This window comes from Camellia sinensis, chromosome 7, assembly GCF_055761805.1.
Source record: "Camellia sinensis isolate YWXY chromosome 7, ASM5576180v1, whole genome shotgun sequence".
NCBI classification, from domain to species: domain Eukaryota; kingdom Viridiplantae; phylum Streptophyta; class Magnoliopsida; order Ericales; family Theaceae; genus Camellia; species Camellia sinensis.
In genome coordinates, this window is record NC_138967.1 from 174,218,665 (window position 1) to 174,290,753 (window position 72,089).

Consider the following 72,089-nt stretch of genomic DNA (forward strand, 5'->3'; position numbering starts at 1 on the left):
TACATGGGTCCCGTTTAACGGTTGCCTGCGGACGAAATATCCGTGAAAAAAGTTTGAAGTGCTTACGTGTTGATAATGTGGTTTTAGAACTAATGAGTTGTAATCTCATTTGGGTTGTTGAGAAATGATGAAATTGGCTTATGTAATTAAATTAAATGAAGGGAAATGGCTTAATGATTGAGTTTGGTAATTTAAGACTATACATAATGTGGATGCCTTTATCTTTGACGTTGTATATGCATAGTGTACTTTTACCTTTGCCAAATTTCATATACTATGTTAGATGGTTTCTACTGGGCTGTGGCTCACCCTACTTAGGAATAACATTTTGAGGTAATGATGGCATGCCTCCACCAAGGCAATAGCGTTGGAGAAACTTTTGGAAGCAAGGGTTTCTTATTTTGATTGTATATTTTTTTAAAGCCAAGGGCTTATGATGTAATGAACGAAACTCACTTTTGGTTATAACCAAGATATGTCTTGCAAAGATGTAAGCTCATAGGGCATTTAATTTGTTATTATTAATTTGCATTACATGCTGTAGATTCAGAATGAACGTTTATGAATGTATAATGCATGTAATCCTTTTTGTAATACGAATTATGTTATGAGAAAGTGTACCAATTATGTTATATTCATTTCTCTTATGAGTTGGGTTATTTGTATTATTTTGAGGGCGTTACAATCAAAAACCTCCTTGATGTCCTTCGATCATTAATATATTATGATGAAACAAACATCTGTTGCATTTCCCTTGTGGCATCAACACAAGACTTGCATCTAACCCAATAAGAACAAGACATGTATGCAGTTCAGTGCAGCAATTTCAACTTTGGCTGCAAAAGAGGCACCCTCTTTTTAATGGACCGAAGAAGGCTGTATGCCGGATACTTTATTAGACTTCTCTCTTCTATTAATTTCCTTGTCTTCCAAACACTATCCCACAAGCCAACTGCAGCATATGTTCATGCTAAAACCACATAGTTGACTGACTTCTCAGGTTCTATATTAAACAAATGCTAGGCAACTACTTCTCCAAGAGACATATCACCATAAATGTTGCATGCCCCAAGAATAGCACCCCAAAGTGAGGCATTAGGCTTAATATTCATCTTTTGTATTAGAATATAGGCTTCTTCTAACTGCCCTCCATGTGCAAAGACGTCGACCGTACAAGAATAGTGCTCAACCCTTGGCAAGATATTGTATTTACCAACCATGTTATTGAAGCATTCTGATGCTTCAGTAGTCAAGCCAGCATGGCTACAAGCAAAGAGAAAAGTCAAGAATGTAACGTCATTTGGTTTCAACACCTCACATTCCATCTTCTTATACAAGGCAATCGCCTTATGCCCATAGCCATGCTTTCCATATCCGGCAATCAATGTCGTCCACGAAATAACATTTTTCTGCTCTATCTCATTGAAAACTTGTTTAGCATCTTAAATTTCTCCAGATTTTGAGTACATATCAATGAGAGTGTTTCCCATGGCTACATCATGTTTGGATTGACATTTCAACACCAAGGCATGAATTTGTCTTCCCAAATCCAGTGATGCTGTATTGGCACATATACTGAGCATAGAGCATAATATAACATTATCAACTCCCATATGCATCTGATGTATTTCATTGAAGAGATCAAAGGCATCTTTACTATAGGTACCTTCACGTGCATATCCAGTGATTAATGTAGTGCACGCTATTGTATCTTTTTTTAGCATACTCTTGTAAATCCGATCTATAATTCTAACACTCTCACATTTTGCATATGCATCAATCGGTGATCCAGTCAAAACATTATGTGATTCATAGCCCAGTTGAATGATGAATCCATGTATTTGGATGACCTTCATCAGACTGCTTCCTCTAACAAAGGCTTTCATAATACTACCCAAGGTAAAGGAATCAGGGATCATACCTATTAAAATTTGGAGTCGGAATAACGGCAAGAAAAAATTCATAAAGGGAAACAATGTATCCACATTCATGAAATAGAAGTAGTAGCTAAAATATCAGTGCTTACACTTGTTTGTAATATATGCCATTGATTGATAACTTCCAGTGGATAGTTGTTCATTAAGTTGAGCGTACATAGTAAAGATTTAATCAAACAAGATTGACTATGGTGTAGACACCCCATTTTTGACCGTCCTCAACACTTGGACGTCATCGTTTGAACACTCGATGATCATCCATGCTCGTGTTTGTTTTGAGTTCCTGAAGGCCTCGGCTGCGCACTTTGCCTTAGAACCTCTCAACTTGTCTGTTTTGTAGTTGTTTATGGACCAAGGACTTGTGGTTTTGTTTTTGAGGGAAGAGGGTGGCTTGTTGGCCAGCCCTACAACCCATCGGCCAAGCCTTGTGCTTATCGGCCATGTTTTCTTGTCATTGGCCATTAGTGATGGTCGATCGGCACTCTTTTCGGTCGATCGACCATTTTTTTGGCCGACACCCCTTTTCTACTTTTGCAGATATTTTTCTTCCAGCTGGTGCCAGCTGTTGGTCACTTGGTGTATCCTCCATACACGTGTATGGAGGGATTCAAACCAAGTCCTAGCTTGTTTAAGAAGCTTAGGACTTGGTTTTCTATAAGAAGGGAGGCCCATCTCCCTTTCTAGAGGTTCTGAGTTTTGATATACAAGATATATATATATATATATATGTATCTCTCTCTCTATATCTCTCTCTATATATATATTTGTGGGAGTTTGTGCTCTAAAGTGTGTTTTGTCTTCACTTTTTCACTACAACACCTAGCAACACACCACCATCTTTGAGCTGAGATTCTTGGGAGTGTTATTTGAGCTCTGAAAGTTAGTTTTTGCCTCAGAAGCTACTGGTTTCAAAGTTGTGCTTCAAGGGTGAGTGTATTCCCCTTTTAAGCCGTTGTTTGTATACCATATTGGCCATCCTTGCATATTGTTTTAGGCCTTGCTTTCAAATGAAAAAAATTCTTGTTTTGAAGTGCTTAACATGTTTGTTTAAGGCCTCTTTGGTGTTGGGGGGTGGTATACCCCCCCTTGTGCCTTATTTGGCCTTGTTTTGAGCCACCTCTTTAGGCCTTCGAGATCATCTCCTTTTGGCCTTTTAGCCACTAAAATCCAGTGGATTTTCAGTGACAAAAAGTGTGTTTTGAAGCCTTAAATAGGAGGGGGTTGTCCCCCCTCCTCTTCTCTTGAATGCTTGTATTGATGGCTCAACAAGTTGGCATGTTTTTCTACCTCTTTGTGGCTCTATCTCAGCATGCCTTAGGCCTTGTTTTTTCATGACATAACACTGTTTTGGCTTGGTTTAATCATATCATGCATGCTCCTTGCACTTGTAGTGCAAATCCATTCACTACCCTAAAATGCATCATGCTTTGGGCTCAACTCCAAGAAGCTTTTCCTCATGTTTTACCATGCTTAAGCTCTATTTGATGTTGTTTTGGTCATGCATGCCATGCTTTGTATAGCCATAGTGCATTCTTGCTTGTTAGCTTTGAATTTCATGGCCTCTAGTATGGCTTACTTGAGGTGTTTGCATGCTTTGGTCTCATTTCAACCATGATTTCAGTATGTATAGTGTGGCCATATTCTCTCATGCTTCACTATTTCAATGCTTTTGGTGAGTCATGCTTTATGCCTTAAGTATGAGCCTATATGCATGCCTTATTGCCTAAGCTTTTGGAATGCCATCTCAGTGGGTTTTTAGTCCTATTTTGACATGCCATAACTCTGATTTTAGTGGGTGAAGTTATCTCATGCTTGGTTTTGGTGGGTGTAGTGTAATCCTCTTTGTTGGCCTAGTATGCTCCATGCTTCATGCCTTTAATTCTAGCTTGTGTTGGCTATGTTCAAGCATGTTTTGGGTCTTGTTTTGACTTTCCTTGGGACTGTTTCGAGTCACCTTGGCCCTTTGGGGCTTGCTTGTTATGGCCATGGTGCAAGCCCCTTTGCTAGTTTTAAGCTTTGAGCCTCTTAGCATGCTATGCTTGTGTCATGTGCATGATTTGGCATCATTCCTTACATGATTTCAGAACCTATTTCACTGCCACACTCTCACATTTTCCACTTCTTTAATGTGCTTGAGAGTTGGTGCCTTCATGCTTTATTTGTGAACCAATTGGCATGCATGCTTGTATATACTTTTGGACTTCATTTTCAGCATGCTTTGGGCCATTGTCTTGGCATGCATGGGGCTAGGTTGGGGTTGGTTTGGTCCATTGAATATTGCATTATATGGCCCTTACCATTGCATTGTTGTTTGCATATTGTTGCATGACATTGTTATTTGTATGCTATTGCATGTTCATGATGTTTAGCATGTTGATTAGATAGCATGTTGTTGTATGCTTGGTGCATTGCATGTTGTTGCATGCTTTGTTGCATTATATGATTTTTGCATGCTTATTGCATTGCATTGTGTGTGCATGCCTTGCATTGCATTTTGTTTGGATTGGGTGTTAGTCCAAACACGAGAAACGAGGGACGTTTCATACTTGAAGTGATGAAACGTGCCTCAATTCTCGGTCACCGACCCTCTTGATCAAGCATGATGGAGGTTAAGGCATTTAAATGTTTTTGTGCATTCATTTGACATTGATTTGTGCACACTTGGCTCCTTTGGCCATCATGCATTGAGATGCGTGATCAATGGCTCGAGAGCCGAGCACTACAATCCTTTAAGCCTTAGACATGATAAGGAGTGTGGTTGCGCACACATTTTCTTGTAAATAAACTGCCATGCCTCTGTTAGTGCTCTGTTGCAGCAAAAGGAGAATCTACAGGAAACATTGGCCGATCTACCATCAAATCTGCCGATCGGCTATCAATTGTGGCCGATATCCATTATCTTTGGCCGATGACCTTTCCTCTTGGCCGACCACCTCTCAACATGGTCCTAAGGTGGATCAAAATCATCTTGGAAGTTGGCATAGTTTTCAGAAGCCTAAAACAGTGCAAATAGAGGCATCATGAGGCACGGTAGTGGATTTCCGGGAGGACGCGACCGAGCATGCATCATTCATCATTCCGAGGCAGAGCTGTGGCAGCCTATTTTAGTTTCTTACTTAGTTGATTTTGTAATTTAATTAATTTGATTAATTAGTTAAAGTTTTGTAATAATTAATTAGCTAAGTTAGTTAATTAGTTGATTTGTAATAATTAGTTTAATTAGCCTAGATTAGCTAGTTTAGCTTATTATTCGGACCCTCTGTCGAGAGGGCACAACTGTTGTAATAAGTGTGCGTGTGTGTGATGCATGTCTTCCAACCCCCATTTCTTTCTCCCTTTTACTTATCATCTTTCGTTGGTTAGTTTAGGAACATGTTTCAATTAGCATCCTTATGATCGTATGTTTGCATCATTCATCTGTCTTGCATACACCAGGCTAGGCACATCATACTAATAGCATTGTATTTCGATACTAATTTGAATGCATGTTATCAAGTTGCATTCACATGACATCTTAAAATAGTCGAGCCTATCTAGTCGCATTTTTGCATGTGTTGCATTAGGCATTGTTGACATAGCTAGGATCATGCATTGATTACTAACTAGCTTCTGTTTTGGCTCGGAGTACACTGTGAGTGTTTACGCTTTTGCATACTGCATGAGATGTGTATATTGCCATGCTAGCATGCTTACCATGAGGCTAACTACTTAAGTGACTAAACTGCATGAATGCCTGTGGATAAATGCTTGATTGTTTGAATTGGAACAATTCATCAAAATACGAGTTTTAAGCCCACTTGAGAGTAGCAAATCATCATGTTTTCTAAGCCCACTTGAGGGTGGCAAAATCCACGTCTTAGCCTACTTGCGAGTAGCATCTTCAAACCATTTTCAAACAAACAAACATGCGATGTTTTGTTCCAAGTTGAGTGATCTAGTCTATACTTGTTTGCTCTGCACATCACATAGTAAGCTAGCTAATAAACCGGAATAAGAATGCATGTGTTTTCAAAAACAACATATCTTGTTAGTAGAGGCCGAACTTTTATCGGGCAAGCGGGGGTGCTCATTGCATGACATTGCCCTCTTGTACCCAAGTTCCCGAGCTGAGGCAACTTTGGTGATGATGAACACGTGGCCTTCGGCACGAGTCAGGGTTTCCTAAATTTCCCAAAATAAAATATTTAGGTGGCGACTCTGAAATCTGGCAAAGCAGTTCATGTTTGGCACTTCTTAATTAAAATCAGTTTTCCAAAACGATTTGCCGGACTTGGACTCTTTGGTGATTTATCAGTCTTACATTGCACTTTATGAGATTAGATTCAGAACCGTGATAGGAGTCCGAACTATAGTAGCTACGAATAACGATTCGCGCCCTCGCGCGCGGAGCCGGAGTTCCGGGCAGTCTACATATGGTTAGGATTGAAACACAAATGAATGTTCATTTGAAAGAAAAAAACACAATGAGTGGTTACATCTTCTGTCTCTTGAGCTTGCCAAGCAGCTCAAACATTGAAAATGCAGCATAAGTAGTATCAAGATTCATTGCAAGTATGTTAAAAAGTTCATGCTTTTAATGAGAAAGGCATCTATTATCACTCTCTTACAAAATTGATTGCCCACTTTATGATCAACTAAATGTGAAGGTGCTTTACTTATCTTGGGGAACCCAAAAAAGTGCAAATGAAATAGAATAATCTGATAACAAATCTTCTAGGAATCTAGGTGGAAAAAGAGATGATGAGATAAGCATGCATCATAGTGTTCGAAAGAATTTTAGTGGATTCTTGCAATACCCCTCAAGATGAAGTTATACTATGAGAATCCCAGTTTTGCTCTCACATTTTTACTCGTGTTTTCAGGGATTTTTTCTTTGAAGATATCCTTTGGGCTTAGCCGAATCCTATTAACATTTCACTTCATAATACTATTTTGCTTGTATTCATAAATACCATTTTAATTTCTACAAATCTATGAGTTCAAATTTACACTCAACCATATGAAATGCGTTGGATTACACCATCTAACTACCTAAATGACTTTACACATTTTGATTTTATTTTCTTTTATGATTTACGCATCAAACCAATAGTGGACAATGCAAGAACAACACATGCATAATAATTTAAAATTTAAAATTTTCAAGAATATGTGACAAAGACAATACCTGCTCTAAGCATTGAGCGAAACAATCGTAAGGCATCATTAGCAAAACCCTGAACAACATACCCACCTATTATCGCATTCCAAGAAACCACCTCCCTCTCCGACATCGACTCAAAAATGTAACAAGCGTCTTCCGCTTTCCCGCACTTGGAATGCAAATCAACCAATGCACTCTACACAAACAAGTTCTTAACAAGCCTACTCTTTTGAATACATCCTTCAATTTGCTTCCCTCTGTCCAAACACATCATACTCGTACACGCCCTCAAAGCGCTCCCGTAAGTGAACTGATTAGCCTTAACACCAATCCTATGCATTGCTGAAAACACCACAAGAGCTTCCTTTGAGTACCCATTTTGAGAATACCCAATACCAACGCGGTCCAAGTGACCAAACTCCTTTCAAACATTCTATCAAACACTTTACGGGAGTTAACCATGTCACTGTGCCTCGAATGGAATATAACTAAATTTGTGTTTAAATATGCATTTGAATGAAGCCCATTGGTTAAAAGATGACTGTGAATCAAACGGCCCTCCACTTTTTCTTTTCTCTGGATGCAGAGCTGCAGAATTTTTGAATGCAGAGAATAATCCGAGTGAGTTGGGTTAGAGAAGATGAGTTTTAGAGCATCTTGTAATCTTCCCAAGTGGCAAAGTAAATGGAGGTGATTTTACGGATGTGGGTTCTAGTATTTTGTTGAGATTGCTAATCTTTTTCTGGCAGGTTCTCTTCATGTTCGGACTTCAGTTCTCTTCAAGCTCGTGTTCAAAGAATTTTGAAGTTGAAATGATTTGAAAATAAAATATGATAAGATTACCTACATTCACCTAATTTTTTTTAAAGATAAAATTCCAATTTAGTGTATTTTTTAAAAAAATAACTTCATATAAGTAATAAATTTTATGAATATTAATAATAAACGTTATAATTTTTTTTTTTATAAATCTATAATTGTGGGGACATATTTTTTGGATCGCAACACGTGGCCAAGGTGGCACCGAAGTGCCAGCCGAGGTGCCACATGTCCTTGACTTGACGCCGAGGTAATCTCGGCTAGGCAGAGGTTATCTGCGGAGATATCGAAATCTGAGATGAGCGGATAAGTTACAAGAGTCCTAGAATGAGGGAGGACTTCAGCCCGGATAAAGATAAAGCTCTTAGGGAGTTTATCTTTATCTATTTAAGAGTCCTAGATAGGCACTGAGCCAGAATCCATTGAAGCTAGGCTTCTATAGGGATCAGGTCAGTGTTGGTTATAAAAGTAAGGCACCCTCGTGGGTCTAAGATACGCTTTTTGTATTCTGAATAGTGAGTTAAGCACTTTTGTTAGCTTTGAGAGACAATTGACTTGATCGTCGAAGTGCCCCCGAGTGGACGAACCACTGCCGGAGTCTTTTCTTTCTGTTACAAGTTGTTTGGGCACAATCTATTCTATCGGTGCTCTCTAGTTGAGTACCTGTTTGGCAGTGTGGTCAGAAAACAGCACACCCAATTTGGTGCCGTCAGTGGGAAAGAAAGGAGACTAGATGGCCAATGACAGACAAAAAGAAAAGGTTGGGGATGACATCTCTACTAGGAGTGATAAGCAACTTGACCCTAACACGGAGGAGGATAACTGCAACGAAGAAACTCGGGATCAGAATCCCGGAGAGAAAGACTTCGGCAAAGAGGGTGTAGACGCTCCCCGTGGGCCTCATGCTACAGTTTGGACTCAAATGTCACGGTTCTTAATCTGATCCCACAATGTACAATGTGAGATTGATAAACCACCAAAGAGTCCAAATCCGGCAAATCATTTTGGAAAACTGATTTTTAAGAAAGAAGTGCCAAACATGGACTGCTTTGCCAGATACAGAGTCGCCACCTAAATATTTATTTTGGGGGAATTTAGGAAACCCTGATTCGTTGCCTAAGGCCACATGCCCGTCATCACCAAAGTTGCCTTGGCTCGGGAACTTGGGTACGATTGGGGAAGGTCATCTATGAGCCCCCCCGCTCGCCCGATCAAAGATCGGCCTGTACTAAACACGATATCTTGTTTTTGAAAACACATGCGTTCTTATTCCGGTTAATTAGCTAATCTTAGTACGTGATGCGTACAGCATACAAGTATAGACTAGATCGCCTAATTTGGAACAAAGCATCGCATATCCGTTTGTTTGGAAATGGTTTGGAGCTTGCTACTCATATGTAGGCTAAAACGCAAATTTCAATGAATTGTTCCAGTTCAAGTAATCCAACCTTCACCCACAGGCATTCAGGCTGTTATATCATGTAAGCAATTAGCCTCATGGCAAGCATGCTGTCATGTTAATACTTACATACATGCAAGATGCTAAAGCGTAAACACTCACAGTGTACTCCGAGCCAAAACAGAAACTAGTTAGTAATCAGTGCATGATCCTAGTTCGTGTTAAGATGGCTAATGCAACACATGCAAAATGCAATTAGAATAGGCTCGGCTAATCTAAGATGGCATATGGGATGCGACAATTCGATACATGTATTCAACTTGGAATTGAAGTATAATGCAGTTAGTATGATGCGCCGAGCTCGGTGCATGCAATATAGATGAATGATGCACGCATGCATAGCATAAGGATGCTAATTGAAATATGCCCTAAGACTAACCATCAAAAGCAGGTAAGTAAAAAGGAGAAAGAAATAGGGGTTGGAAGACATGCACACACACACGCGCACGCACACTTATTACACAATTTGCCCTCTCAACGGAGGGTCCAAAAGAATAATACAAATTACCTAATTAACTAACTAACCAACTAATTAATTATTACACAACACTTAACTAATTAAACAAATTAATTAAGCTACGAAAAATAGTAAAGCAGCCTTGGGAAAAGGGACGAATGCATGCTCGTTCAGCTTCGCTCGGAAATCCGTTGCCATGCCACATGTTGCCTCTATTTGCACTGCTCTGTACCTCTAAAAATTGTACAAATCTCCAGAACACTTTTGATCCATCTCATGGATGTGCTGAGAGGCCATCGGCCAAGTGGTAAGGCCATCGGCTAGAGGGAACTGGTCATCGACCAATAATGGGGCTCTCGGCCACAAATTTGTAGCCAACCGGCACTAAAGATGGCCGACCGGCCATCTCTTCCTGCAGAATCCTATTTTGGTGCAGCAGAGGACAAACAGAGCATGGCAATGCATTTATAAGGCAATGTTTGCACGACCACCCTCCTTATCATGTTTGAGACTCAAAGGAGTGTTGTCCTCGACCCTCGGGCCACCAATCACTCATTTCAATGCCTAATGGCCAAAGGAGCAATTCAATATCAAATCAATGCACAAAACACATAAGGGTCCCAAACCTCTATCATGCTTGATCAAGAGGCAAGGGAATGCACACACAATACTATGCAACCTAAGCATTCAAGCAAGCATGTAAACAAACCTAATGCAACATGAGCATGCAAGCATACAATATGTAATAGGCATACAACCTAAATATGCAAACATGCATAACATGCAACAACATGCAAAATGAAACAAGCATGCAACAACATGGTAAGATGGACTTAAACTAACATGGGTAGACCTCAGCCATGCCAAAATCAGTGGCCAAAACACCATGACTAAGGCACCAAAAGGCAATACAAGCATGCACACATATTGGTCCAAGCATTAAGGCATAAAGAGGACAACTCTCAAGAGCACTTAAAGAGTGAAAAGCGTGAAAGTGTGACAACACTACATGCTCTGAAATGATGTTAGGAATGATGCCAAATCACACACATAATCATAAGCTTAGCATGCATGAGGCTCGAAGCCTAAGACTAACAAAAGGGGCTTACACTATGGCCACATGAATTGAACCCCAAAGGGCCAAGGACAACCAAAACAGTCCTAGAGCATGTCAAAACAATGACAAAACATGTATGGAGCAAAGCCAAAACAAGCTAGCATGAAGGGTCAAAACATGGAGTATACAAGGCCACAAAAGAGGTGTCACACTACACCCATCAAAGCCAAACATGGCATGACTCAAGCAACAAAAATCAGAGTTATGGCATGTTAGAACAAGACCAAAAACACATTGAAATGGCATCCTAGAGGCCTAAACATGGAGGCATGCACAATGGTCCATTCATGAGGCATAAGACATCAACTCTTTAAGACATTAAATGAGTGATAAATGCAAGTGTACAAGCATGCTATATGGATTGAAATAATATAACAAGTAATGCCAAACCACTGAAATGGCCTAAGTAAAGCATGCTAGTGACTTAAACACTCAAAGCTAACAAGCTATAATGCTTCATAGCTATACAAAGCAATGCAAGCATGACCAAAACAACTCAAATTAGAGCTTAATCATGTTACAACAAGGCTAAAAGCTTCATGGAGTTGAGCCAAAATCATGCTAGAATAACATGTTACAACATTATGCATGTTAAGGCAAATAAAGGGGATTACATGACAAGTATATAGAGCATGTAAGAGCCAACTAAACCAACTTAAAACAGAGGTATAGCATGGCAAAATAACACCAAATAATTGCTAAAATGAAGCTAATACAAGCTAAGCACACATGCTACCTACATAAGCCATTTATGCAAGCAAACAAGATAACAAGGAGAGGGGATGACCCTCTCCTATTTAGGACACCAAAACCACCTCTCCACCACTGAGAATCCTCTGGATTTCAGTGGTAGAGAGGCCATGCAAAGCTTAAAGCAAGGGCCAAAAGGGATGGCCTAAAACAAGGTCTAACAAGGCCTTGGAGGGGGTAAACAATCCCAAACCTCAAAATGACCTTAAATAAAGTTCTAAAGCAAGTAAAAATAGAACTTTTATCAGTTAATAGATAAGCTTAAAACAATAAGCAAGAAGGGCTAAAAGCTTAAACAAGAAAGGGGTATCTAAAGCAAGAATGCTCACCCTTGAAGAACACCTTCAAGAACACAACACCAGCACCTTTCTCTGATCAAAAATAGCTTAAGAATCCTAACACCAACTCCCTAATGCCTCAACAACCAAGGATGGTGTAGTGCTAGGTGTTTGTGTGCAAAAGTGTGAACAAAACACCCTTTAGAGCACAAAACACACACACAAATGTAAAGAGAAGGAACTATAGAGATAGATAGATACAAACTCTCTAACCATAAATTTCAGAACCTCTGAGAAGGGAGGAGGGCCTCCCCTCTTATAGAAATCCAATTTGCAAAGCTTCTTGGAGAAGCTAAGCAAGGGCCAAATCCCTCCATACACGTGTATGGAGGAAGTGAATTGTGCATGCCAGCTGTGACAGTTGGCATAAAATATCTACCAAAAGCAGATGGAAAGGGTTCGACCACAAAATATGTCCGATTGACCAACAAAGGTGGCTGACCGACCAAAAAAGGTGCTGACCGGCCAACACCTTTGGCCGATGGCAAGAAAGAGGGGCCGATGGCTTCATGTCTTGGCCGATAGGTTGAGGAAATGGCCAACAAGCCACCTTCTTCCCTCAAAAGCAAAACCACAAGTGCTTGGTCCACAACCACAAGTTGAGAGATCTTGAGGTAAGGCGCGCGGCCGAGACCTCTGGGAACTCAAAACGAACACGAGCATGGATGATCATCGAGTATTCAAACGATGATGTCCAATTCTTGAGGACGGTCAAAAATAGGGTGTCTACAGAGGGTGATGTACCAAAGAAGTCAGAGAGGGGCGGGTATTATAATGAGGACGACCTCCGGGTATGGAAGGATAGATGCCTCTGGAGGGACGACGAGATGAAGGGATTGGCGAACAAATTGGCAGACCTGCAGTCGGTCGTCAATTTTATGATGCAGAACAACGTCATGCAGCCACCGTTGATGTTACAAGACATGCCGATTCCAGCGGCCAAGAACAATGCCTAGAAAGGGGGGCAAAAAACAGTCCTTACAGTCCCCCAGCACACCAGGACCGAGGAACACTCTCAACCACCTTCAAGGGAGGTCGGGCGAGGAGAGTCAAGAAGGGGAGATTCTCAGAGGACGCATCGTATCAAGGAAGCTGACCCCAATGAACATCGGCATGTTCAAGTGAAGGAACTTTGTTTCGACGAAACAAATGGAGAGAGGTCCCAAAGGACTCATAATGACACCGGGAGTAGCGCACCGAAGAGGCTAAAATCCGTTGATAGTCGAGCTCCAGGACGGACTAAGGAGGATCTGAGGGATTACCTCCAAAGGAAGTGACAAGATGCCGAGGTAACCTCACCGGTCAAGCCAAGACGCCGTTCTCGGTAGAATTGGACAAGTTTGAAGCCTCGAAGAGGTTCTACATGCCGAGATTCCAGATATACGACAGGAAGTCTGACCGTAACTTTCACATCGGCTTGTACCTGAACTCAATGGCACTGTACACCGGGAATAAGTCGTTGCTCTGCAAAGTGTTCCCCTCATCCTTTGGGGAAATTGCATCAGACTGGTTTTATAAGTTGTCGAAAGGAACTGTGAAAAGCTGGGAAAGCCTAGCCGAGATGTTTGTGGCTAGATTTGTGACAAACAAACTACAGCCATTACGGGTGGACGCCCTGATAGCTCTGAGAATTGGCGAGGATGAAAGTCTTAGGGCTTATGCCAAAAGGTATTATGAGGTGTTTAACCAAATACAAGGATGCAACCAAGAGGTGGTGGTTGTGTCTTTTAAGAACGGCCTGAAAGATGATTGCCTGCTTCGAAAATCACTAGCAAAGACACTACCAAAAAGTATAGAGGAACTTATGGCCAGGATAGAAAAGTATGCCAGGGCCGAGGAGGACACGCTGGGGACAAAAGCGTCGAAATAAGAGAAGAAAAATGGCTCACTGAAGCGAGGCCAAGGTAATGGTGGATACAATAAGCAAGAAACAGGACTAAGGGCTGCACAGGCTGTCACAACAATATTCCGAATTCCGGTCTACAAAGTCCTGGAAAGAATTCGGAATCAACCCTATTACAAAGCACTAGAAAAGCTTCCTGGTGAATTAATGGAAAGAAGTTTGGGGAAACATTGTGCCTACCACAATGAGGATAGGCATCTAACTGAAGGGTGCAGAGCCCTAAAGGCATATCTGGAAGACTTGGTAAGACAGGGTCATTTAAGAGACCTCATAGATGAGACCAGGATAAGGAAAGAGCAAGCGAGACTACCTCAAGCACCGGCAGCAACACCTCCACCAGCACCGCAATCACAAGCAGGCGGACCTCGAGTGATCAATGTGATTCATTCAAAGGTTAATGATAATGAGATATGTGGGGAAACCCAGAAGATAAAACACCTGCAACATGTGTATCAGGTCCGACAGAAGAGACCTAGGGCAGACAAGTGCCAGGGACCATTGGTCTCCTTTACTGAAGATGACCTAGAGATGGTGTAGCATCCACACAATGATGCCTTGGTGATATCCCACCAGATTGGAGAGTGCCAAGTAAAGCGAATTCTGATCGACTAGGGTATCTCTTATGACATCATGTATGTCAGATGTTACAAGGAGCTTGGCCTGCACCAAGATGATCTGGAACAATCCAATGGTCTAATAGTCCAATGGTCGAGTTCAATGGAACGTCGATGTGGCCCCTAGGAGCAATGAGTTTGGAGGTGCAAGCTGGCACTAAGAAGGTAAAAATTGAGTTCACAATTATTGACACTCCCTCCCCATACAATGCTATCCTAGGAAGGCCATGGCTGCATGCAATGGAGGATGTTCCCTCAATATTGCACCAACTGTTGTGATTCCCAATAGAGCATGGAATTAAGGAGGTCAAAGGGGATCAAGTGCAGGCAAAGAATTGCTCCATGGAAGCAATGAAATCCACCTGTAACATACGAGAAGCAGAAGTAGCAGAGATTGAAGATGTGGACATGGAAGTCCTTGAGGACATCAGCAAGGAACCAGCCAAGAAAAGTGAGGAAGCCCTGAAGAAGATCTTAGTCTAATAAGGGGATGAGGAGCACTTTTTCCTCCTCGACTCAGGCTTGGCCGAGGAAGAGGAAAGGGAATTAGAAGCATTCTAGAGTTCAAACCTTGAGGTGCTTGCTTGGACACCATGCGAAATGCCTGGCATTGACCCCAAGGTCACTTGCCATAAATTGAATATGGACAGGTCAGCTAAACCTGTCATCCAGTGAGGAAGAAGGCCGACGTTGATGCATGTTGAGGCAGTAGAAGAGGAAGTTGATAAACTTCTGGAGGCCAGAGCCATTCAAGAGGTAAATTACCCGACATGGTTATCAAACACGGTGGTTGTGAAGAAAAAGAATGGGAAGTGGAGGGTCAGCGTGGAATTCACCAGCCTGAACAAGGCTTGTCCCAAAGACAGTTTCCCTCTACCCAAGATTGACCAATTGGTGGATGCCACTTCAGGGCATGGAAGGATGAGCTTCCTAGACGCTTACAGAGGGTACCATCAGATAGCCATGTACCCCTCAGATGAGGAGAAGACCGCATTTATCACCCCAAAAGGGTTGTATTGCTGTAGAGTGATGCCTTTTGGGTTAAAAAATGCAGGAGCAACTTACCAAAGATTGGTGACAAAGATGTTCAGGCATCTAATAGGCAAAACAGTGGAGGTATACATTGATGACATGGTCGTGAAGACCAAGGAACCTAAAGATCATCTGGCCGACCTGAAGACAGTCTTTGACATCCTAAGGACATTTCGGCTCCGACTCAATGCATCAAAGTGTGCATTTGGAGTTGGATCAGGAAAATTCCTGGGATACTTGGTCACTAGAAAGGGCATTGAGGCAAACCCGGATCAAATCAAGGCCATTATAGAGTTAGAGAGCCTAACGTCGGCAAAGCAAGTGCAAATGTTGACTGGAAGGGCTGCAACCCTAATCAAATTCATAAGCAGAAGTTCTGATAAATGCAAACCTTTCTTCAGCCTAGCAAAGAAAGCCACAGATTTCTTATGGACAGATGAGTGCAAAGTCGCTTTGGCCGACTTGAAAAAGTACTTGACCACAACTCTAGTTCTCTCTAATCTAATACCTGGAGAGGAACTGTTCTTATACTTGGCGATCTCAAAGCATGCAGTCAGTGCAGTAATAATCAAGAAGGACAAAGGAGAACATGGGGCAATTTACTACGTGAGTAAAACCCTAAAAGATGCAGAGACCAGATATCTACCTTTGGAAAAGCTAACATTAGCTTTGGTAATGGCCTCCAAGAAGTTGAATCATTAGTTTCAAGCCCACAAGATTGTGGTGTTAACTAAACACCCTCTGAAGTCCCTGTTGCAGCAAGGGGATCTGACAGGTAGGATAGCCAGATGGGCAGTGGTGTTAGGCCAATATGACCTAGAATTCAGACCCAGAACAGGAATCAAAGGCCAAGTGTTGGTCGACTTCGTGGCCGAGTTCACATCGGGCACCATCATACATCAGGCTTCGTTGAGTCGAGGTATACGATGCGCAGGTAAACAAGAAGAAACCCAGCTGGGGATAGCCAAACAGAGGAAAGAAGAAAAACTCAAGCCCTGAAGTATTTATGTCGGCGACTTCTTCTGATTGTTTGTTGACGGAAGTTCAAACCGACAAGGAACGGGGGCAGGAGTAGTGCTAGTATCGCCAGATGGATAGATGCTGGAACAATCCATTCGTTTAGGATTTAAGGCCTCAAACAACGAAGCGGAGTATAAAGCACTAATAGCAGGATTAAAGTTGGCACCAGCAATAGAAGCCGACGAGGTAATGGTCTTCTGTGACTCCCAACTTATCGTCAACCAGGTAACAGATGAATACGCTGCTCGAGATGAAATGATGGTGGCCTATGTAAAGGAGGTGGGCAGACTGATAGCATTGTTCCAAAATTGCCAACTACAGCAAGTTAGCCGAGATGACAACAGCTATGCTGATGCCATGGCCAACCTGGCTAGTGCCACTACAAGAAAAAACACATTTACCGACCACTTTTGTCGACCAAAAATATTTTGGTCGCAAAAAAATCACATTTGCCTACTAAGAAAAAATTGGTAGGCAAAAGTTCATACTTTCACCGACTAAAGTAATTTGGTCGCTGAAAAGTAATTTTTTGCGACTAATTTAAAATATTGGTTGCCAAAAATTTAGGCGGGAAAGTGAAAAACTAGGAGGGAGATTAAAATCTTTTAGCGACTATTACAATTTAGTCGCACATTTCAAAAAGACGTCGTTTTGTTTATTAAATACAGAGAGTCCAAATAGCCGACTAACACTGTTTGTAGGGGAAAACAAATCAAACCCCTATAATATTTCACAAAAATGCGACCAATCGATCCCACCCTCTCAGTCGCGTCACTCATCTCGCCTCATCACCATCAACGCTGCCGTCTGCCGTCCTCGCCTCTCCACCGTCAGCGCCACCGTCCGTCTTCGCCTCGCCACCATTATCTAGGTATATTTTTTCAAGCTTCTGTCTATCTCTCTCTGTCCCAATTTTTCTCTTTGATTTCCCTTCTCTTTCTCATACTCTTCTTGTTCTAAAGAGAGCATTTCAGTGGAAGAAAGAGCTCTGTAACTCCGTACAGCTCATTGGCATCGTCGTTACACCTGTCCAAATCAAGCCCCTCAGCTCCGGCAAGGTCATCGCTTCGTCTCGCCTAGCCGTCAAGAAATCCTCTATCGACACTACCTGGTAAACATTTCTTCATTTTTTTTGTTGAAACCAACCCATTTATAAAATCAATCAGTGTATGTAGGGTTTTTAGATTGTTTTGTTAGTCTTTTCTTGTTAATACCAAAATGGCATCATTGATGATTAGTGGGAATGTTGGCCCCAATTCCTGGGTTTGGGAATTTTGTTACTAGTGTCTGATTAGTGATTATTTTGGCCCCAATTCCTAGGTTTGGGAATTTTGTTGCTAGTGTGCCTCATGTTTTTCAGCCTAAAAACAAACTGAGGTATAAATCCTCTCTCCCTCTCTTACTCATTCTCTGTCTGTCTCTCCCTCTCCCTCTCAATGTTTGTGTTCATGTTCTGTTTTTTTTTTTTTTGTTCTCGTTGTTTTGCCTAAGGTAAAAAAGCCGACTCAGATTTGTATTGTTCCTTTGTTTTTGGGATGATGAAAATGCGTTAAAAATTATTATTATCATCTAAGTTTTCTTGAATTATGTAGATGTGTTTATAATTTGTTCGTTTACTTAATTAAATATAAGAGCCATCTTCTGGAATAGAAAAATAATGTTAATGGTGAATCTGATATGTTATTTGCATTTTTTAAAAAAAATTTGTGGGTACGTAAATCTTTGATAGATTATCGTGTTTGGAGGCATCCCTGGTAAGAAATTCAAATCCACTTTCTCTTCTCTCTCAATTTCTCATCCTTCCCTTCAATTTTCTTAGTTCACTGCTCTGTAGTCTGTAGCACAAACCAGGATTAGGGTTTTTTATTTTTATTTTATACTTGGAATGCAATTTGATTAGTTCTTGTTTTTTCTTGTTTAGATTTCTTTTCATGGTGAAATTGTAAAGCTAGAGCTTTTCTTGAAATGATTTACTCTGTTTCATTAGGGTGGTTGTTTTATCTATATACCTAGAAACCAAACTTTGAGAAATTTAGATGTTGTAATTGAAATGTCACCGGAAAGGGCGAATTTAGGTGGTGATGGAGCAAAATACTTGTTTGCCATGGAGTACCATAATAATGTCAGTACCTCTTTCTATCTCTAGGTTTCACTATCTTCAAGGCAAACTTCAGGTTCTTCCTTGTCCCTAAAGTTTGAGAGGGAATGATAAGATATCTGAGTCATGTGTAGCTACAGCTGATCAGCCAAAGTCTTCTATCTCCTATGTGATTTTGATTTCCATTCAATTTGTTCATTTCCAAGTTCTTTTTCTTTTATTTAATTTATGTGTAAATTATGCATACCACTTGTTTGCTAATATGCCTTTGAAAATAGAAAGTACAAAATCTGTTAGTGTCTCAACCATGAATAAAAAGGCATTCTAACTACCAACCACCAACATTAAGCTATAAAATTTGGAATAGAAATTTATACTCTTGGTCTAGTAACAAATAATGAACCTTAGCAAGCTTAAACAAAAGAAATCTAAGGCTGCTTTCAGAAGGTGTATACTTAAGAAATCTAAGGTATGAAAATGTATACTTAATTGAGTGTAGTTTAAGTGAGTTCTGTATATGAAAACAAATTTTATCTTAGTCAATATATAGTGGGCATTTTTTTTCTTTATAGCTTATTCATTTAAGGTAGGTACTAAATTTTCCTTGGCTGCATTTGCAGAACCGTTATAAATGTTGACAAATCACTCGAATAATATTTTCTTTTCTAATGAGTTTATTGTTTGAATATAGTTTCAGAAGCTAGGTATTGAATTTTACTTGGCTGCATTTGGTTTCCTAGGTACCCAATTAGATGTGTGTTCATGTAGAATATATTTTGCACTATATGAAACAGAAAGGGACAGAATACTCTTTATACTTACCCAAGCAGTGAAAATTTGTCCGTTGGTCTGCCTTGATCTGGGTTTTGCAGGTCTAAGCTTGAAATCAACTATACATGGATCGCAATTGCAAAGGTAAGCTTCGTTAGCATTTCTGCTTTAAAGCAATTCATGTATAATGTTTATATTTGTTTTCTTCCCTCTTTATACTTACCCTGATAGGTGTGTTCATGTTCCTAGCACTGTGAGAATCAAAATCATTAAGATGTACAAATTCTTGGTTTGCGCGGTTTCACATATGGTTTGTAGCTGCATTTACACATTGTCAATTGGTCCATGAGGATGTATAATGCTATATCAGAACTTAGACAAGACAAAAGCATTCTATACATGTTTGGAATGTGGGAAAAAATATTTATTGATACCCACTCGTTAGATTGTTTCTTGAATGGGTTGTAGTCCCTTGTTGCCTTGACTAGAACTTACTGCACATGAAAGCATACCTAATGGCCACATTGCCCTCAATGCCATCCAACGTCGCCATGCAAAAGTTTCTACTGGGGACACAATATCCATGAGCAGGTGATCATAAATTAGTAAGGAATTGTTGATTGTTATTGCTATGTTTTTACCAAATTTTTAATGCTTTGTGGTGATAATATTTCTAGATTTGTTCCACCTGAAGACTTCAACCTAGCATTGCTTACTCTTGAATTGGAGTTTGTAAAGAAAGGGGCTAAAGATGAGCAGGTATGAGCATTTTTCCATTTTACATTTTTGGAAAATATAGTATCAATTGCAGCCTGATATGGTGGGTCGCACCAACTAGAATTTTATGTTGTTTTGATAGTTGAAAGCATTTTGCCTCATTTGGTTGCTTTATTTATGCTTAGGGATGAATGGCTGCCCTGTGTCATGACTTTTGTGCTATTGCTCCAGGGAAGTTACTGAATATGTTCGTTTGGCAGGTTGATGCTGTTCTTTTGTCTCAGCAGGTTCAGAAGAGATTTATCAACCAGGTAATAGCTGGTAATGGTTTTCCTTGCTTAATTCCCCCCCCACATATTTATAGGCACTATTAGAGCAACTCCAATGGAAGAGGCATATTAATCCGGTTAACTATTTTAGCTAATATTACCCTAAATTCTCACTCCAATTGGCTGGCTAAACGGCTTCCTATTTTCCCTCATCCCTTCCCTGCTGGCTTCAATTGGAGAGTGATTGAAGGCTCTCCAAACTCGTCTCTCCCGCGAAAGTATTCTGCTCCTTCTTCAAACACGTCTCTCCCGCGAAATCGATCTGCTCCTTCAACGCGAAATCGACCTTCCCCTTTAGCGTTGTCTGCAACTCCCTCTATCTGACCTCTTCCTCAAGGTATGGATCCTTCTGTCTCTCTGTCTTCCCCTTCTATGCAACTGATAAACCTTCTCTCTCCGAGAAAAGCAATCTGCAACCCTAGAGGCATCCAATCTGATTTAAAATTCCATATTTAATCTCAAATTTATGTCGTATGGAGTATAGACAACTTGAATGCAATGCACATCTTCCTATATATAATGTAAAACATCAAAGTCCAAACCAAAATTATGCATCCAAATTTAAAACTGTGTCAATATACTGTTTACACCTGTCTGAAAGACCAACTTATCAAAGGCATCTGATTTAATGAAAGTAAAAAAACTCCTCACAATGGGGACTGAATGTCTTTCCTTGAATATCGATGATGTTTAGCTTGTGAATTTTAGTTTATCAATTTTACTTTCAATGATCAGCAATCAGGACATAGGGATAAAATTAGTTTATGAATCAGGACCTGCAAGTCATTGGTTGGTTTGGACCTTTGGAAAGTCTTGATGAAAGAAGATATCTTTACAACTATTGATTTGAAAGCAAAATGGAATGCTCTCAACAAATACAAATTAATTGATTGATTAATTGATATAAGGAAGGAAGGAGTGGAGGGGAGGGGAGGGGAGGGGAGGGGAGGGGAGGGAGAGTGAGTGAGAAAACAAAAACAGTTATTATTGTTGTAAGGGAAGGGTGTTTGGTGATAAACAAACATGGAAAGGTATGAGATTCTGAGAGACATAGGATCTGGTAACTTTCTTCACTCAGGGCACCCAGTCAAGGCCACCACACAACCATATTCATTAGTTTATTTAAAGAAGGGAGAAACTATTGACAGTAAGACTCGATAAGACATCACAAACTCATTGGTCTTTATTCGATAGTCAAATTAACTAGCACAGATTAAGCAAATTGCTTTGACTAATTTTTTAGTTAATTTGTTTGACTTTTAGGAATGTTGAGGGTATATGTACATAATACTAGTTGCAGAAAAATAAATATAAAAAGTTCTACATGACACGAGAGACATAGAGAGTGGTGTTGGGTCTACACCCTTATCTGTGTTCAGTGCAACTAGCAAAGTTGTGAGGGTAATTAGAGAGCAACCCTTACCTTTGAAAAGAGACTGGAACAATTCCAGCTCTATATTGAGCAATTTGCAAGAAAGCAGGCTCTACCAGATCGAAGTGTTGGAGGGGAGGGTTGCACCACCCACCATTGTCATTAGATTGAGAACGGTTAGGTGGACAGAAGTTTGTAGCAGTCACAGTGATGGTCCCAGGGAGGCACAATTGTGGATCACTGTTGCATTTGATCTGATAGCATGCCCCACAGCTCAAGCCATTGTTGAACAGAGCAGTGCTTAGTGCTGCGGTGTTAGTTAGTGCCATAGCCTTGGCTATACAAATTGCCATGCCCACATGCACCTCCTGGCACACCAAATCAAGTATTAGAATCCCCAAACATTAAATTTATCAAATTTTACTAGAAAAATCTCATTCTTTTAACAGTCAAGTTTATAAAACTCAAACAGAAGTCACTTTAGTAGACTAAAACTCAAGATAAGTAAGATGTGAAGTTATGGGTCAAAGCAATGCAATTTTGTTCTGCAAAATCAGTAATTCTAAAATCACATATTTTTTTATTTACAGATAAGTGCTCAAAATAGCAACACTGTATTTTCATCTTAAATGGGGCCGCTTGAAAGAGTAGTGTTGTCAGTACGAACTTATGGTGGGGTTAGATGTTAGGATGCAGTCACTATTGAACTTAGATAAAGACCCGCAGAGCTACAATTCACTGAAATTTCATGGCAAATGAACATGTTGGTTAGGTAGGATGCTCTCTCGTATGAGAGAGAGACAGAAAGAGTGTGTAATTGTATAGCGCAATGAGTTAGGAAAATGATTTTTTGCGAGGAATATTGATTTGGCTGTGATATTGCCTTGAAAATTAGACTCTAGTAATAATTGTAGGGAAACAATATGGACAATGCTTCACTCCCTCCCTCTATATCTACACAATAGGTTTCTCTCTATGATATAAAAATTTCTTAGTAGCTAATATGAACTAAGAAATATCATTGTCTCTTCCATATCATTTGTAGGTGGTAAATTTCTTAGTTCCTTTCTTTTTTCTTTGGTATTTTTTGTCTCGTCCATCTCAGTAGTTTTGAAAATTTTGTTTCAAGGCTTCATCTTCTTCTAGAAAGAAAACCAAGCAATCAGCTAAAAAAGGCTCTTTTGATTCATATTCCTTTCGCTCTAAAGACCATCAAAATCTGTGTAATGCACAGTTCACTGATCGCAGTGTTACTAGAACGAAATGTTGAACCCAACACATTTGATGAGCTTTCTATTAGGAATTGGTTTGATTGTTTGGGTGGTAATGCTATGTTGAATTTTGATGACATAGTGAATAGGTCTTGGGTTCGAGAATTTTATAGCAACATTCATCCTCTAATTCATGATCTTTTTGGATGTATGTGAGGGGTAAAAGTTTTGAGTTTAATGCGGATATTGTTGCTAATATTCTTCGTCGCGAACGGCCTCTTGTGTGTGACTATCCCCAAGATAAGTGTTATGCTTCTATCCCAATTGATTTCAATCTCATTGCCTTTACCCTATTAGGTGCTCCTTATAATTGGATTCCTGGTGTTTCACTTTCTCACCGTTCTCTCATTGCACCTTATAGGATCTTGAATCTCATTGTCTCACACAATGTCACTCTTACACTGCATTTTTCTAATGTGTCATATGATCAAGGGTACTTTCTCTATGCCATTAGCCAAAACTTGTCAATAGATTTTTCTGATACACGTTATATATAGTCAAACATTAAAATGCACTAATAATTACATTTGTGGATCATTTTTATTTTGCTTTCTATAAAAAGCAAAGGGACATTTTTTTTTTTGTTGTCATTCATACAAATTATTAATAACAATTGAATATGAGACCTCACATCACAAAGTATGCTATATAACCACTAGAAAACATTACTTTAGAAAGTGTTGTTGGGTCCACAATGAAATTCAAGTTTTCATTGCTGTTTGGTGGTTGATAAATAGGAAGCTATAGAGTGTGTATTAGCATCAGGTTGCTGAGGTTTATAAGGAGGTTTGGGTCTTAGTCTTTCCTCAGATTGGTGGTTCTTTGTTTCCCTATCTATCTGTGCTAATTCTAATAATTATGTCCTAACTCTGCTTCTGAGGTTGGGATCTGTTAGTCTGCTAAGCTCTGCTACTGTGACAAGCTTGGCCTTAGTCTTAAGTTGGATTCATGTGTGGCTGGAGTTATGATATTAACCACTGATTTTGCACAGCATACTTAAGACTAGGTCTAGTTTTGCTTTACAAATGGTGGCTGAGCTAGTGTATGGTCTGCTGTGATGATCTCTAGTGTAGCGTCATCTGCTGGGATGGTCTCTGGCTACTGGTCTGGGGAGTTTGCTGCTGTCTGCTGTGATGGTCTCTACTGTAGAGCTTGCTGCTATCTGCTGGTCTGTCCTAGTTGAATGTCTATGTTGGTCTGCTGATCTGTGCCTTTTTTTTTTTTTTTTTTTGACTTTTCCTTTTGGATCTTGTTTCCTAGATATATAGGATTTCAAATAGGTAGCAGTAATTGTGCATGAGTTTCACCTACTTCCAATGAAATGGAAAAATGAGTAACATTAAAAAGAAGGTATGTTGATAAACATGTCAGTTTTGACATTCACAAGAACTAGAATTGGAAATGTAGTTAAATGTAGAGAGACAGACACAAACGTCCAAACACTTGCAAGCACAGCTGTATGAATGACATATATTAGCTTCATCTGAAGTATAAATGGCCTGTACTTGCATGTCAACATAGACACAAGCATGCATGATCTCCGTTTATTAATTAATTTGCTTCCAATTGCAAATCTTAGTCATTTCTCCAACCCAATATATGCTGCCATAATTTTCTTTACCTTGTCTATAGATGAGTCAACAACAAAATGGTGAAGTTGAAACCCTCAAAGTTATTATGAAGGCATGTATAATATTGCATAACATGATTGTTGAAGATGAGCGAAATGAACAAAATATAGACTGTAATTATGATGCAATCGAAGAAAGTCTCCCTCTAGCAGTGTCACATGAGCATGTACCCGAACTTTATGAATTCATTCAAAATCATCATTACATCAAAGATAGACAAACTCATTCTCAACTCCAAGCAGACCTAGTTGAGCATTTGTGACATCTACATGGAGATTTGTAACAACTTGAATTAGAAATAGTTTATTTATTTTGAAGTTTATTCCTAACTTTGCTATTTATGATTTTTTTTATTTATTTTGTTCATTGACCTTTGTAAGGTTTTGATTAGTTATTTTGTGTTCTTTCAGTTCTTAATTGAATTTAATAAATTACAATTATTGAAGAACTTCCTTTGTATTGTTATTTTTTTAAAAAAATTATTTATTGTTTTCTTTTATTCTTCCCCTCCCCTCCCCTTCAAGATGGTTTCACAAAATTCATATGTTGGTATATATTCACATACTATAAATTTTATAAAAAAAATTAAATATTACTTAGCATTACTTTTTATAATATTTTTAAAACTAATATTAAAAAATATTATTTTTAAAAATATTATCGCAAATGTCACATTGGCAATCATATTAGCGTTTGGTGCGTATGTGGCATTTTATGAAAAAGATAGTAACATATATGGCATTTTTTGTTTTGAAAATTGGTTTAATTAGTTTGAATGACTAGTTAAAATAAAGAGTATGATTGGAACATACAATAGCTAAACTAATTAGGTAAAATAAAGAGTGTCCGTTTTTTGTACTTTAGCTAGTGAAAAATAAAGAGTGTGGTTGGAGTTGCTCTTACTGGTTACGGTCACTTACTCTAAAGGTAATTCTACCAATTGCTTTTCATGTTTTTCTAAATGTAGATATCCTTTCTGCTGTGGCAGAGGATCAGCAAAATTATTTTTCATTGCTTTCATGGCAACTTATACACAAACATGACACTACATATATTTTTCTCACATGCTGTGCTTCATTCCTGGCTAGTGGGAATATGATATGGTCTAATCCATGGCTTGCGAGTGATTTATAATGCAAATGATTGCTCTTTCAGAATGTGTATTGTGAAAACTAAATGGAATATCATGTCGAGTCTTTCTAAGAAGCTAATACGAATAATGTTTGAACAAAAATGCTTGGGCCCTGTGGCCAGTTTATCCGTGTAGGCACTTAGGTGTTGGAACTTGAAGTCAAAGTGATTTGGCAGAATCTGTCCATTTATATGAAGTTGACTATTATGATGGATTAATAAGCAGTATTTAGTCTTTTTGTTGGTAGTCTGGTTTATATTTTTCTGTGATTGACTTTGAGGCCTCATGACATGCAGGTTATGACGGCGGGATAGAGGGTAATATTTGAGTATCATGGCAATGGTTATATTTTCACCGTTAATCAAGCTGCTATAGAGGCGCAAGAAAAGTCAAAAGGTATTGAAAGAGGGATGCCTTCAATTGAGACATATATTGTCTTCGAAGCGCCAAATTCCAGTGGAATAAAGGTAATATTCATCGTCCTTGCTGTATGATTTCTTGACTTCACATTTATTAGTTGAGTTAAAGTTTTCAAATGATAGCTTGCTTTAATATGAATCAGGGGTTTGCTGAAATGTGTATGCTTGCGTGCCTCTCCTTTCTGTTTTAATTTATATGATCATATTGTCCACAATGATTGCTTTAAATTCACTTAGATGGGTGTGATCTATTGGTTCATTATATTCAACTGAAATAGAATGTCACCATTGGAGTGGTATAGCAAAAAAATGGCTTATTTTATTATTTATTTATTTATTTATTTATTTTTGCACTATAGCAAGCCAAAAAATGATTTTTGCCTTGCGCCATTGGAGATGCTCTAATGGAGAAGTGATAAATTTCAGATGCCATGGATGCTCTGCTTTTCTAATGACTGATTTGGGAATTGGGGACCATCTTTTGGTTTGTATTCTTTTTGCTCTAGATAAGTACACTAAAGTTTGATCAATTTAATAGTTTGTCATGACTCAAGCTGGTTCTCATTGAGATACTCAACATAATATTGACTTGACCTAAAACCTTGTTTTCTATATCCTTGTCGATAACAGTTCTTATGGAGCTTAACTTTACCAGAAACCATATTTATGCAATTTTGTGGAGGTTGTTGACTAAAAATGGCACGAACAACACACAACTTTGCTGTGATCTAAGTTGGCTTTTGCGCAAATGCATTTGTTTAGGTTGTCAATTTTGTGTATTTTCTATTTTAGGAAAGTTTTCAGTTATCAATTACAGATTTCCTGATTTATATGCTACTGTTTGTTATGGTAAGTTTTTACTCCTTTCTGGTATCTAAATTTGAGATGAACTCAAATTTGCTATCTTTGGCAATTGCATATTTTTCTTTATTAATTTAATGTTTTACAAGGAATTAAATTTGATTACATAACTTCCTAGTGGTGCAAGTCATCTTGTACAGTAGATAGACCTGTCAAGCTACACCTTCTTCATGCTTTTACCAGATTGCCTTCCCTATGAAAGCAAAAACTACAATGTTAGATTGGATTTACAATTTGATAATGAAAGTCATTTAATTTGCTAATGTGACCTTTGCTTTTCATGGACATTTTTCATTATTTGTCCAATTTTACCTGACATTATTTCTTTTTTTCTTTGGTACAGATGGATGAACTCGTGCACAAAGCTAAATTGTACAGGACAAATTGGCACTTTTTGCATTTTTGGAAGGATTATATATTTTTGTATAGATGTATATAGAAAATATTAGGGTAGACTAGTAGCTATATTTTTGGATACACTGGTAGTTATATTTTTGGATGGGTGTGTATAGAAAATATTTGGTAAACTACTAGTTATATTTTTGGGTTGATGTACATGGATAAAAATTTAAAATATAATAACAAGTACTTGTTATGTTGTAAATTTTTATGGTAGATGAAATATGTAGTTTGGAATTATTTGTGGATGAAAACTTATAATAGTTGCTGACTTTAATTAAACAGGTTCAGAAATGGTTGATATATGTATTTTTTTGAATGTTCATGATTTAATTTATTTGTTGGTTTGAATGATTTTTGCAAATTACAAATTATATTGAATAAATTGAATGGATTATTATAAATTACAGGTTTATTTTGTTGGATGTTGGCGACCATAATTTGGTTTTGTTTTTCTAGTTTTGGCAACCAATTGATCAGTCGAGAAAGATAAGTTATACTTTTGCCGGCTAAATAAAGTAGTCGGTGTATCACCAAGCACATTTGGCGACTAAATAATTAGTCGTTAAATTATTAATTTTGGCAACCAAAGGATTTGGTCGCGAATAGGTCTATTGCCGACTAAAGTTTTAGTTGCGCAAACATTTCTTTCGGCGACAAACATGTTTGGTCGTGGAATGTGACAATTGGCGACTAATTATTTTGGTCGTGGAATGTGACAATTGGCGACCAAACTAAGTCGTAGAATGTCACAATTGGCGACCAAAATTTTTGGACGTGAAATGTCACAATTGGCGACCAAACTTTTTGGTCGTTGAATGTAATAATTGGCGACCAAATTTTTTGGTCGTGAAATGTCACAATTGGCGACCAAACTTTTTGGTCGTTGAATGTGATAATTGGCGACCAAATTTTTTGGTCGTGGAATGTGACAATTGGCGACAAAGATATATGGTCGGTAAAATATCACTTTTCGCGACCAAAATGTTTTAGCGACAAAATGGATTAGTCGCAGTAATGATATATTTAGCGACCAAAAATTTAGTTGGCAAATCCAACTTTTCCCGGCCAACCAAAATTTTGGTCGCGAATTAATTTTGCTGACCCTCAATTAGCGACCAAAGTTGCGACCAAAAAAATTGGTCACGGATAACTTTTGCCGACTAAAAATGGGCTTTTAGCGACCAATTTTTTGGTCGGCAAAAGCGTTAATTCTTATAGTGTGCAATGAAACCAGGAGAGGCAAGGACAATAATGGTTGACTGCTTATCAGGTCCAAGTGTAGAACCACTGAACACAGAGCACGAAGCAATGTGTGTGGAGATGGGACCAAGCTGGATGGATGCAATAATAGTATTCCTTAAAGAGGGGAAACTGCCAGATGATCATAAAGAAGCACACAAGATCAGACTGAAGTCAGCAAGATTCAGTCTGACAGTAGGGCGGCATCTCTACAAAAGATCTTTTACTGGTCCCCTTTTGAGGTGTGTGCATCCTTCACAAGTTGAAGACTTCTTGTATGAGATACATGAAGGAGTATGTGGAAGCCACACTAGGGGCAGGTCACTTGCTCATAGGGCCATTACTCAGGGGTACTGGTGGCCCTATATGCAGAAAGATGCTGAAGCCTATGTCAAAATGTGTGAGAAGTGTCAGAGGTTTGCACCTTTGATACACTAACCAGCAGTAGACTTGAACCCAGTGTCCAGCCCTTGGCCATTTGCCCAATGGGGCATGGATCTTGTTGGACAACTGCCTCAAGCAACTGGATAAAGGAAGTTTCTACTAGTGGCAACAGATTACTTCAGCAAGTGGGTTGAAGCTGAACCCTTTGCAAAGATTCGAGACATTGATGTAAAGAAATTCATATGGAAGAACATCATCACCAGGTTTGGGATCCCAAGGGCAATAATAGCAGACAATGGTACGCAGTTTGACAGTAAGCTAATCAAGAGCTTCTGTGCAAAATACAAGATTAAAATTTATTACTCTACTCCAAGCTTCCCTCAAAGTAATGGCCAAGCAGAAGCATCCAATAAGGTTATCCTAGATGAATTAATAAAAGGATGGAAGCAACAAAGGGCAAGTAGGTGGATGAGTTGCCCAGTGTACTCTGGGCATATCGGACTACGCCGAGAAGATCAACTGGAGAATCCCCATTTGCCATGGCTTATGGCACAAAGGCAGTAATCCCATTAGAGGTCGTCATCCCAGGGGTCAGAACCTAGGGAGAAAGAATAGAGAAAGTAGCAATTCAGCTGGGGGCATAACAGCAACAGCTTGCCGAGGTTTATAACGAAAAGGTCAACCCACGAGAATTTCAAGTTGGGGACCTTGTCCTAAGAAAAGTCATCGGCAACAAGAAGGATCCCAGAGAGGACAAGCTTGGCCCAAATTGCAAAGGACCTTATAGAATCATCTCGGTCCTAGGCAATGGGGTATATCGGCTTGAAGACAGTGAAGGCGAAGAATTGCCAAGACCTTGGAATACTTGTAACCTAAAGTTCTTCTATCATTAAAATTTCCTTTTGTTTTTAAGTTTTTTTGTTATTACCCGAAGTAATTAATAAAATTTTAGCTCGATTTTTTATTCCAAACTTGTGTAAAAGGATTGACCAGTCACTTAGCGATGTTTCTGATTGAAACATGACGAATAAATTAGACTTATTATATGACAGAGTTGAATTATACTTGCATATAATAGAGTCGAACTAAGTTCGCGATGTTTCTGATTGAAACATGACGAATAACTGAAACTTATTATATGGCAGAGTTGAATTATACTTGCATATAATAGAGTTGAACTAAGTTGGCGATGTTTCTGATTGAAACATGATGAATAACTTAGACTTATTATATGATAGAGTTGAATTATACTTGCATATAATCAAGTTGAACTAAGTTGAATTAACCTAGATTTGCTGTGTTGACAGAATGAAAACTTTGAATGACATTAAATACATATCAGTTAGATTAACAGAGACCGAGGTTGATAACCTCGGCCAGTCTCTGTTTAAATCTGATCTCGGCGACAAGATCATAGGTACATACTTAATGTGAACATAAGTGAAAATTAAGTTCACATTAGGGGGTAGAGAGTTGAGAATAATGCTTGGAAGTTGGAATTTACATGCTAAAGTTGGTTTAACACTTGTTGAAATTTTAAGAAAAATTTACAAGTTGAAGTTAAGCCGAGGTCATGTTGAAAGGAAATTGGTTTAACACTTGTTGAAATTTTAAGGAAAATTTAGAAGTTGAAGTTAGACCAAGGATATGTTGAAAGGAAATTAGTTTAACACTTGTTGAAATTTTAAGGAAAATTTGCAAGTTGAAGTTAAACCAAGGTTATGTTAAAAGAAAGTTGGTTTAACACTTTTTAAAATTTTAAAGAAAATTCACAAGTTGAAGTTAAGCCGAGGTTATGTTGAAAGAAGTATCTACGTACCCGCCGAGATTACCATGGAAGACAGAAGTCTTGATAGCTGGAAGTAAAGTGGCATGTTTTAGACAAACACTTGAGAAAACTTTCTTACAATGTTTTTCAAAAACTAAGACAAGGCCGAGATAAACATTCAACAGAAATATCCGAAATATGTTAATCCGAGGACATTATACAGCTAAAAGGCATCAACTGAAGACATGCAAAATATTCTAAGTATAGAATCACACAAGGCAGAAAAGGAAAGACAAATATACAAACATTTGAAAGAAAAAGTTAGACTTGCATTCAAAGATGAAAAAGGGCACATCGGCCTACAAAGGGATTACTTGTTCAGATTAGAATGGTGGCATGTCGGCCAAATTAAAGCTAACATTATTTCAAAAGTAAGAAAAAAGTATAAGGTACAAGAAATAAAGAAAAACATCAAAATGGACTACTCAGTGCCAACAATTGGTTGTGTCCCAGCCTCAGAAGACAACTGTGAGCCCTTCTCGGCAGCCTTCTCTGCCTCGAGCTCGGTGTCGATCTCTCATAGAGTCTGATCGATGCTCTTCTCGGTGATTGGCACCTCAGAGGCTGTCTTCTGGGAGAAGGCACCTTTAGAGACTTCACCCTCCTCATCCTAAGTCAAGTCCAAGACTTGCTCATTCAGAGTTGGGGAGTTGGCCCCAGCAGCTTCTTCGATCTTCTCGGCCTCAGCCTGATCCTCGAATTCAGCTTCGTCCTCGGACTGGCTTGGAGAGGGAGGAAATGGCAGGACGATGCGGTTATTTTCTCGGAGAGGCGAATCCTCGGGGACAGCCAACTCCTTTAAAGTAGCCATCTAACCAAGGGTGAAACCCTTGTTACATGCCTACTTCACTTGTTTCTTGTAGTCTTCGCAGACGTCGGCTGCCCCCTCGGCGTATGCTCTCTCGTCCGCCGCTTTGATCTCGGCGTCCTTTGTGACCAAGGCAGCAATGAGCTTGGCTTGGGCCTTGGCAGTCTTCGCTTCAGCCTCTTTCTTTTTAGCCTCAAGGACCTTAGCAACGGCCTCAACAGCTCCTGCCTTCTCCTCGGCCTCTTCTTGGGCCTGTTTGGCTGCCTTGGCCTGATCTGTGAGCGTCTTCATCTTGGCCTTGGCTCTGTTGACAGTCTTCAACAAATTAGCAGCCTCCTTGGTCTTGTTGACCAACTCCTTCTTGATGTCGAAAGCCTGCATCGCGAAAGAGTGGGCGTGCTGGATTGCCTAGAAAAAATGGACAAAACAAAAGTTAATAAAACTCTAAGTATAAAAAAACAGAGTATGGAGAGTATTAAGTGTTAAGGGATTACTTTTATGGAGTGCTACAATAATTGAGCGGAATTTTCATATTCGCTGACCTTGGCATTGTGGTTGAGGTCTTTGGAAAGGAGCAAGGTAGTAGAGAGGGCAACGCCGACTTCAATGTCATCGATGCTGTCACTAGCTCTGACTGGCTTGTCTTCAATTGTGATTGAGGGGGCCTAGGGGGCATCGGATTTGAGAGAACCCGAGGTGGCCGCAGAGTCCGACCACAACCTCTTTGACTTAGTGGATTTGGATGGTTTGGCCTCGGCGGGCCTCTTCTCGGCGGTGGAGGAGGTCTTCTCACCCTCGGGTAATGTCAATCTAAGTCACCGTTGCCTTGGGTTGGGCTTTCTTCAACCTCTTTGGTTTTGGTTTGGGTTGAGATTGGGAAGATGGAGATTGGACGGTAACAACGTTCTGGATCTTGGCCAGAAGATCATCAGCAACTGCCTTTTTGCAACCCATTTCGTCAGAGGAGATGGCAATGGTAACTTTAGTGCCATGGCAGATTACTGGTAGAGCTATTGGTGGGTTGGCTGGATCGTAAGAGGATGCCTCTGTACTTTGGCGTCTTCGGCTACGGGTCCTGCCTGCTGGTGTAAAAAGTGGCGCTTGACGTCGGCGTTGGTGCTGAGAGGGTGGAATCAATTGAGGAGCTGAAGTTGATGGTTGTTCTGCTGGGGTAGAGGTTGATCCCTGATCTGGCCGAGATGATGAGGTTATGGCAAGAGTGGTAGCAGAAGGGGGGACTTACTCTTCTTTGGGATGTTGGGCAAAGTTGATTTGTATGTTGGGGTTAAATTCATAAGCAAAGGAGCCTTGCGCTGATTAACAGGCAAGTCCCGCAACTTCTTAAAATCCTTACTGGGAAAGAAGTTTTTACGAAAGTCTTTTGGGGGCTGAGGAAGAGCTGCAAAGACAAAATGAGCAGACGTTAGCACATACAAAAATATCAAAATATAAAGACTTTAGAACAAGAAAAAGTGACACTTGGCTCTTACCATCCCCCTCTCTGAATACTGTTCGGCTTAAAGGGTACATGTGGAGGTCATCATTTGGTGGGAACTCCCAGTTACCTGAGATGATGAAATAATCATCTCCAGCACCCTTGTTGGAATTAGGGAGGTCCGCAATGAGTTTGTATTTGGTAGACCTCGGCTTTAAGTAATAAATGTAGCCTTTTTCTAACTTAAGGCCACACATGGTATAGCAGTACTGGATGTCGGCTAGGGTAATCCTAGCGTTCTCTTTTTTGGCTAAGGCAATTATGTTGTTGATAACTCGGAAAGAGTTGATGGCTATTTGCTTCAGGTTAAGCTTATAGTAGTGAAGGATTTGGCGGAAGAGGATGTCAAGGGGCAACCTAAGCCCGTACTCAATAAAGGCTACTACTGGGAAGGGCATGGAATTGTCTTTGGGCATGATTGAGTCCTCCTCCCCAGCCAGCCTAAGGTGGACATCAGCAGGGATGAAGAACTCCTGCCTAAAGTGTTCAAGCTTCTCTAAGGTGTCTACCCTCCACCTAAACATTCCCATAATGTCGGCTAAGTGGGAAGGGTGTTGGATTTTAGAAGGAAGTGGTTTGTTAAGGTTTAGAGGACCTCGGCAAAACTAAAAATGAATGCTAGGGCAAGAGTTTTGAGGATCTAAAGGGAATTTGTTTCAATTTTTCCTAAAGTTTTTAAGTTCTAGAGCAAGTCCCAAACCTAAGACTACAAAAATAAGGATTGAAGGCAAGAATCTGGAGAACACAACAAGAAAACAAAGAAGAATAGAGATTCAGACTCAAGAAAATTGGAAGGGGTTCAAGAACATTGCATAAAATATAAATGTGCACAAAAACAAGAATAGTGACAACCTATCAAGAACGTCAAAGTAAATGGACAACATATATGTATGTGTGTGTGTATACAAGCAACAGATTGTACAAAATCAGAATCATGAAACAGATGACAAATGGGGGAATTCAACACACAAGTAACAAATTAAGAGCATGAATTTAACACCATGGCAGTGTACAAGCATAGCAGTTTGAAGTGAAACAAGAAGTTGAAATAAGAGGAACAGTGACTTACCGAGGAAAATAAAGGTCGGTGCGAAGTACGCCGGTGTCAGATGGTGGCAATGGGAAAAGAAGTACAGCAAAAGCCTCGCTGGAGGGGAAGAGTGAAAGTGGTTGAAGAAAGCTTCGCGAAAGTAACAATGGAGGATTTGAGAGAGAAAGTTAGAGAGAGAAAGTTTGAACGAAAATAAAGATGCAAAAGTGAAACAGTGAAGAGAAAGGGAAGGAATTTTGTCAAAAACACGAAAGGACGGCAAACCACAATGAATGTGCCTTGGACGACGTGCCTGTCAGGTGGCGCACACAAATGTGACGCAACTTGATGGCGCGTGTCAGGTACGGATCAGTAGGGAAAGGACGCGTGACAAAAACGGTTGAAATACCGTGCATGACAGCTCATACTCGTGTTGAAACTCTTGAGTTCTTGATTTAATGGCGCAAAGACCTCGGCCAGGGGGACGATCTTGGCTGAATAACTTGAACAAAACTTGGTTATTGGTTCTAAAGCATTTGAGAAAACAGACTACAAGACTTGGTCAAGAGGAGTCGACTAATGATGACCTCGGTAACAAATGATAGAGCAAATTTAGCCGACGTGCTATAGGTTCAAATGATATAGGTTCCATCACCTCAAGATGCCGAGGTAATAGAACCTAGGGGGCAGTTGTGGGGATATATTTTTTGGATAGCAACACGTGGCCAAGGTGGTGTAGACACCCCATTTTTGACTGTCCTTAAGACTCAGACATCATCGATTGAGTGTTCAGTGATGATGCATGTTGTGCTCGTTTAGAGGTTTTGGAGTATTTGCTGAGAGCCTTGCCTCCGGGCCTTTGAACGCTTTGTGCTTTGGCTCGGTTTGTGGACCGAATCATTTTCTTCTCTTCCCGAAGGGAGGGAGAGGTCTTGTAGACCATCTCTTTGTGGTCGTAGACCACTTTTCGTGGTCATAGGCCACTTTTTCCATTTGGAGACTAGTTTTCGATTTTTGGAGCCTTTGGTCGCGTGCCTTGTCTTAGGACCGCTTAACGTTCTCTCTTTGGCATGGATTTTGAATCATACCTTGTTGCCTCTGCCTAGAGGGATACTGTGGTCCGGGAGACCACTTTTGTGGTTGCATACCACTTTTGATGCTCGTAGACCAGTTTTTGAGGCTTTCGGCCGCGTGCTTTGCCTCCTGATCTCTCGTCTTGCATCCGCTTTGGTTTGTTTTTCGTACAAACCTTGTTTTCCTTGTTTGGAAGGTGGTACAAGGGTGGGAGACCATTTTTTCTCCTTGGAGACCACTTTTCCTTCTGCCAGCCAGTTTTTTGGTCGAACAGCTGGCTTTCTTGGTCTTTGGGCTATCTTTTCCGATCGGCCACCACACCACTTGCTTGTTTTTGGTGCCTGGACTTCTTCCACCTATGGCCGACTAGTTTTCCTCTTGGAAGACCACTTAAAGAGGTTGGCCGACCACTTTATGTAGCAAGCTGACCACTTCAAGTGGTCGGCTGCTTTTTGACACCTTTTTCGAGATATTTTCCTCCCGCTGGCACAACAGGAGGGCAAATGAGCCATCCTCCATACATGTGTATGGAGGGATTCCCTTAAAGCTTAGCTTCTCTTAGAAGCTTTGGCTTTAGTCTTCTATAAGAGGGAGGCTACCCCTCCCTCCTCTAGGTTTAGAAAAATTACCTTTGAGTGATACATATAGTCTTGTATCTATATCTCCTTGTTGCTTCATTTTTGTGCTTCAAAAGTGTAGTTTTGTCTTGGTTTAACACACAAACACACACTCAAACACCATCCTTTGGTTGTTGAGGTGCTAAGGGGTTATTTTTGGTGTTCTTGGACTGGTTTAAGCTCAAAGAACTTGCTGGAGTTGCAGTTGTAAATGAGGTCTTCAAGGGTGAGCATTTGACCTTTAAATCCCCCTTTCTTGCTTAAGTGTTTAGCCCTTCTTGAATGTTGTTTTAAGCTTGACTCTTAACTAGAAAAAGTTCTATTTTTGTGTGCTTAAAATAGTTGTTTTAGGTCACTTTTTCGTTTGGGGTGGTTTACCCCATCTTAGGCCCTGTTAGGCCTTATTTTGAGCCATCTATTTAGGCTCTTGTTGAAGCCCTTCTTTGACCTTCCTACCATTGAAATCCAGAGGATTTTCAATGGTGGGAAGGTGGTTTTGGTGTCCTAAATAGGAGAGGGTCATCCCCTCTCCCTTGTGTCTTGTTTACTTGCTTTGAATGCCTCATTTGTGAGCATCTTTGTTAAGTTCATGTTGGCCATGTCTTAGCTTGTATTTGTGGTTATTTTGCTGTGGCATGCCACTGTTTTTGCTTTGTTTTGTCACTTCATGCATGTTTCATGCACTTGTAGTGTAAATCACACAAACTAGTCTTGTATGCCTCATGTTTGAGCATGTGTTTCTAGCTTGTTTTGGGGCCATCTCAGTAGGTTTTTTGGTGTTATTTTAACATGCCTCAGATCGTGTAAATCTCTTAAACTAGTCTTGTATGCTTCATGAAGTAGCATGTCATTCTAGCTTGTTTTCTTTCCATTTCAGCATGTTTTTGGTGATTTTTTACCATGTCATGACTCTATTTTGGTTTGGTTTGGTTTGGTTGGCCCTTGCATGCTCCATGCAGTTGCAATGCAATCCCATGAATAAGCCTAACATGCATCATGCTTTGAGATGTCATTTTAGCATGTTTTTGGCTTAGCTCTGAGAACACTTTGTTCACATTTTGGCATGTTTAAGGTTTGATTTGTGTTGTCTTGCCCATGCATGACTTGCTTTGTATAGCCTTGGTTCAATCTAGCTTGTTAGCTTTGTGTATTGAGCCCCCTTGCATGCATTACTTGGCCTATTTCAATGATTTGGCATCATTTGTAATGTTATTTCAGTCCATGTGGTGTGGCTATACACTTGCATTTGTCACTCATTCAATGCGTTGGAGGGTTGGTCCTTTATGCCTTAACATGAGCCATTGCGTATGCCTTCATGCCTTAGCTTGCGAGCCATCATTTCAGTGGGTTTTGGGGGTTATTATGCCATAATATAACTCTGGTTTTTGTTGGTTGAGTCATCCCATACTTGGTCCTAATAGGTGTAGTGTAATCCACCTTATTTGCCTTATAAGCATCATGTCTCATGCCTCTCATGCTAGCATGTTTTGGCTTACTTCCATACATGTTTTAGTCTCATTTTAACATGTTCTAGGACTATTTTGGGTTTCCTTAACCACATGCTTCATGTTTTGTATACTTGTAGTGTAAATGCTCTTGATTGCCTCAAGCTTTGAGCACCATTGCATGCTTCATTTGTGTTGTGTACATGATTTGGCATCACTTAACATGACATTTCAGAGCATGTAGCATTGCCATATTCCCACTTCATTCATGCTTTAAGTGCCTTTGAGTGTTGTGCATTATTGCCTAGTTTGTGGCCAAGTGTGTATGCTTGCATGCCTAGGTCTTTGGGCCCATATCTCAGCACATTTTGGTCTTTGTTAAGACCCATTTCAACTCTGTCCATGCTTAGTTAATGCATATTTGCCATGTATTGCATGCCTCATGTGTAGTCTTTTTTGCTAGCTTCATGCTTTAGGACCCTACCATGCCATACTTGTGATGTTTGAATGATTTAGCATCATTTCTTACTTAATTTCAGTGCACTTAGTGTTATTACACTTGCACATTTGTCACTCTTTGAGCCTTCTTGAGGGTTGTGCTCTTGGGCCTAGTTGAATGGCCAATGCATTGTGCATGCATGCCTTGCTTTTGTGCCTTCATTTTAGCATTATGGCCACTGATTTGGGCATGGCTGAGGTCTACCCCTTTTGGTTTAAGTCCATTGAGTATGTGGTTTGCATGTTGTTTGCATGCTTGTATTACATCGCATTGTGTATGCCATGTTGTTCATCACATTGTGTATGCCTTATACTTAGCATTGTGTATGCTTAGGTTGTATCATTGCATGCATTAGCATTGTGCATGCCATTAGCCTTGTTAGGTTGTTCAAGTTGCATTGCATGTTTGCATGTTTAAATCATATTGCATGTTGTCACATGCTTGTCCCTTACATTGTGTATGCCATGTAGTTGCATTGCATGTTTGCCATGTTACTTGTGTTGCATTGTTGTTTGGAATAGGTGTTAGGCCAAACACGGGAAAAGAGGGACGTTTCATACTTCAAGTGATGAAACATGCCTCAATTCTTGGTCGCCGACGCTCTTGATCATACATGATAGAGTTTTAGGCTTTATGTGTTTAATTGTGCATTCATTTCATATTGAATTGTGCAACATCGCCTCTCGGCCATCATGCATTGAAATGCGCGATTGGTGGCCCGAGGGTCAAGAACCACACTTCCTTGAGTTTATGACATGATAGGAAGGGTGGTTGTGCACATATATGCTGCAAATACATTGCCATGCCCTTTCTTGTTCTCTGTTGCAGTAAAATGGAATTCAGCAGCAACAACTGGTCAGCTGACCAGATAAAGTGGCTGGCCAACCACTTTTCCTGGTTCTTGGCAACAAAAAGTGGTCGGCAGGCATCTAGAGAGACCAAAAGTGGTCGGCCACCCTCCCACAGGCTTCCCAAGATGGAGTTTTAGCTTTCTGGAGCTTTGTGCAAGGTTCTGAGAACAAATGAAAACAGAGGCAAATCGGGGCATCGCATTGGATTTCCGAACGACGCAACTAGGCATGCATGCATTCCTCTTCCTCTGAGAGTTCCTGTTTTATTTGCTTTCCTTAGCTGCCATGCTTAGATAGCTAGTTTATGCTTTGGTTTGTACCTTTAATAGTTAATGTGTTTAGCTATTTCGATTCATTTTGTAATAATTAGTTAACTAGGAGTAGTTAATTAATTCGTTATGTAATAATTAGTTTAATTAGCTTAGATTAGCTAGTTATCTTTATTCGGTCCCTCCTTCGAGAGGGCATATCGTTGTAATAAACGTGCATGTGTGTGATGCATGTCTTCCAACCCTCATTTCTTTCTCCCTTTTACTTAACCGCTTATGATGGTTAGTTTTAGGGCATATTTCATTTAGCATACCTTATGCTTGCATGCGTGCATCCATTCAGCAGTCTTGCATGCACCGGGCTCGGCGCATCGTACTAACTGCATTGTATTTCAATTCCTATTTGAATACATGTATCAAGTTGCATTTCACATGACATTCTAGAATAGTCGAGCCTATTTTAGTTGCATCTTCGCATGTGTTGCATTAGCCATTTTAACATGAACTAGGATCATGCATGATTTCTGACTAGTTCTCTGTTTTGGCTCGGAGTACACTGTGAGTGTTTACGCTTTAGCGTACTACATGTGTGTTAATGTTGCCATGAAAGCATGCTTGCCATGAGGCTAACTGCTTATTTGATATAGCTGCCTGAATGCCTGTGGGTGGAGGTTGGATTGCTTGAATTGGAACAATTCATCGAATCCTCATTTTAGCCTACTTGCGAGTAGCAAACTTCAAACTATTTTCAAAATGAATATGCAATGTTTTGTTCCAAATTAGGCGATCTAGTCTATACTTGTTTGACGTGCGCATCACATAGTAAGATTAGCTAATTAACCGGAGTAAGAACACATGTGTTTTCACAAACGAGATATCATGCTTAGTATAGGCCGATCTTTTGATCAGGCGAGCGGGGGTGCTCATTAACTGACGTTCCCCTCTCGTACCCAAGTTCCCGAGCCGAGGCAACTTTGGTGATGATGGACACGTGGCCTTAGGCATGAGTCAGGGTTTCCTAGATTTCCCCAAAATAAAATATTTAGGTGGCGACTCTGTATCTGGCAAAGCAGTCCATGTTTGGCACTTCTTTAATAAAAATCAGTTTTCCAAAACGATTTGCCAGATTTGGACTCTTTGGTGATTTATCGGTCTCATATTGCACATTGTAAGACTAGATTCTGAACCGTGACATTTGAGTCCAAACTATAGTAGCTCGGAACCAAATGAGATTCGCACCGCCTCGTCAAAAGGCGTGCGGATGTCAGAGGGTTCCGGGGAGCGCGTCTACAATTTCTGGCGACTCTGCTGGGGATTTAGAGAACTTGACTCAAACTCATGATATCTTGTCTTGACTATAATTATGTGTTTCTTTGCATTGCATTTGCATTGGTGTGCCTAGGACACCGTGTTTGCCGTATGCTATTCCTGAACGGTTTGTCGGAGGCTCGCTTTGAGAAGCGTGTCATAAGGCTGACCGATTGCGGGCTCTGCCACGACAGGAACACAAACCTCGGTTTTCACCGAGGCACCCTTTTTGACCATTCGACCTAGTGCATATCAGAATACATAGTGACTATTCCAAACTAGGACAGGTTGCTTACCCAATTTTTAGGTTGTTTGAAACCGCTGTGTGCGTAGTGAAACCCTAGCTCCTGAAAAAAAAGAACAGGGAAACCCTCCCCCAACATAAGGGTGTTTTGGCTCTCATTTGCTTGTTATGTGCTGTCAAAGTGTGTCTCTACAGGGAATGTGCGTATCAATTTGCAAGTCTGGGTAATCAGGCCTGCGGGCGTTAGTGTTTGAAGAATCAGTTTTACCTGAGGGTATCAGTTTTGGGACAGTCATTTGGGCACAGCGAACAGTGTTTGAGAACAGCGTGTTCAGCTTAAAAATGGCGACTGTGTGTTGTCAGGCCAACTGTGTGTTGTCTTTAATATTATTCAGCTCATAACATAGCACACTACGCATTTTGGTTGTTTATTTCCTTATTATGCTTTATTTATATTTTTGCATGGTAGTTTAGCACTATTGCGTCCGACCAGGCAGATATTCCCTGAGCACTCTGGGTTAGAGGCCGAAGGCTCAATCGATCTATGGATCTGATAGACGGACAACCAGTGTTCCATTCGTTACCCCCAGTTACTAGACAGAGGGCAGTTAGGCAAAGGATACTAGTTTCACAGTCAGTTCAAAGGCCTTTGTCTACCCCACCTGAGTATAGTAGGGATCCAAGTTCTGTTTCTCCCGCAGAGAGGGAATACACATCAGTTCAGTCAGACCCACACTTTTCAGTCAAAATGGAAGAGATGATGCGTTAGCTCCAGGAAAGTATGCACGCCATGCAGCAGGATGCTTCTCGTCAGGCAGAAGTGGCTGCGCATCAAGCAGAGGTAGTGGTCCAGCAGGCAGAGTTAATTGCTAGGCTACAGCAACAAACCAGAGCATCTGCTTCACACCAAGCTCCTCCCCCACCTGTTGTTCCAACACCAGGGAAGACAACCAACGTCCAGGAAAATACGGACGTGCCAACAGGGCCAGCTCCGCCCCCAATCCTACCCCAGCTGTCCAAAGCACCCACCAACCTAGTGGATTCACCGTTTGAATTTGAGGTGGATCCAACAGGGTTAAAAGTGAGCAAGCTGGAAAAGCTCTTCAAGAAGTCTCAAGGAGTTCATTCCATTCTGGATATAAAGGATGGATATACCCACTCGGCCGTGATGCTGCCAGATTGGTTTAAGATGCCGCACATAGACCGCTTTGATAGGTCTGGAGATCCTATGGTGCACCTGCGACTATTTTCAGACATACTAAGGCCGATGGGCCTTTCCAGATCAGAGAAGCTTTCTTTGTTTGGCCGGACCCTGTCAGGTGTAGCGGCTATTTGGTACGCAAAATTGGAAGACTCTATTAAGAGAAGTTGGGAGGAGATGACTGAGGCCTTCATAGCTCAATATTCCTACAATACACAGATTAAGATCACAACTCGTGATCTCGAGACAACCAGGCAAGAACCGAAGGAGAGCTTCTCCAACTTCGTAATCTGATGGAGGGCCAAAGCCTCGATGATGACCATCAGGCCCGTGGACAAAGATCAGATACGAATGGTTGTGTGCAACCTCCAACCTAAGCTCATGTAGAAGATGATCGTCCTCCCCCTACCCACCTTTGCAGACCTCCATGAGATTGGGGTGCAAATAGAGGACGCCATGAAACAAGGCCTCATTGATAATGAGAGAGAGCAGCCCAAGAGGGCATTCAACCGCAATACAAATGCAGGCATAAGCAGTGCTGCAGCCGGCAGATCTTCAGATGTCGGAATGGCCACCACCACCACTCCAAAAACCCTTACAGTTACCCCATTCACCGGTGCGTCCTGTAATAGCTCGCAAACAGCTAGATATGCACCAAGAGGCCAAATAACCTTCACTCCACTATACATGCCCTTGTCCAAAGCTTTGGGGGTTTTGATCAAGAAAGGGCACTTGAAGCCCCTAGAGCCACGGCCATTGCCAGAAAAACTTTCTCCCTCTCATAACCCAGCTAGATACTGTGCCTATCACCAATAGCATGGTCACGACACTGACCAGTGCTTTAGACTGCGTCATGATATCCAAGATCTTGACAATAAGGTAATCGCACCTCCGGAAAAACCAAACGTCACAACTGTAGATGCACCCCGGGTGAGGGCCTTCCGTGCTACAGTTCGGACTCATTATTGTATCGGTTCTTAATCTGATCTCACAATATGTGATGTGAGATTGATAAATCACCAAAGAGTCCAAATTCGGCAAATCGTTTTGGAAAACTGATTTTTGTAAAGAAGTGCCAAACATGGACTGTTTTGCCAGATACAGAGTCGCCACCTAAATATTTTATTTTGGGAGAATTTAGGAAACCCTGACTCGTTGCCTAAGGCCACGTGTCCGTCATCACCAAAGTTGCCTCGGCTCGGGAACTTGGGTACAATTGGGGAAGGCCATCTATGAGCACCTCCGCTCGCCCGATCAAAGATCAGCCTGTACTAAATATGATATTTTGTTTTTGAGAACACATGTGTTCTTATTCCGATTAATTAGCTAGAATTACTATGTGATGCGCACAACACACAAGTATAGACTAGATCGCCTAATTTCGAACAAAGTATTGCATATCTGTTTGTTTAGAAATGGTTTGAAGTTTGCTACTCGCAAGTAGGTTAAAATACGGATTTCAATGAATTGTACCAATTCAAGTAATCCAACCTTCACCCACAGGCATTCAAGCAGTTATATCACATAAGTAATTAGCCTCATGGTAAGCATGCTTTCATGTTAACACTTACATACATGCAAGATGCTAAAGCATAAACACTCACAGTGTACTCTAAGCCAAAACACAGAATTAGTCAGTAATCAATGCATGATCCTAATTCATGTTAAGATGGCTAATGCAACACATGCGAAGATGCAACTAGAATAGGCTCGGCTAATCTAAGATGGCATGTGAAATGTGACAATTCGATACATGTATTCAACTCAGAATTGAAATACAATGTTGTTAGTATGATACGCCGAGCCCAGTGCATGCAATATAGATGAATGGATGCACGCATGCGAGCATAAGGTATGCTAAATGAAATATGACCTAGAACTAACCATCAAAAGCAGGTAAGTAAAAGGGAGAAAGACGTGGGGTGGGAAAACATTCACACACGCACGCACACTTATTACAAAATTAGCCCTCGTGACGGAGGGTCCGAAAGAATAATACAAATTGACTAATTAACTAACTAACTAGCTAATTAAATATTACACAACACTTAACTAATTAAAAATTAATTAAGCTATGAAAGCAGTAAAAACAGCCTTGGGAAGAGGAATGCATGCGTGCTCGGATGGCTTCGCTCAAAAATCCATCGCCATGTCACATGCTAGCTCTGTTTACACAACTCTGCTCCTCTGAAAATTGTGCTAACTTCTGTGACACTTCTGAACTACCTTGGGGACATGCTGAGAGTCCATCGGCCAAGAGGTATGGCCACCGGCCACGAAAAACTAGTCATCGACCAAAAGTATGGCTCTCGGCCAGAAATGTTTAGTCGGCCGACACTGAATATGGTCGGTCGACCATCTATTCCTACAGAATCCTGTTTTGCTGCAGTAGAGGAAAAATAGAGCATGGCAATGCATTTCACAAGACAATGTATGCACGACCACCCTCCCTATCATGTTATGAACTCAAGGGAGTATAGTCATCGACCCTCGAGCCACCAATCACGCATTTCAATGCATGATGGCCAAAGGAGCCAAGTATGCACATTAATGTGAAATGCATGCACAAAACACATATGAATGCTTAGAACTCTATCATGCTTTGATCAAGAGCGTCGGCGACCGGGGATTGAGGCACGTTTCGTCACTTCAAATACGAACGTTCATCGCTCCTCGTGTTTGGTTTGACACGTCAAACCAAACACAATGCAATGCATGTATGCCAAATATAATGCAACATGGAAATGTAATGTCATGTAACCTAAGCATGCCAAATGCAAAAGGACTCTAGCACGCACACAAGGCTAAGGTAACAAGCATGCCAAATGCGATGCAACCTAAACAAGCATGCAAAAATGCAAGGCATGTGACAACATTCAAGGATAGGCAAGCATGTAACAACATGCAAGGGACAATACATGCAACAATACAAAGCAACTTAACAAAAGGAGGCATGCCAAATGCGATATAACTCAAGCATGCAACAACATGCAATAGGCCAACTATGCAACAACATGCAAGGCAAGCATGCAACAACATGTGACAATGGTCTTAAACCAAAATGGACAGCTCTCAAATAGGTCCAAATCAGCTACCAAAGTGATGAATTGAGGCACCGCAAGGGCAAGACACATGTGTTCACACATTGATCCATAAACTATGCAACAATGCACAATCCTCAAACATGAACGAGATGTGATAAACATGAGAATGTGACAATGCAATAAGCTCTGAAATCACTCAAGGAGTAGTGTCAAACCACTCAAACAAGTTAAGCATGGCATGCTAATAAACTCAAAGCTCAAAGCTAGCTAAGGGGCTTGAATCAAGGCCATATCATCCAAGCCCCAATGGACCAAGGTGACCAAAAATAGTCCCAAAGTAGACCAAAACAAGGCTAGGACATGCATGGGATGGGGCCAAAACATGCTAGAAAGGTGAGCACAAAACATGAAGCACACAAGGCCAAAAGGGGCAATGGTACTACACCTATTACAACCAAACATGGCATGACTTACCCAATTAAAATCAGAGCCATGGCATGTCAAAATAAGCCCAAATACCCACTAAGATGGCATCCCAAAGACTTAAGCATGATGGCATACACAATGACACATTCATAAGGCATAAAACACAAACTATCCAAAGCATGAATAGGTGATAAATGCAAGGGTGTGATCATGAAACATGGACTGAAATCACATTTCACATGATGCCAAATCATGAAAATACTTCAAGTAACACATGCTAATGCACTCAAAGCACAAAGCTCACAAGCTAGAATGAACCAAGGTTATACAAAACAATGCAGGCATGACCAAGACAACTCCAAACAGAGCTTAAACATGGTAAAACATGATTAAAAGCTCCTTTGAGTTGAGCCAAAACATGCAAGCATGATGGTCCAAACACAAGATGCATGTTATGCAAACATGCAAGATTACTCTAGAAGTATGTGAAGCATGCAAAATGCTATCAAACCAACATGGAATAGAGTTAAGGCAAGTCCTAAAAGCCACTAAAAAGTGCTGAAATAGAACCAAGACATGCTAAGTAAACATGCTAACATTATGAGCCAATATGGAAGCATATGAGACACAAGGAGAGGGGGGTGTCCCTCTCCTTTTTCAGACTTCAAACCACTTCTCTATCACTAAAAATCCCCTAGATTTCAGTGGTGAGAAGGCCAAAATGAGATGGTTCCAAAGCTCAAAAGTAAAGGCACAAAACAAGGCCAAACAAGGCCTAAGAGGGGGTAGACAACCCCCAACCAAAAAGTGACCTTAAACAATCATCTTAAGCATACAAAATCAGATCTTTTTACAGTTCATAGCTAATCTTAAAACAATATTCAAGATAGGCTAAAAGCTTAAGCAAGAAAGGGGGATCCAAAGTAGTTTGCTCACCCTTGAAGAACACCTTCAAGAACACCAACTCCAGCAACTCCCTTGGATCAAAATCAGCTCAAGAACTCTAAGATCAACCTTCTAGTGCCTCAGCAACCAAGGATAGTGTAATGCTAGGTGTTTATGTGCAATAATAAGAACAAAACACACTTTTGAGCTTAAACACACACACAAATCTAGAGAGAGAGAGATATAGAGAGAGAGAGCTATATCTAACTTGTATCTCAGATTTCTGAAACCCCTGGAAAGGGAGGGGAGGCTCTCCTCTTATAGGAATTCAATTCCTAAGCTTCTTGGAGAAGCTAAAACAAGGGAGCAAATCCCTCCATACACGTGTATGGAGGGGGTGTATTATGGATGCCAGCTGTGACAGCTGGCATAAAATATCTGCCAAAAACAGATGGAAAGGGGTCGACTAGCAAAAATGGCCGATTGACCAACAAATGTGGTCGACCGACCAACAAAAGTGCCGACTGGCCAACACATTTGACCGATAGCAAAGAAAAGGGGGCCGGTGGCTTCATGCCTTGGCCGATGGGTTGAGGGGATGGCCAACAAGCCACCCTCTTCCCTTAAAAATAGAAACAAAAGTGCTTAGTCCATAACCAAGCACAAAACAGTCAAGTTAAGAGAACATTATCACCATCTGCACCTGACTCTGAGCCTGAACCATCCCTAGCCTCATCTCCATCCTGAGACGACCTTGACTGCGGACTCACTGCCTCCTCGTCAGACTCATCATCATCTAGGGCAGGCCCTCGTGAACTACTCCCGGCGTAGGCACGCCAAACTCTGCTACGACTGTGCGCCAGAGTCCCTCGTCCCGCTCCCTCTGCTGCTCAGGGAGGTGCTGAAGGACCCGCCCCTGCTCCTACTGGGGCACCTGATGGGCCTGGCATCATGAAAGGAATCTGAAAAAAGGCAATTCACCAAAATGCATTAGTAATGAAAATATATCAGATGCGAAGAATAATGTATTGTGAGTAGTGAATGATTTGCAGTGTATTTATGCCGTAAGCGTTGTATGGGAGCAATGTATCAGATCAGTGTAGTGTGGAACTGTGCAAATGATGGCGTGTCAAGAAAAGACTTTGTGGCATGAAGTGTAGTTTGAAAGAACCTATCGAAATACTGTAAATACTGAGCAGGTCCAAGTTTGTCTACAGCATCCCTATCACCGAGGCCGTCAGCTCTAGAGACTGACGAGTGTACTCAATAGGAGCCTGCAAAAGTGTTGAAGTTATTAGTAATCTGCGGGATATCAAATGAAGTGAGATGACTGTACAGAATGAAAAGTATAGCACATACTGGGGTCGAGCCGTGAACTCCGACAAGCTCATGACCAGCTGGAGGAGGAGCGAAGGGAATCTGATAAATCTCTCCAGCCCGCCCTTGGCATGTCATAGTAGTAGGCAGCGCTGGCCATACAGCCCCCTGTCTCCCCTCAAGACCTCTCCTCCTATGAGACCTAGTCGCCCCGCCTCTTGTAGCTGGAGTCCTCGCTCCCTCTCCTCCTCGGACACTGGACAAAGGTGGCATCAAGTGTGTCTGAATAAAGGTTGCGTAGTCTCCCTTTGCGCGGAAGAAACCCGTCTCCAGTCCTACCATGAACTGGATCACCTGGTCGACGGACAGCCTGTGTGTCTCCCTCATCGATGGTGGAGGTGCCGTCGGTACAAATGGAGTAGGTAGTCCCAAGGTCTACCGTACAAAGCGCTCACTCAAAAACCAAGTGCGACAGATCGGGCCCTTGAAGAGGATGTGGAACTAAGACATAGTCCGGGCAGTGTGGTACTGATCTCGGAGTCCTGACAAAATCACCTCCCATGGCTGCCATGTAATCTAAGAAAAGAGAATGAATAGGATGATCAGTCGTCAAATAACTAATGTGGGTGCATCAGATAAATCAAAATAATATCGTTGCAGAATTACCTCGCGCGCTGTGACCGAGTCGAAATACTGCCGGAAGAACATAAAGCTCTCTCGGGTCCTATGACGAAGCGGGCCGTCGTATACATCAAAGAATGGGACTGTCGCGGGGGTCTCCTCCACAGGATCTGGAGCAAGTGCCGGGAAGTATGCGTAACACCCACACCCACAACTGTGAGAAACATGTGATCAGTACAATGTATGAACAAAGTATAGAACATACAGAAAGTAGAATGCAGTACAATGCGTAAGGAACACAAGTCTAGAGCAGATATTAGATTTTATGTATGCAGTGTATGGCATGAAGTGTGCAGTATGTATGGCGTACAGAAAATGGAAAGCAGAAAGCGTACAGTACAATAGCAGATAGAGAAAATACAGAAAGTACAAGTGTTGAACAAAGCAAAAGCGGAAAATGCTAAGCAAAGTAATGAAGGAGAAACTAGGTTATGTACCTCCCAAGCTCGCCAGTAGCCGCCGATCAACCTCCCACACATTCGAGAGGTTGAGCTCATGTATCCGTAGAGGGTAGTAAGGCCAGCGGCGCCCCAGTCGTAGAAACGAATCCGCTAGAGCACCACCAGAGCGCCCAGGAAGTATAAACCCACGGTATTCCACCTGTTCAAAAACAAGGTGGTACCAAAAAGGAACAAGAGGAAGCCCCTGGCATACTGCTCCACCTCCTCGTCAGTCTCGAGATACTTCCCTCTATAATGCTTCTTGAGCCAGGTATATCTAACCATACCCGCCCGAAGTATCGGTGGATGCGCTCCAAGTAATGTATCCCATGCGGCTACCCACTCTCCCATGTCAGGATCAAGAGGAATCAGATCACCTCCTACGCCCAAGCCAGTGATCATAGCAAAGTCGAAAGGAGTCATCGTCATCTCTCCCGCCATGGAGAAGTGGAAGGAATTAGTGGTGTCCCACCACCTCTCCACAAGAGCCCCTAGGAGAGGGCGACTCACTGTGACCCGTGTTAGGCTGCAGCAAAACAAGCCAAAGCTGGTCCCGTCGATGATCTGGCGGACCCTCATAGGAAGTACATCATACCAATCCCGAGCTGTCGTTGCGCCATAACCTCTGAAGGAGTGGGATTTATCCTGTTGACAGTGCATATGTCAAAATCAAATCAGTGATGTATTGAAAGTACAGTTGCATTCAGATCAGTGATGTATTGAAAGAACAGTTGCATTCAGATCAGTGATGTATTGAAAGAATAGTTGCATTCAGATCAGTGATGTATCGAAGATACAGTTGAATTCAAAATAGTGACGCATGAGGTGTGATTGTATACAGTACATACAGGGCAGTGATGTGTGAAGTACAGTTAAATACAGCACAACAAAGTACGAAATACAGCCAAATCCAAGCATGCGATGCAATCAGATCAAAACAGTGCAAGAAATGCAAATAGTTGAAAGTAATACAGCAAAAAAAAAAAAAAAAAAAAAGAGAAGCAGAGTTGGTACCTCCATAGCAATGGCTGACAAATGAGACATCGGCTCTCTCAGTAAGAGGTCGTCTGGCGTCCCCTCATCGAAATCAATGAAAGAGTGGATGCCTCCCGCTACTGGTATAATGTGAGTCTCCGGGTGATACCTCGCGAGGTCGAAGGGACGTACACTCAGTGGTAAAGGTTGAGGCTCAACCCCCAGCTCAGCCGCAAAGTCTGCGCCAAGCTCCACTAGAAGGAGTGCCGAGAAACCCCCATCATGCGAGATATCGTCAGCCATCTGAAATAAATGCAAAAATGAGCAAAAATGAGCAAAATGGTGGAGTTTTGAACAAATCAATCCCTAAGAGAGAGAAAAGTTCAAATAAAGTTGAAAACTTGGGAAAGTGAACTAACCTTGAGAGGAACTCAGGGCAAATGATCCTTGAATGGGGGAAATGATAGAAGAATCGTCGAAATCAAGTTCTGATAGGTTCAAATCAAAGAAAGCGAAAGTGTTTCTTGAAGAAAATGTTTTTAGGGTGTTGGGAAACGCGTAGAACATGCGAATCTAGAGAGAAGACACACCTAGAGGGCAATGGAAATGTTTTCTATGCAAGAGTTTGTGAGAAAATGAGGTAATTTTGGGTAAATATGAAGACCCATGGCCAAAAAGACCAATTTGCCCAAATCTACCACCGATGGCCGGCAGCGCATTGTTGATAGTTGGCATAGGGCCGATAGTATTCCCTGAGGGCCGGCGTGCCTTCACCAGCTCCTACTGCCTATTTTACCTTGGTATGTGTGCTTGGGTTCCAATGATCCTGAGTATTGTTTAAAATTTGATTCAAGATGTCTTTATCAAGCATGTTTTTGTTGTCACTTAGCATTTGCTTGTTGCATTAAATATCCATTCTATGTACTTGCATTGTTTTTCATATTTAACCTGCGTTGTCTCGCATATTTTACTCGCATTATTCTGCATCTTTAACCTGCGTTGTCTCGCACGTTTTACTTGCATTGTTTTGCATATTTAACCTGCGTTATTTCGCATATTTTACTCGCATTATTCTGCATATTTAACCTGCGTTATCTCGTATGTTTTACTTGCATTGTTTTGCGTATTTAACCTGCGTTGTCTCACATGTTTTATGCATTTCTTTAACCTGCATTGTCTCGCATGTTTTACGCATTTCTTTAACCTGCGTTGTCTCGCATGTTTTATGCATTTCTTTAACCTGTGTTGTCTCGCATGTCTTACGCATTTCTTTAACCTGTGTTGTCTCGCATGTTTTACGCATTTCTTTAACCTGCATTGTCTCGCATGTTTTATGCATTTCTTTAACCTGTGTTGTCTCGCATGTTTTATTTGCGCTGTTACACATTTTTTTAACCTGCGTTATCTTGCACGTTTTACACATTTCTTTAACCTGCGTTGTCTCGCATGTTTTATTTGCGTTGTTACGCATTTCTTTAACCTGCGTTGTCTCGCATGTTTTATTTGCGCTGTTACGTATTTCTTTAACCTGCGTTGTCTTGCATGTTTTACACATTTCTTTAACCTGCGTTGTCTCGCATGTTTTATGCATTTCTTTAACCTGCATTGTCTCACATGTTTTATGAATTTCTTTAACCTGCGTTGTCTCGCATGTTTTATTTGCGCTGTTACGCATTTCTTTAACCTGCGTTGTCTCGCATGTTTTATTTGCACTGTTACGCATTTCTTTAACCTGCGTTGTCTCGCATGTTTTATGCATTTTTTTAACATGCATTGTCTCATATGTTTTATTTGCATTGTTACGCATTTCTTTAACCTGCGTTGTCTCGCATGTTTTACGCATTTCTTTAACCTGCGTTGTCTCGCATGTTTTATGCATTTCTTTAACCAGCATTGTCTCGCATGTTTTATTTGCATTGTTACGTATTTCTTTAACCTGCATTACCTCGCATGTTTTACGCATTTCTTTAACCTGCGTTGTCTCGCATGTTTTATTTGCGCTGTTATGCATTTCTTTAACCTGCGTTGTCTTGCATGTTTTATTTGCGCTGTTACGCATTTCTTTAACCTGTGTTGTCTCGTATGTTTTACGTATTTCTTTAACCTGCGTTGTCTCGCATGTTTTATTTGCGTTGTTATGCATGTTTTACTTGCGCTGTTACACACTTCTTTAACTTGCGTTGTTACGCATGTTTTACTCGCGCTATTACGCACTTCTTTAACCTGCGTTGTCTCGCATGTTTTACTCGCACTGTCACGCACTTCTTTAACTTGCGTTGTTACGCATGTTTTACTTGCATTGTCTTGCACCCTTCCACCCGCATTATTATGTGCACGCTTAGGTTGCATTGTCTTGCACCCCTCCACTTGTGTTGTCACGCACTTTTTATTTGCATTGTTATGCATGTTTCTAATGATATTGTACTTGTTGAGTTTCTTTCTTTTGCAGGCACGATATTGTATGTACGGTTCATTTGAAGCTGGCACGACCAGACGAACCAGACAGGTATTGTATGTACTCCGTGTGAGAAGTGGTGAGAATTATAATTCTCTTGAATCCTTTCTACATGCAATGTAGTTTGGTTTGAATTCTCTTGCTTAAACTATTGCATTTACTTTGCATAAATGCTTCATTACAGCTTTCTTTGCATAATCTTAAGTTATGCTCTTGCATCATGCATTTCATTTGCATTTTGCCCCAGCCTGCAGGCACATCTCTACGTGGTTATATTGAATGTTTGCCTGAGTCTTCGGCCTTGTCAAAAAGGGGTCATCTCTGGGTTTTGACATTCACTCCCGTCACTTTGTGACTTTCGAGTTCTATCAAAGAGGGGCAACTGTAGACACCCCATTTTGACGATCCTCAAGACTTGGTTGTGCTTGCAGGTACATCCACCCACAAGTTCGTTTGCTCATCGAGTACTCGACTGTCGCGGCGGATCGTCACAGGTTTGAGCTTTCCAAACCCTGTATCCTTTATGCCTTATTCTTGGACCATGTGTTGGCCCTTCTAGCTTGATCTTCATAGTGCACTGCCGGCCTTGCTTTTTCCCCTGCCTGCTACTGATGATGCCTGCCGGCCATCAGTGAGCCACTGCCGGCTGTCTCCGCAGGTTTTGCTCCAGATCTTTTGAGCCAGCTGGTTTTCACTCATCTTCCCTCCATACAAGTGTATGGAGGGATGAAGCTCTTGCCAAGCTTGTTTAACAAGCTTTGCATTGCCCTCTTCTATATAAGGAGAGGCTCTTCCTCTCTATCAGAGGTTGAGCCATTTTTAGAGAAGATATATCTCTTTCTATATTTCTCATTCTCTCTCTATATTGTTGTTGTTTTGTGCCTTAAAAGTCCATTCTCTTCTCACTTTTGCACTACAACACATAGTGATACATCGCCACCTTTGGGCTGAGGTTCTTAGGAGTGTTATTTGAGCTCTAAAAGTTGATTTCTAGCCTCTGAGGTTGCTGGTTTCGAAGTTAATCTTCAAGGGTGAGTATATTTCCCATTTAACCCTTTTTTTGTATACCATTTTGGCCATCCTTGCATATTGTTTTAGGCCTTACTTTCAGCTGAAAAAAGTTCTGTATTTGAGTGCTTTTGATGATCGTTTAAGGCCTCTTTGGTGTTAAGGGTGTTCTACCTTCTTGTTTGCCTTGTTTGGCCTTGTTTTGTGCCATGCCTTAAGGCCTTTGAGTTGGTCTTTGTCTGGCCTTTTAGCCACTGAAATCCAGTGGATTTTCAGTGGTAGGAATGTGGTTTTGAGGCCTCAAATCAGAGAGGGGTGACCCTCTCTCTTTTTGTTTTGTTTGCTTGAGTTATTGGCCTATCAAAGGAGCATGTATCCCTATACTTTTGAGGCTTAGTTCAGGTACTTTTTTGCGACTTTTAGGACTTCATTAAGTCTGTCCATGGCTGGTTTGGTCACTTTATGCATGCCTCTTGTATGTGTAGTGCAATCCCATTTGTGGCTCATGAAAGTAGCATGTCTTTCTTGCATGTGTTGGCTCTATTTCGGTGGGTTTTTTATCATCATTTTCCATCTCATAACTCTATCTAAAGTTGGTTTGGTAGTCACTTGAGTGGCTCATGCACTTGTAGTGTAAATCTTGCTTACTAGCCTTGTGTGTATGATGTTTTGACTCATCATTCTAGCATATTTTGGCTATGCTCCAACATGATTTTATTCATATTTTGGGCTGTACTAGGATTGTTTTGGGCTTCCATGGTCACATGACTCATGTTTAGTATAGCTATAGAGCAAATGCTTTGACTAGCCTTGAGTTTTAAGGGAGCTTGCATGCTTAACTTGTGATGTTTTCATGCTTTGGCATCATTTGGAGTGTTACATCAGTGCATATTTCATGGTCATACACTTTCCTTTGTCATGCTTTCCATGCCTTGAAGAGTTGGTGTTCTATACCTCATGAATGGATCATTGTGCATGCCTCTATGCTTAGGTCTTTGGGATGCCATCTCAGTAGGTTTTTGGGCTTATTTTGACATGATATAACCCTGTTTTGTGTTGTCCAAATCATGCCATGTTTGGTTGTAATAGGTGTAGTGCAATCCCCCTTTGTTGGTCTTACTTGCGCTATGCTCTATGCCTTCCATGTTGACTTGTTTTGGCCTTGGTCCTTGCATGTTTTAGATTCATTTTGGCATGATCTAGGACTATTTTGGTTGTCCTCGGCCCTTTGGGGTTTGATTTATGTGGCCTTGGTACAAGCTCCTTGTTTAGTCTTAAGCTTTGAACATCCTAGCATGCTATGCTTGCATTGTTTAGTTGGTTTGGCATCAATTCACATGGGATTTTAGAGCTTACCTTATTGCCACATTATTATGATTGTCATTCCTTGCTCATGTTTGAGAGTTGTGTCCTTATGCCTTAATTCTTGGGCCAATGCATTGTACGTGCATATCTTGCTTTTGTGCCTTGGTTTCATCACTAATGGCCACTGATTTAGGGCATGACTGAGGTCTACCCTTTTGGTTTGAGTCCATTGAGCATGCCATGTAGTTCATAGCATTGAGTATGCCATGTTGATTCATTGCATTGTGTATGCCATGCTTGTGTTGCATTTTGTTTAGAATAGGTGTTAGTCCAAACACGAGAAACGAGGGACGTTTCATACTTGAAGTGATGAAATATGTCTCAATTCTTGGTCACCGACACTCTTGACGATGCATGATAGAGTTCTAGGCATTTATGTGTTTTTGTGCATTCATTTTACATTGAAATTTGCACCAGTTGGATCTTTGGCCATCATGCATCGAGATGCATAATTGATGGTCTTGGATCCGATTATGCCTCTCCCTTGATGTTTTGAGGTGATATGGGGTGGCATAGTGCGTACATACCCTTGGAAGACCCTCCATTTCCTCTATTTTGTGCTTTGCTACAGCTTGGTGTCATAGCACACCAGTGGCCGGCAGCTTCTCATTATTGGCCAGCACCCCCCTCATCCTTGGCCGGCAATGTACCATCTTTGGCCGGCAGGGTGGTCGGCAGCAACTTCTCATGGCCGGCAGGCCACTGGTGCATTCCTCACCTGGTTTTGGTAAGATCCAGTAGCTAATTCTCAAGGACACCCGCAGACAGAGCCTCTAAAGAGCATTTGGAGAGCTTTCGGGACGGGAACCGAGCATGCATCGCCAACTTTTTCAAGGCAGAGCTGAGGCAACCTTGTTTACATATTTCAATGCTTACCTGTTAGTTAGCTTCAATTTGTAATTTAATTAGTTAATTTGTTAATTAATTAAGTGTTGTAATAATTAGTAGGTAGATTGCTTATTATTCACTTTGGTTATGTAATAATTAATTAGCTTGTTAGTTAGTTAACTAGTCGGTTTGTATTATTCATTCGGACCGTCCGTCAAGAGGGCGAATTTTGTAATAAGTGTGCGTGCGTGTGTGCATGTCTTCCAATCCTCATTTCTTTGTCCTTTTTACTTACCCGCTTTTGATGGTTAGTTTTAGGGCATGTTTCAATTAGCATCCTTATGCTTCGCATACGTGCATTCATTCATCTGTCTTGCATGCACCAGGCTCGGCGCATCATACTAACTGCATCGTGTTTCAATCCCTACTTGAATACATGATTATCAAGTCGCATCTCATATGCCATTTTAGAATAGCCGAGCCTATTTCTAGTTGCATTTTGCATGTGTTGCATTAGCCATATTAACATGAACTAAGATCATGCATTGATTTCTAACTAGTTCTCTGTTTTGGCTCGGAGTACACTATGAGTGTTTACGCTTTAGCATACTGCATGTGTGTTATTGATTGCCATGAAAGCATGCTTGCCATGAGGCTAACTGCTTATCTGATATAACTGCCTGAATGCCTGTGGGTGAAGGTTGGATTGCTTGAATTGGAACAATTCATTGAAATCCTTGATTTAGCCTACTTGCGAGTAGCACTTTCAAACCATTTTCATAGACGAACATGCAATGTTTTGTTCCAAATTAGGCGATCTAGTCTATACTTGTATGCTGTGCGCATCACTAGTAAGATTAGCTACTTAACCGGAATAAGAACACATGTGTTTTCAAAAAAAAAAATATCATGCTTAGTACAGGCTGGTCTTTGATCGGGCAAGCGGGGGTGCTCATTGCATGACCTTCCCCTCTCGTACCTAAGTTCTCGAGCCGAGACAACTTTGGTGATGACGGACACGTGGCCTTAGGCATGAATCAGGGTTTCCTAAATTTCCTCCCAAAACAAAATATTTAGGTGGCGACTCTGTATCTGGCAAAGCAGTCCATGTTTGGCACTTCTTTATAAAAATCAGTTTTTCAAAACGATTTGCCGGATTTGGACTCTTTGGTGATTTATCGATCTTGCATTGCACTTTGCGAGATCAGATTCAGAACCATGACATTTGAGTCTGAACTGTAGTAGTGAGCCCTGATTCGGGCGCGTCTACAGTACCAACGCTGCAAATGTTTAGAGGAACATCAAGAATCATAGATGGCTGAATATAAGTTTGAACATTCCTTTTGATCAATGGTTGCTATCTAATTAGAAAAGTAAGAGCTCTAAAATTTGGAATGTACCACGGGGAACTGTTTTTATCCTAATTCTTTGGAAAATTTGGAAAGACAAGAATAATATGGTTTTTCGCCAAGAAGATTGTAATGCAGAGGAGGCTGCTAGATTTATTCACTTGCAAGCCATTGAAATTCAGGAAGCCTTTCTGATTGATCATTTCACGGAGAGGAAAATACCTCAAGTTTCTAATTGGTGTTGTCTTCTTGTAGGTAAAATTAAGCTTAACATGGATGGATGCTCTAAAGGAAATCCAGTTAGAACCCACAAAGGTGTATGTGTGTAAATTAAATGTATAAAATAAATAAACAATAAAATAAAATAATTCAAAAAATAAATATATAAATTATTTCCCGAATTAAAAGCTTACAGAAATTAATGTCGAGGGTTGTGTTGGACACAATCTCCTTAAAGTAGATTTCACCCTCGCTCTGGTGCTTTGAGTTAAAATGGCGTCTACTTCCCAGGATGCAATGACTAACACTTGATTTTACAGTACTATAAAATCAAGTCTGGAAAACCAAAAAATGTTGTAACTCTTTCTCTTTATTTTCTTAAAAATAAATGCCGAAAAATACAGAGAAACACAGAGAGGGAAGACGAATTTATGATAGAAAAATCTGATTAAAGAATGCTGGAATTGAAGGCTTTTATAGAAGAAAATATGGCTGTTCCGAACAAGTAGTAACCTGTTCGGACAGATTGAATAGGCAGCAAACAGATTTGAATCTGTCCAAACAGATTCAGTTTGAAATGAATAGGTATGAACTTGTTTTGAACCTTCTGAACTTGTTCCATGAAGGGTAAAACAGTTTGGGACCTGTTTGGATGAAGGAAAAAAATTTTGGACCAATTTATTTTGAATTTTGAAACCAAAATAAAAAATAAAAAATAAATTACAAATGTTTTTGGCCCAAAAGATAAATATTGGGCCGAACAAGCCGAACCCAACCTCACACCACGCACCCGCGCCCGTGCCTAAGCCCAAGCCCAAGCCCAGCCCGCTCGGACAGACGGCGGCCCGCACGTGTGGTTTTAGTTTTGGGTCCAATGGGTCTAGCCCATTACACCCATAACCTCACCCTTCCACAAACTTGGGTATCGCTTGGGGCCCATCCCAAGTATCCAATGCTAAAGTTTATAAACCCAAGCAATTCCTCAAGCATTTTCAATGTGGGACAAGCACATTTCACAAATGTATAGTAAACCCACCAAAATACATTTCCACGAATCCGAAAATGCGCGTTGAATTCTCATTCATTCGAAAATGGTTTTGAGCAACCAAATACATGATTTTATTCACTGCGTGGCATTAAATATGAATCCAATAAAAAATGTTAAAAATTACGCTCAGGTCCCACCTTAATTAATGCTCAAAGTTAGAAAAAAATAAGGATTTTTCCAAAACTATTCCAAAGCCATTTTCCAACAATCCCCCACATGATAGAAATGGGTAGGAGTAAACCTCCTTAGTGATACGTGAAGTTATCCATAATTCGGTTGTCCCTTTGAACCTAGATCTTGGGATCTCCAGTCAACTAGGTTGGGTTGCCATTATGGCAACTTTTAAGTAATAGGCTTTAATCCCATTCCCCTCGATAAATAATACACTTGCTCTCTGGCTATCCCTTTAGTCAATGGATCCGCAATATTCTCATTTGACTTTACATATTCTATGGAAATTATTCCATGTGAGAGCAAATGCCTAACGGTATGTCTTCGACGAATGTGTCGAGACTTACCGTTATAGATATGATTTTGTGCCCGTCCTATTGCTGCTTCATTATCACAATGAATGCATATAACTGGCACAGGTTTAGGCCACATTGGAATGTCTTCTGAGAAATTACGAAGCCATTTTGCTTCTTCTCCTGTTTTATCTAATGCGATAAACTCAGATTCCATTATCGACCTTCCTATGCATGCCTGCTTTGAGGATTTCCAAGAGACTGCAGCACCTCCCAGGGTAAAGACATATCCACTAGTGGATTTTGAGTCTTTAGTATCTGATATCCAATTTGCATCGCTGTACCCCTCGAGTACTGCTGGATATTTGGTATAATGTAAGCCATAATTTTGGGTATGTCTTAGATACCTAAGTACCCCAATTATTGCTTTCCAATGATCGGACCCTGGATTACTTGTATACCTACTAAATTTGCTTACAGCATAGGCTAAATCTAGCCTAGTGCAATTCATTAAGTACATCAAGCTTCCGATTATCCGAGAGACTAATGTCAACAGGTTTTTTAGCAAGACGGTCGTCATGTTTTCCAAATTTCTCCAGAATCTTCTCAACATAGTGAGACTAAGATAAAGCATACCCTTTAGATGTTCTAGTAATTTTTATTCCTAGAATTACATCTGCTACTCCCAAATCGTTCATGTCAAACTTTTTGTTCAACATTTTCTTCGTAAATTTAATCATGTCATTATTGCTTCCAATAATGAGCATGTCATCCACATAAAGACAAACTATGACATAGCCTTTGTCTGTACTTTTAACATAGACGCATTTGTCACATTCGTTTATCTTAAAACCATTCGAAAGCATAGCGTGATCAAATTTTTCATGCCATTGTTTCGGAGCTTGTTTTAATCCATAAAAGGATTTAACAAGTTTACAAACCTTTTTCTCTTGGCTGAGGACTTGAAACCTTTCTGGTTGTTCCATATAGATTTTCTCATCTAACTCGCCATTCAAAAAAGTTGTTTTAACATCCATTTGATGTATTTCCAGATTATACAAAGCTGCAATCACAATCAACATACGAATGGATGTTATTCTTGTCACTGGTGAATAGGTGTCAAAATAATCAAGGCCTTCCTTCTACCTGTATCCCTTAATAACAAGCCTAGCCTTGTATTTATCTATTGAACTATCTGCTTTCATTTTTCTCTTGAATATCTACTTATATCCAAGAGGTTTACATCCTGGTGGAAGATCCACCAGTTCCCAAGTATGATTTTGCAGTATTGATTCAATTTCACTATTCACAGCCTATCTCCACAATGGAGTTTCAGGATTGGACATTGCTTTTTTGAAGTTTTGATGCTCATTTTCTAATAGGTATGTTAGAAAATCTAGACCAAATAATTTAGAGATCCTAGCCTTCTTGCTATGTCTAGGTTCATCTGATTCATTATCATTTTGGTTTTCACTGCTACACATAGCAGTATCAAAAGTTCTTTTATTTGAATTTTTCTCTTCAATTTCCTTGCTACAAAAAATGTGTTCAAAAAACGATGCATCTCTTGACTCAATAATAGTGTTTACATGCATATCCGGATTTTTAGATCTATGAACTAAAAATCTATATGCACTACTATTATTTGCATAACCAATGAACACACAATCAACGGTCTTTAGTCTTATTTTAGTCGTTTTGGGACTAAGGACTGCAACCTTGGCCAAACACCCCCACGCTTTGAGGTAATTATAAGTAGGTCATCGACCTTTCCATAATTCATAAGATGTTTGATTGAGTTTCTTGTGGGGTACCCTGTTAAGGATAAAGTTAGCAAACAAAATTGTCTCCCTCCACAAGTTCTGAGGTAACCCTGAACTAATCAACATGGTATTCATCTCTTTAAGAGTTCGATTCTTTCTCTTAATAACTCCATTTGACTGAGGAGAATATGGTGCAGTGGTTTGGTGAATAATACCATGTTCAGAACAAAATTCTTCAAATTGTGCGTTATACTCACCACCCCTGTCACTCCTCACTATCTTAATAGTTTTGCCAAGTTAATTTTCAACCTCAAGTTTATATTGCCTAAAAGCTTCTACGGCTTCATCTTTACTTCTCAATAAGTAAACATAGCAATATCGAGTGCAATCATCAATAAAAGTAATAACGTACTTCTTACCTCCTCTAGTTTGAACAAATTTTAAATCATAGATATCTATGTGAATTAAATTTAGAGGTTCAGTACTTCTTTCAACTTTATTAAATGATACCTTAGTGAGTTTTGCCTCAACACAAATCTCATATTTATGATTAGGATCAAAAATTAAGTTTGGTAAACATTCCAAAGCAACAAGTCTGTGCAAAGAATTAAAATTAACATGTCCTAATCTACCATGCCATAAAAAAAGAAGACTTAGTAATATAAACAGAAGATGTGTTTTTATTATTAAAAGCCAAATTAGATACAACAATCATTACATTGAGCTTAAAAAGCCCATCACTCATGTAACCTTGCCCCACATACATTGCACTCTTGGAGAGTACAACTCTATCAGATTCAAAGACTAATTTAAACCCATTCTTGATCAACAATGACCCGGAAATCAAATTCTTGCGAATCTCTGGCACATGGAGTACATTGTTAAGAGTGAGTTCTTTCCCCGAGGTCATTTTCAACACAATCTTTCCTTGTCATTCTATAGTTGAAGTAGAGGAGTTTTCCATAAAAAGTTATTCCCCACTTTACACCATTTTGTAGGTTGTGAACATCTTTTTATCTGCACAAATATGGCGGGTTGCTCTAGTATCCACCCATCATTCCTCTCGATTGCCCACCAAATTTGTTTCAGAGATTACTGCAGCAAGATTGATGTCAGCCAGTCCATTAGAAAGATAAAAATCCTCGGCTATGTTGGCTTGTGCTGGCTTTTTGCTTGAACTCCCTCCGTCCATACTAACGTGATAATCCTTAGCGCGATGCCCATCTTTGCCACACACAAAACACTTGCCTTTGAACCTCTTGTTGAACCCATTGTTGACCCTTTGTTGATCTTACTAGTGGATTCTTGTTTGGGACTATTGCCATCATGCTTCCATTTCTTGTTGTTGAACTTTGACCCATGTTCATGTTCCACAACATTTGCTTTAGCCTGCATGACATGGTTACCTGACTTTTTGTCGGAACCTCGGTTGTCCTCCTCAATTTGGAGCCGCACTATCAGTTCCTCCAATTTCATCTCCTTGCCCTTGTGCTTCAAATAATTCTTGAATTCTTTCCAAGATGGTGGCAATTTTTCAATGATTGCCGCTACTTGGAAAGATTCACCGAGAACCATCCCTTCCGCATGTATGTCATGGAGAATTAATTGGAGATCTTGAACTTGGCTACTAACCGTTTTAGAATCCATCATTTTAAAATCCAGAAAACGACCGACAACAAATTTCTTTGTACCGGCGTCCTCTGTTTTATACTTATGGTCTAGAGATTCCTACAGTTCTTTAGCTGTGCTTTTCATACTATACGCATTGTACAATGTATTGTCTAACCTATTGATAATATAGTTATGACACAGAAAATTACCATGTTTCTATGCATCGACTGTGGCAACCACTTGCCGGTCAGTTTCTCCCTCGTTCAGTGCCGGTGCCTTTTCATGAGTGAAGCAAGCCAAATTCAATGTGGTAAGATAAAACATCATCTTTTGTAATCATCTTTTAAAATCATTACCATTGAATTTTTCTGGCTTCTCCCCACGATTTACCGGTACTGCTGGAGTCATCACTGGCACAACAGGTGTGGGGGTTTGAGTAATAACAGTCTCAGTACTGTTAATTTCAGTTGTCGTAATTCTGAAAAAATAAAAATTGTACCAATTACGAATTTATACACAAAATAAAATACACACAAAATATACAAAAAAAATATTTTATAACAAAATTCCAATGATAAACAGTATATTACTACTATGTTATCAAAGAAATTATTAAACAGTATATTACTACTGTTTAAGAAATTAAACAGTATATTACTACTATTTAATTTCCTGAAACAAAATATTTGTCTGTCTATCGCAAAAATAAATAAAAATAAGAAATCTACTTTAAGATTGTTAGAACCCACAAAGGTGTATGTGTATAAATTAAATGTATGAAATAAATAAACAATAAAATAAAATAATTCAAAAAATAAATATATAAATTATTTCCCGAATTAAAAGCTTACAGAAATTAATGTCGAGGCTTGTGTTGGACACAATCTCCTTAAAGTAGATTTCGCCCTAGCTCCAGTGCTTCGAGTTAAAATGGCGTCTACTTCCCAGGATGCAACGACTAACATTTGATTTTACAGCATTATAAAATCAAGTCTAGTGAACCAAAAAATGTTGTAACTCTTCCTCTTTATTTTCCTAAAAATAAATGCAGAAAAAATACAAAGAAACACAGAGAGGGAGAATGAATTTATGATAGAAAAATCTGATTGAAGAATGCTGGAATTGAAAACTTTTTATCGAAGAAAAGATGGTTGCTTCAAACAATTAGAAACCTGTTCGAACATATTGAATAAGCAGCCAACAGATTTGAGTCTGTCCAAACAGATTCAGTTTGAAATGAACAGGTATGAACCTGTTTTGAACCTTCTGAACTTGTTCCGTGAAGGGTAAAACTGTTTAGGAACTGTTTGGGTGAAGGAAAAAATTTTTGGACTAATTTATTTTGAATTTTGAAACAAAAATAAAAATAAAAAATAAATTATAAATTATAAATGTTTTTGGCCCAAAAAGATAAGTATTGGGCTGGACAAGCCCAACCAAACCTCACACCACGTACCTGTGCCCAAGCCTAGTCTAGCGCATGTTTTAGTTTTGGGTCCAATGGGTCTAACCCACTGTACCCATAACCTCACCCTTCTACAAACTTGGGTACCCCTTGGGGCCCATCCCAAGTATCCAATGCTAAGGTTTATAAACCCAAGCAATTCCTCAAGCCTTTTCAATGTGGGACAAGCACATTTCACAAATGTATAGTAAACCCACCAAAATACATTTCCACGAACCTGAAAATGCGCGTTGAATTCTCATTCATCCGAAAATGGTTTTGAGCAACCAAATACACGATTTTATTCACTACACAGCATTAGACATGAATCCAATAAAAAACATTAAAAATAACGCTCGAGTCCCACCTTAATTAATGCTCAAAGTTAGCAAAAAATAAGGATTTTTCCAAAACTATTCCAAAGCCATTTTCCAACAAATCCTGGAACAGCGAGATATGGAGGTTTATTCAGAGATGAGAGAGGGACATGCAGGTTTATGAAAAAATGTACAGAACAATATAGATGTGATGTGACCCAAAAAAGATAATTAGTATACTTTTTTACTTATTACAAAAAGATGTACAGAAAAGTAGATATGTGATGTGATTGAAAAAAGATAAAAAGATAAAAAAAAAATAAGCTAATATGGCACTTCACAAACAACCATTTATTCGATGATCCCTTTCTAAAATGTGTTTTTTTTTAAAATGTTTTCAAGAAAAATTTTATTGGAAGGCTTAAGTATGTTGCTTTTTCTTTTGTTTATTAATATTAAACTTCTAATTAATTTTATTTATTATTTAAAAAAATAAATTAGCAATAATTTATATATTTATATATATAATTTTGTTTTGGTTACTCAGGTTATTTGGTGTTTTTGCCTAAGTCCACTCAAATTTAATTTGAATTTTTAAATTTTTGCATAGGTCCTCACTTAATTAAAAATTATGTTGTTCAATTTTAAAATTTTTTTAAACTCGACTGAAGTTGCTTGGGTTGAACTCACCTAAGTTTGCAATTCTAGTAAGGGAGTTGAAAGTTACATGATTAAATTATTGATAAATTACGAAATAATAAATAAATTGTGATAAAATTGTGAGACTTAAATTGTAAATTTCAATTTTCTTTGTTTTCATAATTTGCATACAAAAATTTAGCTATTTATATTATTTTGTATAAAAATATATTATTAATCTTTTTACACGTCGTGCATAGCACGAGTTACGACTAGTATATTATATAAGGAAAATGAACTTTTTAACCCATAAATTTTGTGGGAGCTCTAATATCTCAATCTTAATTTTTTAATTATTTGATTTAAAAAAAATCTTAGTATTTATTAACTTCTCCCAACCCACAAGCCTTTTTGACTCCCCCCATATCTACTGCTACACATTTTCTAATTTCTCCCATACACTATGGTTAGTGATGGGATTGTTAAATTATTTTAATAAAAAATCTAAAAAATAATAATTTGTATATTAAAAAAATATCTAAAACAAATATAAATTTTTATTAAATCTATCTATCTATCTATCTATTATATAAGTAAAAAGGGGTTTCCAACCAAAAGTCTTGTAGGAGCTCCAATATCTCAATCTAAAATTTCAATTTTTTTGATTTTAAATAATTAAAAAAATTTCTATAGCTCTCACTCAGGCAAATAAAAAAAATTAAATTAATATCTCTAGATTTATGGCTTTCAAATAGAAAGTATATCAAATGTATAAAATAAAAAATAGAAAGTATACTAATCCATTTCAAAATTTAAATTTGAGGGGCACTAAATATGGAAACCAATCCATTAATTTAAATTTAAAATTATAATGATTTATCTCATAATATGTAAGTTTTAAATAATGATCTATTCTATGATTTATCTATATATCTATATATCTATATAATTGCAAAATATTATCATTTCGTTAAGGTTGAAAGTTGTAATTCTTTTTTCTCATTTTTTAAAAATTTTGTTCAAAAATATTTAATATCTCTAGATATATGACTTTCAAATAGAAAGTATATCAAATAAAACATAGAAAGTACACTAATCCATTTCAAAATTCAAATTTGAGGGGCACTAAATATGGAAAGCATTTCATTAATTTAAATTTAAAATTTTAATAATTTATCCCATAATATATAAGTTTTAAATAATGATCTATTCTATGATTTATCTATATATCTATATACTATTATAATTGTAAAATATTGTAATTTCATTAAGGTTGAAAGTTGTAATTCTTTTTTCTCATTTTTCTTTTATTTTGTTTAATTTTTTGTCAATACGTGTTACAATATGATTAGTCTAAAAATTAATCTTACATTCTTAAAATAAAATTTCAAATTTGGATTCTTACTTAAATTATGTTACTATAATTGGAATGAGATTAATATTCATTCTTTAAAATTTGCATCCTTTATTAAATTATAAATAAAATTTCAAATTTAAATTTTTCTTCAAATTATATTACTACAATTAGTGTAATGCTCCCAAAATAAGTACAATAATCCAACTCCAAATACTAGTACAAAGTGATATAACAGAGCTTATACTGGAAGATAGTGGTAGTGTTTGTTCAAGCTTTTTTTACCCAACTTCTAGCTTTTAGCTTAAAAAAAACAGATTCAAACTGTTTGGCAGACTTTAATCAGCTTCTACTTTAACTTCTACAGCTTATTCGGAAGGTAAAAAAAGTTGAATTTCAAAAGCTGGGCGAAGCTGCTTCAGATTCTCACGGTATTATGCGGAGGGTACTTTTACTTAAATGTCCTTAGTGTTTTGAAATATTTACTCTTGTACCACTTATATATATTCTTTTTTTTACCCTAATCATTCTCTTTGTCAAGAGACAGCAGTAAGCAGCAACGCACAACAGCATACTTGCGACTCTGGTTCACTCCCGGCGCTGGTTCACTCCCGGAGACGTGAAGTTGTTAGCTACTTTTCAATTGTTTACTCAATTTAATAGTTTTCTACATGTCAATTTAGCTACTTTTAGAGTTCAAGGAGGCGGGCCGCAGGAGTTTAAAATATATATATATATATATATATTTTATGGGTGTTGGAAATGATGATGTTTTGGTTATATGAGTTGAAAAAATGATGAAAAAATTACCCAAATTCCAAACCTGAAGTGTATATTTGCACTTTTGTGGGCCATTAGCATTTGATTGTAAATTCTGGGTAGTTTTTTTGTTTTATAATAAATTTATTTTTGTGTAATATTTATTTCATTGTTATTATTATCTAAAAATAATAGGGTTATGTTAATTTGGTGTTGGAACGATATCTTAATATGTAATTAATAGCAAAAAATCTAGATAAATTCAATTTACAACTAACAAGGGTAAAAAAGACATTTACATAGTAAAAAGTTACTTCACAGCTTATTTAACAAACACTACTCAGCAACTTAAATCTATAATCCAACAGCTATACCAAACAGATTAATAGCTTCTGATTAAACTCATAATCTATAATATGTTAAATTATAGTCTATAATCTGTTTTAACAGTTACACCAAACGGTCACAGTTTATGGTCATGTTCGACTATTGTAGGAGCAGGGTTGAAGCTAACAAAGCTAATGCCAAGAGACAGTTTAAGGTCATACTAGCCCATTGTAGGAACTGATCGGAATCAATGTCGAGACAGTTTCATGCCGAACCATTATAGGAGAATTGGATGTTGAACCAACAAACGTGGCACACACGTAATTGATGATGTGGTGCTGAACGGTGATGGCAACAGATGAAGTTGTGCGCCAGGAGACAACTTATGAGATTGTGCGCTAGGAAGGGTGGCTTGGGTGGTGCGCCAAGGGATGGCTTGGATGGTACGCTAGAAGAGGTGGCTTGGGTTGTGCGCTAAGGGGGTGTCTTAAGTGGTGTGCCAAGAAGACAACTTAGGTTGTACGCCAGAGGGGGCGGCTTAGGTTGTGCGCCAGAGGAGGCGACTTAGGTGATTTGCTTGGTATATAACCATGCTCACTACGATATAGATATAATAGCCTCCCTCAAACTCAAATAGGTTTGAAGATGTCAACCTATTTGAGGTTGAAGTAGACGAAAAGACAGAGTGGAGCAAAAGCACAAAAAAAAAAAAAAAGAATTGCGAGTAAAAAAAGAAAAAAATATATATGATATGGATATTTGGGGTAGGAATAAACCAACAGACAAAGGAGGAGATCACTACGAAACGATACTGAAAGGAAAATATGGCAGCGAAATAGGTTGATGTCCGATGAGCGGCCAAGGCAAGGTTGATGCTTGTCAGTGAAGTGAAATTACTTGGTACTTAACCTAATTTTGATATCATGTTACAATATGTAAGAGAGAGAATGAGAATATTATATTGAATGTTGTGTTGAATAATAATTATGTAACAATATATACAAGACTCCTTCATATAGTGTTAGGTCCATACTTGTTGTCAATTCTACGAACAAACTTGGGTTACTCGAGTTATAATTTTTCCTTGTTGTTTGGTTTTCCTGCTCGAGCGGGGAAAGCTGCACTCGAGCGGAAATCTCACACTATCAGTAGTTTGGCTTGTTTGCAAAAATACTGGAAGGTGTGTTTTTACGCTTGAGCGTAATTTGTAGCGCTCCAGTGTAGACACTGGTTAGGAACACGTGATTGAATGTCACCGCTTGAGCGGTAAGTCCTCCGCTCGATCGGAGATCGCGTATCCCATTGGTATAAATCTGCAGTTTGCTCTAATTCTAGGGTATGACTTCCAGATATTCTTTTTGGGGTTTTAGGGTTTTCTTTTGGAGGTTTTGTCCCTGTTTTCTTTTGATTTCTTTGTGAGTTTATTCATGGATCAAGAGAGTTAAAATCAAAGGGTTGTCGGTTTGTTTTTATTAATACAAGAGAGTTGTTTTTCGGTGGATTTCAAAGATTCAAGTGTGGAGTATTCGAAGAAGTTCGAAGCTGTGTGTGGCCGTTGATTCGACATGGATGTTGTGGATTCAACATCAAACTGATCAATTCCAAGAGGAAGGCAGCGGTAAAAGAGATACAAATTGTTGATGACAAATTGATAGAGTTTGGGTAATCTGTTTAGTAATTTTGTATTCTTTCTTTCTTTCATAGTGGATTGATTAGTGGCGTTTCGCCCATGATTTTTTAATCGCAATTAGAGGTGCTCCAATTGTGATTTTTCTACGTAAAAATCGGTTGTGTCGATTTATTGTTTTTGAAGCAGCAATCTAAATCACTTTCGTATGTGCTAGATGATTTAGATTGTTAGTTTTAATCGTTTGGAAATTGTTGCAATTAATTTTGATCTGAATCACGAATCACTTAGGTTTTTCAATTAGTATCAGAGCGGGTTACTCTTTGTTTTTGTCAAAACTATAGCAGTGTGATTTTGTGTGATTTGTGATATTGATTCAATTCACGAAGGTAACTCGACCCATAGACCTCCATTACTTGATGGTACAAACCATTCTTATTAGAAAGCTCGTATGAGGTTGTTTTTAAAATCTATTGATGAGAAAGTTTGGCATTGTGTGATCTATGTGTGGAGTGAACTTGTTGTCACCATTGATGGTGTTGATATCCCCAAACCACTCGATAGATAGGATGCAATCGATTATTAAAACTCGAGTTGGAATATGTAGACACCCCATTTTTGACCGACCTTAAGACTCAGACGTCACCGATTGAGCGCTTGGTGATGTTGCATATCGCGCTCGTTCAGAAGTTTCAGAGTCGCGGCCGTGAGCCCTGCCTCCGGACTTCCGAACCCTCTTCTTTGCCTTGCCTCGGTTTGCGAACCAAACTCGGTTTTCTCTGTTTCTTTTCCTGAGGGGAGGGAGAGGTCCCGTAGATCATCTCTCAGTGGCCGTGGGCTACATTTTGTGGCCGTAGGCCATTTTGCCCATTTCGGAGCCCGATTTCCGGTTTTTCGGGACCGTTGGCCGTGTGCCTCGGTTCGGGACCGCTTAACCATCTCTGTTTGCTTTGAATTTTGGCATACATCTTATTTGCTCCCTTTTGAGGGACACTGGGGTCTGAGAAACCCACTTCGTGGCCGAACGCCACTTTCGGTGCTTAATAGCCCATTTTCGGGACCCCGAACTGCGTGTTTTGGCCCCCGAGCATTCGTTTTGCATCGGTTTTCGTTCATTTTTGGCAGGTACCTCTGTTTCATCACCAGGAAGGCCGTAGAAGGGTGGGAGGCCAGCAATTATCTTAGCAACCAGTTATATTTCATTTTCGCCCCCCAACACCCGTTTTTCTCACTTCCGAGCCAATGTTGAACACCTTGGGGCCACTTTCTTCAACTCCAAACCACATATTTGTGTTGTACACACATGGGAGGATCCTAATATCATATGGCCGGCCAGAAACTCCAATTGAGCCTTTTGAACCCCTCCTAAAAATGGCTTGTTCTCTCTCCTGTTTTAGAGTTGCCAATTTTGAACCACATGGTTGTGATGAGGATCCTAATATCATATGCTCGGCCAGAAAATCACATTGCCCCTTTTGACCCCTAGCCGGCCGGCCATGGGGGGTGGCCGGCCGGCCACCTGCAGCCAAAATGTCAGGCCGGCCTGGTTCTTCAGGTTGAGTACATTCCAGCTGTGCCTTGGTTTTCCCCCGAAAATATCTATATCCGGGGGACCCTTTTGGAGGGAAAAGGAGCCTCATTTCCCTCCACTTTTGCCTAGACTCTTCTCTCCCTCTCTTGCCTAGATTGCTGGCCTCCCAACTCAAGAGAAAGGGTTACAAGAATTGCTTTGAAGCTATAGATACATATCTCTCCATTTCCTTCAAGTTTTGGCTCCATTTCTTCATCATCATCAAGCTTTACCACCACCACTCCATTCCAGAAGCAAAGGAAGGGATTCCAACAACTTAGAGTCATCAAATCTGGTCCAAGAAGCAACAAAAGTGTTGGTCTTCAAGGGTAAGTAGACTTTCCCCCTTTTGTAGCTCATTTTTGCGCCAATTTCTTAGCCAAGTTGCTTATTGTTTTAGGCTCCGACCTTAACTGAAACTAGGTCTATTTTGAGCTATTCTACATGTTTGTTGAAGGGCTCAACCCTCTTTGAGAACCCTATCTCACACTTGTTTCAATATCTCCTTGTATGTCAATATTCTTGCATGCTTCACTAACCTATCATTTTTCTATTTTTGGACCATGATCAGAACTGAAAGTGGCCTTATTTTGACCTTCTTAACATGTTTTATTAAGGGTCTTTTCTTTTTTGGTGAATGCTTTGTATACCTCATGTTATAGCCACTTTTGAGCCTCATTTTGCATTGCATTTTTAGCATGTTTGTATACTGATTTTGGGGCTTCCATAAACTGTAAATGTGCATATTTTTGGCCCCTCTTCAGTGTTATAGAAGACTCTTTTTCTGTTTGGGCTTTTCATCTACCACTTGCTTCTTTGTCCATTTTCTGGTCCAATTCTTGCATAAGAGCTTAGCCATACATATGTTTGTTTTGGGGGTTTTTACAGTTCTGTAAAGTGGCTTATTTTGGGCCCCTCTTCAATGTTGTTGAAGGGCCCTAACCTGTTTGGGGTCAGCAGCTGTGAGTTGCTTCATAACCTCATATTTAGGGCCATTTTTGCATAGTAGTTTTGCCCTATTTATGTTTGCTTTTTGGCCATGCTTTGAACTGGAAAAATGCTTATCTTGGGGCTGCCTTGCTACTGTCTATTCATTGCATGTCCATATTGTGCATGTTTGGTATAGCTGTAGGCCATTTCGGGTGCCAAAATCCACGTTTCGGGACTATTCTATGCATCGGGTGTGTTTTCGCCTCATTTCGGGGCTGTTTTCCCCCACATTTCAGTGCTGAAATTCCATTAGCATGTTTGCATATCATTTTCCATGCTATTGCATTGCGTATGCCATTGCCTCGGTTTGCGTGCCCGTGTGCATGTATTTCGAGGCACTTCATTTTCATCCATCGGCCTCTTATGTGAGTGTGGCTGAGGCTCTCTCATGTTAGTATAAGTCCATGTTGCATTCTATATGCCATTTTAGCCATATTGCATTGCGTATGCCATTGCCTCGATTTGCGTGCCCGTGTGCACGCATTTCGAGGCACTTCATTTTCATCCATCGGCCTCTTATGTGAGTGCAGATGAGGCTCTCTCATGTTAGTATAAGTCCATGTTGCATTCTATATGCCATTTTAGCCATATTGCATTGCGTATGCCATTGCCTCGGTTTGCGTGCCCATGTGCACGTATTTCGAGGCACTTCATTTTCATCCATCGGCCTCCTATGTGAGTGTGGCTGAGGCTCTCTCATGTTGGTGTAAGCCCATTATTGCATTGCGTGTGTCATTTCATCCATAGCATTGTGTATGCCCGATTATGTATTACCTCGTATAGCGTGTATGCCATTCCATAACATTGTGTATATTAGGATTGTATCTTAGTTGCATTTCATGCATGTCATGCATATTGCATCGTGTTCGGGATAGAAGTTAGCCTGGGCACAGGAAACGAGGTGCGTTTCGTACTCCGAGTGACGGAACGTGTCTCAATTCCCAGTCACCGACCCTCCGGATCATCCATGATGGAGCTAGGTCCTTGTTGTGTTTACACGTGCATTCATTCTATATTGAGTTGCATATTTCGACCCCTCTGCCATCATGCATAGATATGCGTGATTGGTGGCACAAGGATCGAGGCATGCATATATCCGTGAAAATACATTGCCATGCCCCTTTCCTGCTCTCTGTTGCAGCAAAATGAAGAATCAGCAAACTTCCGGAGTTTGGCATGCTTTCCAAGAAAAATCACAAAATAGAGGCTAATCGGGGCATCCCAGTGGATTTCCGCGCAAGGCAGCCCAGACATACATCATTCATCAGAAGCAAAGCAGTCCCTGGCTTGCACGCCAGTT

At 39.9% G+C, this 72,089-nt stretch overlaps 1 long non-coding RNA gene and 1 pseudogene across 1 annotated transcript; one reads left to right on the top strand and one right to left on the bottom strand.

Annotated features, from left to right (window-relative positions):
• Positions 1 to 812: 812 nt before the first annotated feature.
• LOC114300741 (pentatricopeptide repeat-containing protein At3g20730 pseudogene) lies at positions 813 to 8,803 on the bottom strand (annotated as a pseudogene).
• Positions 8,804 to 19,789: 10,986 nt separating this feature from the next.
• LOC114300147 (uncharacterized) lies at positions 19,790 to 20,780 on the top strand. Its single transcript, XR_003642567.2, has 3 exons — positions 19,790 to 20,049; positions 20,136 to 20,217; positions 20,436 to 20,780. It is a non-coding gene; the product is annotated as an uncharacterized LOC114300147 (long non-coding RNA).
• The last annotated feature ends 51,309 nt before the right edge of the window (positions 20,781 to 72,089 follow it).